Source organism: Melospiza melodia, unplaced genomic scaffold (assembly GCF_035770615.1).
Source record: "Melospiza melodia melodia isolate bMelMel2 unplaced genomic scaffold, bMelMel2.pri scaffold_18, whole genome shotgun sequence".
Taxonomy (NCBI): domain Eukaryota; kingdom Metazoa; phylum Chordata; class Aves; order Passeriformes; family Passerellidae; genus Melospiza; species Melospiza melodia.
Window position 1 is genome coordinate 16331463 of NW_026948525.1, and position 71678 is coordinate 16403140.

General features: G+C 48.3%; 1 pseudogene; it reads right to left on the minus strand.

Annotated features, from left to right (window-relative positions):
* Window positions 1-2349: 2349 nt before the first annotated feature.
* Window positions 2350-45316, minus strand: LOC134433397 (cytochrome b-like; annotated as a pseudogene).
* Between the last annotated feature and the right edge of the window lie 26362 nt (window positions 45317-71678).

Consider the following 71678-nt stretch of genomic DNA (forward strand, 5'->3'; position numbering starts at 1 on the left):
CAGACATTGCTGCTGCAGCTCCAGAGAAGGCAGCAAAAGGGGAATCTCTGCAAATAACTTTGCTGAGACATCCTTTATTCTGTCTAAAGCCTCTGAGAGAGCCCAGCTCCGCATCAACAAATCTGGGGCCAAAGTGAATGTGGAGCGAAAAAAAGTGGGAAATAGCAGAATCAATGACCTTGCTTTTGGACAGTATAAAAAATAGAAAACAAGGAAAAAGAACCCCCAAAATAAAAGGAACAATATATATCAATGATTACTTTTATTACAGGTGATTTTAGTGTTTCTGAAATTTTCTGGTCATAAGTGTCCGCACTGCAGCCTTGAGCTCCAGGCTGTAGATGAGGGGGTTCAGGGTTGGAGGCACCACCGAGTACAGAATTGACAGGGTCAGATCCAGGGATGGGGACGAGATGGAGGGGGGCTTCAGGTGGGCAAAAAAGCCAGGGCTGAGAAACAGGAAAACCATGGCCAGGTGAGGGAGGCAGGTGGAAAAGGCTTTGTGCCGTCCCTTCTCAGAGCGGATCCCCAGCACAGCCCTGAAGATCTGCACATAGGAGAAAACCATGAATACAAAACAGCCAAAACCTAAAGAGATGGAAAACATAAGAAGTCCAAGTTCCCCGTGATAGGATTTGGAGCAGGAGAGCTTGAGAATCTGGGGCACCTCATAGAAGAACTGGCCCAGGGCATTGCCTTGGCACAGGGATAGGGAAAATGTATTGGCTGTGTGCATGAGAGCATTGAGAAAGCCACTGGCCCAGGCAGCTTCTGCCATGTGGGCACAAGCTCTGCTGCCCAGGAGTGTCCTGTAGTGCAGGGGTTTTCAGATGGACACATAGTGGTCGTAGCACATGATGGTCAGGAGAGAAAATTCTGCTGACATGAAAAATACATACAGAAATAGCTGTGCAGCACATCTTTTGTAGGAGATGGTGCTGGTGTCCCAGAGGGAATTGTGCATGGCTTTGGGGACAGAGCCAGATGTCTTCTTCTTCTCGTCCACCCATTCCTGCTGGGAAAGTAGCCCCTGCATGCCTTGTTCCTGTGCTGAAAGTTGACAGGTACAGTAAAAATTGAATTCACCCTTTTGGTATCAGCCCCAGGCTTTGTGTGGGCAGGCAGGGGCAGGCAGGAGGCAGAGCTCTCAGCAAAGGAAGGGCCCAGCCAGGTGGGGCAGCCGGGGGATGCCGACAGCCTGCAGGGACAGAGGCGCAGGGCAGGGACACCGTGGGACAGCCTGGGCTGCACAGGGCACAGGGATGGGCAGCAGCTGCAAGACAGCCCTGCCAGAGCCAACTCGGGCAGCACTTTGGCCATGGCTGCTGGTCCTGGGCCTGAGGCAGGAGCAGGAGACAAGTGACCCTTGCAGGGCTGGGGCCTCATTGCCTCCTTGTCCCTGCTCAGCAGCCTGGCAGGGGCCGCCTCATGCTCCTGTGTGGTAGCTAGGGAAGAGGCCCTGTGGAAGATTGTCGCGATGCCACGGAAAGCCAGGACCCTCTGTTTCCCATAGATAAGACCCTCAGTTACTCACAGATAAGAAACTAACATAGGAATGTGGCCCCACTAACAATAGGAATGTTGCCCCACTGAAGTCAGCAACTTTCTACTCCTTACTCAGTACTTTTCCATTCCCTACTAACCATAGATAAGAAAGACAAACCCCTTTTTGACGTAGGACCCCTAAGACTATAAGACCCCAGGAGAAGAAGTAATAAACGCCATTTGACCGTCCACCACATTGGTGTCTGCGTATGTCATTGGCCCGAACGGCCCTGGAGAGTGGGCTGTTGAGCTGTACCTCAGAACCAGGTTGCCTGCCTTGATCTAAAAGGCAACATTTTGGTGCCAGAACCCGGGAAAGCGGCTTGCGCCCGGCGAACGGGAATTCTCCTGGAAAGAGGACGGCGACTGCGGCAGCAGGTCTGACCGCAGTGGGAGGGACGCCTCCGGACCCGCATGGACAATGGAAGCCATAGCGAAGGTCGTAACAGAGATGCATGCACAATGGGGTATAGAATGTAAACTTAGGGATTTAACTCTCGCATTGTCGAGATTGATTACGCTTGGGGCTATTGAAAGCCCCGTGGACGTCCTGCATTCGGACGTATGGGATAATTGTACAAAAGCCCTGGCGGAGGACACTATGTCCTTGGGCCCAGAGAAAGCCCTAAAATCGTGGGGCAGAGTTGTCCAGGCTCTACAAAAAGCTCGACAAGAGCAAGAAACCTGGAAAGCCGCTCGAACTCGTTTATTAGCCGTGCCGCAGTTGGGGGTGGGCGCGGCGACACAAACCGCGGAGGTGCTTGACCTGGGCGGGCGCGCGGAGGCGCGAACGCCGGATCCCCCTCAGCGAGCGGACTCGCCATCGGAAGGGGGGGAGCACACGTGGGCGTTCTGGCAGAGGCTTGCGGAGGAGGCGCGGAACGCGGCCAGAATGTCAGACCCCATAGGGACCGATAAAAACGGCCCCCCACCATATGCTTTTGAAAATGGCACCGGACGGCGTGGTCAGGGCGGAAAGGAGGAGGCGGGGGGCGGAAACGCAGTCAGCCCGCTGAACAATGCATGCGCGGGCGAGCGGGGAGATGGGGCGGCCCCCGCGGTGGAGCGTAAGACCAATCAGAGCGCTTTATTCAAATTAAGTCCTTGTAGGGCAAGGACCTCCCCCAGCAGGAGGCAGGGGGACCCCAGGGGGAGGGAACGGCCTGACCCCCGCAGGAAAGGGGCAGGGTCGGAGCCCGAGGAAAAGGCAGAGCAGCCCGGAAGCGCTTCTTTACTCGACTTCCGGCTCAGACTCGGACTCGAGCTCGGAGCCCGAGATAGGGTCGGAGGATTCCGACTCAGATTCTAGCTTTAACAGAGAGAGAGCAGCGGCATGTAAGGTCACTAGCCACAGCGCTCCCGCATGGGTGAAGGGGTTACCAGAGAAAAACCGAACCCCGCTTACAAACTGGCGGAAAATAAAAATGGCTTGCGCGGAATGGGCTGCGTCTGCCACTCAGGTGTTCCCGGTTCGTGTGGGGGGGGCAGGCGGAAACCAAAGGATTTATTCACCGGTCAATCCGAAAGATGTGCAGGCAATTGTTAAAGCGATTGCGGATAAGGGAATTAATTCTGCCATGGTTTGCATGCTCATTGACGGCCTTTTTGGTGGGGACGATATGCTTCCCTTTGATATTAAGCAGATGTGTAGAATGATATTTGACGGTGCGGGGATGATCGTTTTTAAACAAGAATGGGAGGATAATTGCATTAAACAGCTAGCCTTGGTAAAAGGGGCAGACCACCCACTGCACGGCTCCAGCATACAGAGGCTAATGGGCACAGACCCCACTATGATCACCCCCCAGCAACAGGCTGAGGGCTTGCGTGCCCATGAGGTCATGACAACAACCCGTGCTGCCCGAGAAGCCATCCGTAATGCTTCCAAAGTTGTAGCCAGACCATCGCCGCGGTCTTCCATAAAGCAGGGTGAGAGTGAGAGTTTCACTCAGTTTGTGGACAAACTTCAGGCTGCATTAGATTCCTCTGCGTTACCCTCAGAGGTGAAGGGTCCCGTGCTGGCAGAGTGCCTATGCCAGCAATGCAATTCAGCCACCAAGGACATTTTAAGGTCACTGCCGCAGGGGTCCAATATAGCTGCCATGATCAGACACGTTGCAAAGGAGGAACATCTAGCTCCCATTCAAGCAGCAGTTCACACTGCAATAACCAGTGTGATGGCATGCCTTAACTGTGGCCAGGCAGGCCACTTGGCAGTAAACTGCCTCCAGCCAAAGCGCCTATCAGCAGCTGCTCCACCACGCCAAGGGGGAGGCAGGGGGCCGTGCTGGGTGTGTGGAAGGAAGGGGCATTTAGCTAAGGAATGCAGATCCAGGCCCCAGGGAAACAGGAGAGGGAGGGGGCACCTGGGCCACAGCCAGCCCCCTCCCACCTGGAATATGCACCGGCCCAGCTACAACAACCCCCAGTGGGGCAGGGGACCCTCATACCCTATGCCCCCACAGGGAGCAGTCACCTTTGCATCCCCCCCAGCAATACGATGGCAGAGTTGTGCAGCACCCTCAATACCCTCGCACCCCCCACCCCCACAAGCCACGCCGGAGTCACAGGAACAGCAGGGGGCGCCCCAGAGCGGCATCCCTGGGTGGCCTTGGTCATGAAAATAGGGAAGGAACCTCTGATGGTGTGGGGGACATTCCGCCTTTACGGCAGCCAGGATCCCCACGTCATAGGGTTTCAGTTTTGGGCGGACACGGGATCAGACTGCACGATTTTTCCCCAAGCACATTGGCCCAGACATTGGCAATTCAAAGAAGTCTCCCCAGTGAACGGAGTGGGGGGGCAGTCCCGGGCATGGAAAAGCACCCAGCTGGTGGCTATAACACTTCACATGAAAAAGAGACCAGAACAGACAGTAGCAATCTACCCCTACATTTTGCAAAATTCTCCACCCCTGTTAGGAAGGGATGTCCTTTCCATGCTCGGATTTTGGATTACAAATTTATCCTGAGGGCCACTGCCGTACACCCTCCGCTGCCAATCAAATTGACTTTGAAATCATCAGACCCTGTATGGGTTGAGCAGTGGCCCCTGACAGAGCCTCGAATGGCAGCCTTGCTGGAACTGGTCGACCGCGAATTGCAAAAGGGTCACATAGAACCGTCCACCAGCCCATGGAAAACCCCTGTATTCGTGATCCCCAAAAGGTCCGGACAAGGCTATCGTCTCGTCCACGACCTGAGAGAAGTGAACAAGACAATCCAACCCATGGGTCCAGTCCAGACACTGCTACCCGCGAACTCAGCCATCCCCACAGGGCAGCCGTGCGCAGTACTGGACATCAAGGACTGTTTCTTTTCAATACCCCTGCACCCTGAGGACAGAGAACGATTCGCCTTTTCCGTGGCGTTTCGGAACGGCGAGCGGCCCAACCTTCGCTTCCAATGGAGAGTGCTTCCACAAGGCCTGGTCGACAGCCCGACCATATGCCAAATCACTGTGGACAAAGCACTGATGCCAGTCCGACACTCCAATCCCACAGCAACCATCATCCAGTACGTGGATGACATCCTGGTCGCAGCACCATCGACAAGCCAAGTGGATCACCTGGTGTCCAGAATCACGGAAACCCTTCAGGCCAACGGCTTCAAGATCGCGAGCGCAAAGACCAAGAGAGGACCCTGCGTGACCTTCCTGGGAGTAGAAATTACAAGCTCCTACGTGACACCCCCCGAGATGAAGGTCAACTGAGACGTCGAGACGCTCCATGACGTGCAACGCCTGGTGGGATCGCTGCAGTGACTTCGCAACATCATCCTGATTCCTCCTGAGGTCATGGACCCTCTGTACGACCTCCTGAAAGGAAAGAACCCCTGGGAACCCAAGGAGCTGACGCCACAAGCAGCGAGCTCCCTCAACTTCATCGAAAACCAGATGTCCACTGGCACGCTTGCCAGGTGGAACCCAGCCATGCCACTGGACCTGTACGTCCACTTTACACCGAAGGGGGGAGTGGGAGCACTAGCTCAAGGACTCGCTGAAAAGGCCCGACCGATTCAATGGGTGGTCCTCGGAAGACCTGCTCATGCATTTTCTCCAGGAATCGAATGCATCGCCAGCCTCATCATGAAAGGCAGGAGACTCGCCTTGAAACACCTAGGGACAGAGCCGACAAGCATCCACCTTCCGTTTCGCAAGCAGCCGACCTCGGAGTCAGCCACAATATCGGAGTACCTGGCCCTTGCTCTCTCCGGCTTCGGAGGAGAAATCTCCTACTCCTCCAAGCCACCCTGGACTAAGCTGCTGACCGTAGTCGACATGGACATGCCACCGAAGGTCAAGGACAGACCGCAGCCAGGACCAACGGTCTTCACAGACGCTTCCTCCACGACTTCAACTGCAGCAGCAGTGTGGCAGGCAGGAGAACAATGGCATTGTGTCAAAGCATGTGACCCCACATTGTCAGTGCAACAGCTGGAGGCAGCAGCAGTGGTTTTGGCGTGCGGACTCTTCCAAGATGAACACCTCAACATCGTAACGGACTCTATATTCGTGGCAAGGCTCTGCCTAGCCATGGCAGGACCAGGTGTGTCAACATCAGCAGCAGCCCTAGTGCTGGAAGAAGCACTCTCCTCGCGACAGGGCACCGTGTCAGTCATCCACATCAACAGCCATGACCCAGTCAAAGGTTACTTTCAGATCGGCAACGACAAAGCGGACGCTGCAGCAAAAGGCGTTTGGACCTTGCAAAGAGCTCGTCAACTGCACGAGTCGCTCCACATCGGAGTCAAAGCACTGGCGAAGAAATGCGAAATCTCGACGGCGGACACGAAACATGTGGTAGCCACCTGCCCTTATTGCCAGAAGTCATCCCTTTGGACCTACGGGGTCAACCCAAGAGGTCTCAAGCCCTCAGAAATCTGGCAGTCGGACTTCACCTGGTGCGAACTGCTGAAGCCCCGAGCATGGCTTGCAGTGACAGTGGACACTTATAGCGGAACGATCATAGCCACACAGCACCCCAAAACTAACTCCAAAACCACAATTCAACACTGGCTGACAGCCGTGGCTTGGCTTGGTATCCCCAAGCAGATCAAAACAGACAATGGCTCCAATTTAACCTCCAAACAAGTACAGGAATTCGTCTCGAAATGGGGCATCACGTTAGTGCAAGGCATCCCATACAACAGTACCGGGCAGGCCATAGTTGAGAGAGCAAACCAGACCCTGAAAACCAAGATAGAAGTGTTGGCAAAAGCAGAGGGCTTTGCCAATTCCATTCCCACAGGAGATCAGGCACGTATGCTGGCAACCGCTTTGCTGGCACTGAATCAATTCCCTAGGGGAGGTGAAACAAACAGTCCCGTCCAAAAACACTAGGCCACTCGAACGCTAGAAGAGGGCCCACAGGTGGTAATTAGAAACGAGCTAGGTGAGTGGGAACAGGGTTGGAGGCTGATGCTCACGGGGCGAGGGTACGCAGCTGTCAAAAAGGATGGCAAAATCAGGTGGTGTCCACTTAAGTCGATTAAACCGGACCTTCATAGCGAGCAGAATGAGACTGACGAGAATTGCGAGTCTTTGTTTACAGGACCTGCTCGTGGGACGTCCTCGTGATGCGTACATCCTGGTTCCAGACAAAAGTGACAGACCACCAAGCCGTCAGGTAGCACCCGAGAGACCCGCACGGGTAAGACCCAAGCACGAGGGGTGTTTCTGCGTGATTTTGCTGTTGGGGCTTGCCGCCAGAGGGCAAGCCAGCCCAGACCACTACCCCCATCGGCCCTTCAGGTGGGTCATGCGACACCCTAGTAGGGGCAAAGTACTCAGAGAAATCACCACACCAAACACCCCATCCTTCGTGTTCCGCATCACCGACCTGTTTCCGGGACAGCCAAGGGTAAACCCTTATTCCCCACACGTCACACACTCGTACCTATCCTACTGGTGCCCAGCTTCAAACCCTGGGAAAAGCTACTGCAATCACCCAGGGTGGGGATATTGTGGGCACTGGGGCTGCGAAACCATAGTTACAGATGCCAGACCGTCGGGGCCTGGGTGGGATCCACAAGAGCCAGACAAACTCTTACAGATCACCTGGGCACCCATCAGCTGCAAAACACCCTTCTTCTCTCACGGAAACTTCCATCGAAACCAACATAAAATCCCTAGATTTCGGGCATGCACTGATTACAACATGACGGTCTTGCAGCCAGATCACCCTAGCTGGGCCACAGGCAAAACATGGACAGTAGTCCTTCAAGGGTCAAAAGAGAGGGTGAACGTGCAAATTATCAGGCTCCAGCCGTCAGCACCCCGAGCAGTTGGACCCAACAAAGCGATTAAAAGCGTGCCGAAAGGGAGAAACGTAACCTACCCCAAAACCTTACCCACAGGGGTCAGCAATGTCCCAACCGGTCAAGCGGAAACCTTTCAGATGAGCCGCTTAACCGAGTCAGACTCAGACCCAATCCTTCGTATGTTAGAAGCTACCTTTGTATCCCTGAACGAATCCAACCCTAACCTAACTGAATCCTGCTGGCTTTGTTACGATGTCAAACCCCCCTTTTACGAAGGAGTCACTCTAAACACTCCCTTCAGTTATTCCTCAGCCGACGACCCTCACCAGTGCAGATGGGACACCCCTCGCAAAGGAATCACCCTGAGTCAAGTCACAGGCCGAGGCAGATGCTTTGGCAATGCAACCCTAGCTAGGCGGAAAGGCAACGTCTGCACCAAAATTGTCAAGCCTAACAGGAAAAACAATAAGTGGGCAGTCCCATCCACATCGGGGATGTGGGTTTTCCAGCGATCCGGAGTGAGTCCTTGTGTGTTCCTTCCCAAATTCAATGACTCTAACGACTTCTGTGTCCAAGTTCTGATTGTTCCTAGGGTCCTGTACCACTCAGACGAAGAAATGTACCATCTTCTTGAGGGACCCAGCCGGATCCACAAAAGAGAAATAATGACAGGTATAATTATCGCAATGCTGCTCAGCCTGGGAGCAGCCGGAACGGCCACGGGTGTCTCAGCCCTAGCGACCCAGCACCAAGGACTGTCCCAACTGCAGGCAACGATTGACGAGGACCTGCAAAGGATCGAGAAATCCATCTCCTTTCTAGAGAAGTCAGTCTCCTCACTCTCAGAAGTGGTCTTGCAGAACAGGCGAGGCCTGGACCTCCTGTTCATGCAGCAAGGGGGCCTGTGTGCCGCCTTGAAGGAGGAGTGTTGTTTCTATGCAGACCACACGGGAGTCGTGAGAGACTCCATGGCAGAACTCCGGAACCGACTGGCTCAGAGACAGAAAGACAGGGAAGCTCAACAGGGCTGGTACGAGTCCTGGTTCAATCAATCACCTTGGCTAACCACTCTGATTTCTGCCCTGATAGGTCCATTGGCGATGCTGTTTCTAACAGTTACCTTCGGACCATCCCTGCTGAACAAGCTGGTCTCGTTCGTTCAGAGCCGCCTGGAACAGACCAACATCCTCTTTATAGGCCGACGACAGTTGCTGTGAATTCAACCAGGGAACAATGCCAGTCACAAGATTTTCCGAACTTGCAAAAGCTTACTCAGGTTTCCCAAAACCCCTTTCCCTTGTCAAGTTACAACCTTATAACTCATTTCAGTACCTATGTATATGACTACCTCATTCATTTGTGAAAAGGGGGGGGGAGATGTGGTAGTTAGGGAGAAGGCGCTGCAGAAGATCTCGCGACGTCACGGAAAGCCAGGACCCTTTGTTCCTCTAAGATAAGAGATTACCCTAGGAATGTGGCCCCACTAACAGTAGGAATGTTGCCCCACTAACAGTAATGCCAGTAACTTTCCATTCCTTACCCAGTACTTTTCCATTCCCTACTAACCATAGATAAGAAGGACAAACCCCCTTTTGACGTAGAGACACCTAAGACTATAAGACCCCATGAGAAGAAGTAATAAACGCCTTTTGACCGTCCACCATATGGGTGTCTGCATGTGTCACTGGCCCGAACGGCCCTGGAGAGTGGGCCGTCGTGCTGTACCTCAGAACCAGGTCGCCTGCCTTGATCCAGAAGGCAACAAAGAGCTGGAGAGCACAAGCACAGAAAGGCACTTACTCTGGCACCAATTTCTGGCCTCAGACCTGCTCACTGTGGGCCTAAAATAAAAATTTCATTCAGTGTTCTACTTAACACTTCTAAAATGTCCACAGCTTTCATTTTAGGCCCTTTTACTAGAAAATTAAAGCAAGGGCTGCTTTCAAATCATCAAGGCACACATCATGAAGATAAAAGAGTCAGGTGCTCCTGTTCCAAAAAGCAACACCAGCAGTTGAAGCACTCAGCCAGGAAACAGAAAACACAGGCTCAGGTCTACAGAATAATTTGCAGTGTTGAATTACAGCTTGGGCAGAGACTGGGACTCTGGGAAATAACATCATTAGCGTCTCAGTTTCTGCATTTTCACTCAAAGATGAGTGTCACATACCCGACCTGCCAGTAAATACAGCTGCATGTGCCCACAGTTCCTACAGACAGCTGACAGAAATTAGAAATTTCAGGTCTAAAACCAGAAATGAAGGCAGACTCTGAGCACACATGGAGATGAACAAGCACATACCTACTCTACACGCCGTGTATGAAGTATAGGGGACAATTCAGAACAATGCTCTCACCTCGCTGGTAACTGCCAAGCAAACCTCACCAAGTCTACAAAGCAGGACCTCTGAATGGGACCCAGCCAGGTGTTGGATGGTGAAGAGTCCCTTCTCGTTCAGCTCCCTGAAAGGCAGAAGATTGATTTTTCTCTCCACCAAGGCAGCACCCTCTGAAATGAGCAGCACTGGGACAGGTACATAGAGGTGTCAGGGATGGGCAGGGGCGTTTGGAGCCTGCAGTTGCTCCTCAGCTTGGCCCCTCTCCTGCAGAGGCTGGTCCAGGCCAACACTTGGGTGGTGCTCCGGGGCCTGGAGCCAGGGGTGAGGCACCACATCCAGGTGCGCAGCAAGCCTGACAGTACCTCCATGGATGGCGTCTGGGGGCCCTGGGCACAGGCTCTGGCTGCAGAGACCCCCCACTCCTCCGGTGAGCAGCCATCCCCTCTGCAGGGGTGCTGGCAGCAACAGCAGGGAGGCACCCACGCCTGGGGCTGCAGGGGTGGGGGTCCTGTTGTAGCAAGGTGTGACTCCCAAGTTTTGGGGGGCCAAGGGGAAGCAGCCCCCTCCCTGTCCTGGCTCTCCCTGCCCAGGAGACATCGGGCTGTGCTGCAGAACCCCTTACCTGCGGCACGTGTGCTGCGAGTGGAGCTGGGACCCTGCAGAGCCCCACAGCTCCCACCAGCTCCTCTACCGGCCACCTCCGAGCGGGGCTGGCACAAGGTAAGGGGCATGGCAGGCAGGTGGCACCCATGCAGGCACATCCCAGAGACCACTGGTCCTGCTGTGTCCCAATATCCCACACTGGGCCCCTTGCCCATGCCCTGCTCTGTCCTACCCTTCCACCACCTATCTCATAACCCCTCACCACATTGCACCTCCAACTACATGCAGCAGTAGCTTTCCTGGGGAAGAGCAGGAGGAATGCTGGCTGTGGGTAAGCTTTGGTGAGACTCACTGGCTCCCCACTCCTCCCACAAGGAAGATGCATGGCAACAGTGCGAGGAGGTAAGCAGGGGGGCACAGGGCACCTATGCCTGCACCTTCCAGCCCAAGGCTGGCAGTGCCATCTCTGTCCTGGTGAATGTCACCAGGACCCACATGCTGCCCACACTCAGCTGCTTCAAGGAGCCCTTTTGGCTGCACCAGGCTGGTGAGTCCCAGTGCCACCGCAGCCCCTGCCTGGCTCACAGGGGACACAGTGTCCCATGTCCTGTTTCACAGGAGCGACGAATGCCTATCCCCAACACCAGCAGTGCTCACAGATGCCCCACAGCTTGTACAGGCAACAGTGTCGCAGGGCCGGCTGAGCCTGCAGTGGCTGCCGCCCCTGGAGCTGCCTGCAGAGCAGCTGGACTACCAGCTCGGCTATGCCACGGAGAACAGCCATGACTGGAAGGCAAGGCCTGCCCAGGGAACCCCGAGCAGCGCTGCCCCCCTCCGCTGCTGACACACGGCAGGCGCGGGGTCGGGCCAAGCGGGACCCGCCCCTTGGTGCCAGCCCACAGCAGCCATGCCTCCAGCTCGGCTCTGCCCCGCAGGTCCTGCAGGTTCCGCGAGCAGCGAGGAAAGAGGTCCTGGACCTGCGGCCAGGCTCCCACTACCCCGCGCAGGTGCGGGCCCAGCCCAGCGGGCCGTGGTACCGGGGCAGCTGGAGCGCCGGGCCCAAACCCGTTGTGGATGATGCCGTGGCCGATGCGGGTAAGGGGCAGGGCTGGAGGCTGCGGCCGCAGGAGCCTCACGGCTGACGGCAAGAGGCGGACAGTGCTGGAAATGGGGAGGGGGGCACGGGGCAGGAGGCTGCGAGGGGCTCAGAGATGGTGGCTCTGGGAAAGGCTACAGTTCCGGCATTCCTCCTCCGATGCAGGCTGGCTCATCCCCAGTGTTACGGTGGTGCCGCTGCTCCTCTCAGCAGCGCTCCTAGGGCTGTGCTGCACCTTCCCCTCCCTCTACAGGTAAGGGCAGTGCCGGGGGCAGGCGGGGGGGTCCAGCACCAAGCCTGGGCACCTTGCATGGGGCATTAGGGCACCTCAAGTCTGAGGGTAAATTCGATGCCCCTTCCTGCGTACCCAGCAACATGAAGCAGAAACTCTGGCCGCCCGTTCCAGAGCTGCACCATGCTCTGGGCAGTTTCCTCCAGGAAAGCAGCAAGCACGGCCAGCCGAGTGGGTGGGCAGGGCGACTCAGCTGCTCCCGGAGGCAGCTCGAAGGGCAGCCCCTACCCCGTCCACTCCATGTCGCCCCAGGCCATGCCTTCGACAAGCAGCCGCCGGAGGAGACCGTCCTGCCCTGCCTGCTGGAGGTGCTGCCCGGCCCGCAGCGTGAGGCTAGGACGAGAGTGGGCAGGACTGTCAGCTGACAGCTTTACATCCTGTGAGCGTTTTTGTATCTTCCCCTTATCTCTGAACTCTGGAATTGTTGCACTAGACCCAAGGAGTTGCACCACACTGTCCCTAACCAACTTGGTGGCAGGGAGGAAAATATAAGTTAGTTGTGACTGTGGCATGAGACCTCAGAGTCCTACTTGTCTGGTGGGTGTGAGGTGGAAGAGTGTTGGGTTTGCTCCCGTGAAAGCTCCAATACAGGCTGTTAAATAGCTGTAAGACAATATTTTCATATGTGAATGCAGGTAAATCTGGATCCAAAATTCAAAGCTACCCCACAAAGGCTGGGGGGGATCGCTACATTCCCAAACGCAGCACCATGCAGATGGAGATGGCAAATTTCCTCCTAACCAAAGAGAATGACCCTGCTGAGGATTCCCCTACCAAGAAGGTGAGCATTTTGCTAAGTTACAATTGCTTCAACAACCGCTACTCCTTCCTGCCCCTTTACAGAGCAGTGAACAATAGGTTCTATCAAGATGGCTGACAAGTCCCAGCCATCACTACTTGCAGCTCTGGGCTTCAGGAGCCTAGGATGAGACTGAAGCTGTAGAGACTGCCATGCACTCTAAGCCTATGCTGCTTCTGGTAGCAAAATTTAGCTTTTGACTCATGAGGCTTTAAAATGTAGCAAGCAACACAAACACAAAGCTGTGAGCCTATGCAAAGTGAAACTGCTGGTGATAGCTATTCTAGGACAATGTCTCCACAGGGAACACTTCTGGAATGTTTTACACTGTCTTCTGAAATCTGTTTGTGAAGCATTTGGTCGCTTTGTGGCTGTGGCTTTTCCCACTGGCCATGACACTGAATTTGCCATTGTGTGAAAATGTGAGCAGGACGATGTATGACAGTCTAAGGAAAAACTGCTTTGACCTGCCTCTGTGTGACTGACCCTTGCAGCACAGGCAAACATCTTCAGATTCTAAGAGAAGGGGACTTAGGTGTCTGTTTAAATTGCAGTGTGGGAATTGTTTTAAATGCATTGCACTGAGGGTGATTTGTCTCTGTAGGAGCAACAGAAAGCCTGGGCAGTGAATCTGAATGGTTTTGATGTAGAAGAGGCAAAAATCCTCCACCTCAGAGGAAAACCACAGAATGCTCCAGAAGGTGTGATACAGGCTCTGTGTGAGCTGAATCAGCAGGAGAGATCAGGTCAGGGGAACAGCAACACAGAGGCTCTGTGTGTGGTCACAGGAGAAATCAACTGGTTTCTGAGAGCTGTACAGGCTGGAGTCTCCTTTCTTAAGGTTCCTGAGGTCGAGGGAGGGCATAACAGTTACAGTGAATTTATTTAGGAGAGGTGCTATGACTGCCAGTTGGTCACCTGTTACAGGGCTTGCAAGGGTCTTCAGGGTGGAGAGAGAGACGAGAATCTTGACCTCATGTTCAGAAGGCTGGATTTATTATTTTATGATATATATTACATTATTACTATACTAAAAGAAATAGAAGGAAAGTTCTCAGAAGCTAGCTAAGCTAAGAATAGAAAAAGAATGAATAAACAAAGGGCTGTGTCTCAGCAGAGAGCGAGACCTAGCTCTGCCTTGAGTGGTCAGTAAATCCAAACATCCACCCGAGACCAATCACACATCCACCTGTTGCATTCCCCAGCAGCAGATAACCATTGTTTACCTTTTGTTGCTGAGGCCACAGCTTCTCAGAAGGGGGAAAAATCCTAAAGAAAGGATTTTTATGAAAAGATGTCAGTGACCTTTCACCTATACTGCAGGTTCCAAACCTTCATGAAGTCTGTAAGAGCATCAAACCCTCTGCTGTGCACTTTCTAGCTTAAACTGCAACTAAATATAATGGGATTCAAAAACCCAAGTGTTTGTCAAATTTGTTTCCATGAATGAGGAAATTGTAGCTCACCCCTGTTCAGCAGTTGATACTGCCAGTGATTTTAGTGCACTGCAGGCTTGTGAGTGTTTCTCTTAGGACTTTATTTTCACTCCAAGGGATTCCTAGTTGGGTGAGCAGCACTCAGCTGGGAGGAAACTAACTCAGGTTAACAAACCTGTTCCCCTGCACACAGGCTGTCAGAATAACCTGAAAGTGCTCTACAGTCAGAAAATGGCACCTGGATCCAGCAGGAAGAATAGCAGAAATATTCCCTCAAAGCCAGAACGGGTCTTGGATGCACCAGAGATGTTCAACGACTACTGTAAGTAGGCTACAGGGTCGAGTGCTGGGCATCCAGAACATTCTGCACTGGATTGCTGTTCCTAGGACAGTGTAACTGGGCTATCTGTATTATTTGGTGTACCCAGGCTAGCACAGACCCCTTCTGGAGTGTCCCTGTGTGGCCTTAGCGGGACAGTGGTCTAGGGCACAGTGTAGATGCCTTGGAGCAGGGTACCTGGCCCCAGCAGCTGGGCATAGTGACACTCAGAAGGCTGCCCCTCACCTGCATGTGTGTGTGTGCACATGTGCACCCACACCTGCTGCAGCAGCACGGGTGAAGGGCAGGGCTCTCTAGCCAAGCATGGTGTGACCTGCATTGCTCTTTCAAATTGTAGAACTGAATCTCATAGACTGGAGCTCCCAGAACTTCCTGGCAGTGGCTCTGGACAACACTGCTACACAGCGCTCTCATACCAGGACCTCAGTGCTGCCTCACCTGAGGATTTAGAGCTGCCTCCTGGCCTTTCCAGGCTAAGTGCAGGTGCTCAGGACTCTGAGGTTTCCTAGCTTCTTGGGAGAAGGTGTTTGCTTCATCTGGACTTCTTGGGGTTTCATTGGAGGAGCCAGGCACAGGCAAATTTCATCTCCACTGTGAGCTCTTCATTCTGCTTGTTCCCATGAAGCTCAAATGCCAACCTGAGCTCATCATTCCTCTGGTTCCTGTAGACCATCACAGCCCTTCCATGGCCTCTCCAGAGAGGAGCAGCTGCACATCTTCAGAGCAGCAGTTGCCGGCCCGCATCCCACCAGGGAGGGAAAGAGTTTCTACCCTTGCTTTCCAAGCAGGTCCTGGTTAATGACCCTTTAAAGTGTTTTCCTGCAGTGCTCTATCATGGGTAGATCTCAAGTGAGAATCAGGTAGAAAGGGTCGAGTTGCCTAGGAAGGGGGACCTTGAAAACAGAAAGATTCTCTGCCTGCTTTTCCTGTCCTTGCTGCAGATTTGGAGGGTGTTCTGGGCATTTTGCAGACAGCCTCTCTGTAGGGGTACAAGGGCAAGGTGGAAGATATTGCCTAACAAGTGGTCAGTGTTGGGTGCACTCTCCTCTTTCTTTGAATGAAGCCAAACTAGGACTCTGATAGTATATTGCAGATGTTTAAGACTGTCTGCCCTGCAAATCAAGCCGTGCCATTTGACGCTGGCAGGGGGCTATGTAGAAATCACGAGCGGGCCGGGGCTGCTGAGGAACGCGCCTCGAGCTGTTTGTTTTCCAGCATCAGTCTCATTACGTGGTTATGACAATGGGAAGATGCCAGCAGCTCACATCCCAGGCAGCAGACAAAGAACTTAATGTTCAAACTTACTTTAAAAGTTTTTTGACCAATCACACAAAGCAAAAGCATATTGACAGTAGTTCTATCCAATCACTATAAGCACAGGTACCTTTGGTTAAAACAGTGCTTGTTTATTTTGAAGACAATACCTACCAGTAAGCCATAAAACACAATGCATTGAGCTCCATTATTAAGCTTCAACCTTCCCAATATCTTGCTAGATAAACTTTTCTGTACCTTGGAGATTTATTCTAGACCAGCATTAATACACAGACCATTGTTCTATTTGTCCTTGCTTTTCTGCAGTTTAAATAATTTTTCTGCTGACCTATCTCACGGCTGCTGCTTGGCTCTAATCACAGTTCTGCTGTATCTGAGACCTGCCTTTTGCAGCTTTCCCAAAACTCTCTAATTTTGTGGATTCCCTCAGAGGACTCAGTGTCAGAGCCTCTGGAGAAGCGTGGAGGGCAGGGCTCAGGCAGGCTGTGCCAGTGCAGGATTTGAACTCAAGGCACCAGGAAGCACCAAGGCTGCAGACAGGAACTCAACCCTTCTCATCTCCCTCCCTTGCCAGAGGGAGGCTCAGAGCAGCCATCTCACACCTCTCTAAACCAGTGGGGGCTCTGTCCTTACCAGGTTCCTCGGGCTCCTGGGGATTGTTCCCACAGCTCTCGGTGCCAGGCAAAGCTCCCTCTGCTGCAGCTCTGTCCACAGGCTCCCCTCCTGAGGACTCAGGGGCAACATTAATATTCCCCTTGAAAGAGGAACAGAAAGGAAGAAACCCTTCTCACCACTTAGACAAAACACCTGGTCCAACAACTCCATGGCTCACACGCTTAATCCCTTCTTCCTAACAAGAACTCTGGGCCCCAAAGCCCTTCAACAGTCAGAAAAAATTGACTTCTCAAACACAGTCCAAAAGCTGTCAAAGCTGACAGTGACAGGGTTGAACATGGGGGTGACACTGAACACATGGAATGGCTGCTAAGGAAACCAATTGCTGCTCTGTTCTGTAAGGTTGCATGTCTGACAGCACTAACATCAGTCCTCATGCCACTAATTGCAATGGAAGTAGCACTGTCTTCTTTCTTCAGCCAACGCCCCAATCGGTGTAATGGTTTCAATGCCTCACCCAAGGCAAGTTGATGTAGAAATAAATTCAATGTACCTCATTTTGCAGGGCCCTAGGGTCTGAAATTGCTATTACAGTTTTCTTTATAATGATGGGCAAATCTTTTTTCTCTGTGTTTTCTCTTGATGGCTTTTTGAACGATAGGTGCTATCACAGTGAGTTGTCTGATGCTACATGGGCCACCTTTAATTTTTGAGGGAATGTCCTGCCAGGCTCTATCTCCACAAATGAGGCAATATTCTGTTGCTAATTGATGTGGGGACTCATCTAGGTCATCTACTCGTCAGCAGTTTCACCCTTAGGGGGCACTGGGGTAGTACAATTGCACCACAAACTGGAGTATCTGTCCTCAGGATGATGGGGAGTAATATTTAACTGTTGATCTCCCTGGTACTGAAACTCAGCACAAAATTCCATCACCAATGAACCAAGAATTCCAATTCTTGAGGTTCAGAAGGTGCTTTAAGAAGATCAGGGGCCCAGTGATGTCAGCTGGTTATGGGATTGGTCTCGTTGGCAGCCTCACACCAATATTTGTCACGATTGGGTATTGGCTGCTCCTTGGCTGGCACAGGCACACCGACCAGATGGGTTGCAAATGATTTGTCTGGGCTGAAATGGGTCAAACACATGGTGTCTGAGCCTGCTGACTTGGCTAAAGCAAGGCAAACATTCATTTTTGGTTGATCTACAGGCACGTATGCATGCAAAAGCAAGCAAGCAAAACCAACAAGTGCCAGTATATCATTTGATCAAGCTCCATGTTCCTGTTCAGCTGTTTTTTGGCAAAAGCTTCCCCATCTATTTCAGTTCTCAAGCAAATCTTTTAGCGCTTGTTCAGGGACTGGCCAACTATAGGGCACTAAACTGTCCCTCTAACCTTCAATTTTTACAAATTTGGATATCTTAGAATTCTTTGGAACACAATGGACACCACGCTTTTGCTGAAAGAGCTCTATGATACAAACCATTTTCCCAGTCCAAAAATCAACATCAAACTCTAGAATTGTAGCTTTCACAGGTTGAACGGGGAACGCCTGGCATGCACCGTAGCTTCTCCGTGCGGCTTATGTCTGCGTGCTCATTTCCCTGCTGGTGGAATTGTCGGTGTGCTCTTGTGTATGAGACGGTTTCACATCCTTCACCAGGACCCACGTAGGTCCGGCACCTGTGCAAATACAAGCATACCCTTTGCCCCAAGTGATTAGTGAAAATGGTCCTTCAATTTGTCCTAACTCAAGGTTTCTGATCAAAACTGAAGGATTTTCTTTCAATTTTTCCTGTGTGCTGTTTGAAAAGTGCCTAAAAATTGGAGGATTAGTTCCTGCAAATGAGCTATTAAAAACATAAAGACATATAAAGTTTTGCTCAACCTCATCTGGGGTGTTGCTTGGGCCACTCCCCATTTTCTTCTTGTAGAATGGTTTTAGAGTGTGGTGCGTCCTTTCAACAATTGCCTGACCTGTGTGGGAATAGGGAATTCCAAAATGTGGCGAACACTCCAGTCCATCAAAAATGTGGCCAATTTTTGAGCTGTGTATATGGGACCATTTGTCAGTTTTTAGCTCGTGGTGGATCAGTTTGGCGAGCTCTGGGCCCAGTGACACTGACAAGGACAAAAGCAAAAGACGAGAGGCGCTCTCTCTTCCCGGGACCAAAGTCCCACAGCTTTAATGGAGAACAGCTCCAGGAGAGAAAGGGAGTGTCCAGGAAAGGAAAGAGGATGTCCAGGGGAGGCAAGAGAGTGTCCTCCTCGTGGCAGGAGACTGTAAATGCTCGGAGAGGGGGGCAGTAGAAAGGAACTGCCATAGTTCAGCATAATAAATCACCACACTGTAGTTTTCTGCATAAATTGCAGCACTTGTTGAAAACAAAATCCTGAAATCTCCCCAAACACAACCGTGCAGTCCCAAATGACCACAGTGTGGGAGAAAAACCACTCAACCCCCCTGTATACCCAAGCACCAGGTGTCACAGGGAGTACCAATCCCTGCACCTAGAAAGTCCACACACACAGGCTCACCGGGAAGGGAATATCTCTTGATGAGGGGACAGAGAGCTCACTCTTCTCAACACAACACACACCATACACCACATCGGCATCCACCCACATCATCTTCCTCAAACATTCACACACTGAAAATACAACCACAATTACAACACACAGGAAAAACAGCAGCAATAAAACAGGATTTGCTCAATTCACCCCCAGAATTCCTAGCAGGTCCTTATTGACAAAGCAAATCCTTTCTGCCATCAGCCAGACCCAAGCCCAAACTGCACAGGCGTCCATTGTGCACAGGACATCTCTGTGTGACTTGTGAACAGCCCTTCCCCTGCATACGCCTTACGGGTTACTTTATACAGAGTTAAACGTTCCTTTCTCCACAGTGCCAGCAGTCTTGTCTGTCCCCCACGAGGAGCAGCCGAGAGCGGAGGTGCCTCCAGGAAAGGAATGTCCTGGCAGTGCCCAGAGACGTCCAGAGCCCGGATGTTCTTGCTGGAGCAGGGAAGCGTTCCTGCCGCGGTCACCAAATGAGGTGTGGAATAGAACTCCCCACAGTTAAAGGTAGGAGGTGGTGTGTTTATTACAGCCAGGCACAGGAGGAGTTGTCTCCTAAAGACATGTGTGAAGAATCACTGGCGCTCTCTCTCATCTCTACTCATCTAAAATATCTTACACATTCATATAAATCCCAAAAAACCTAACACATATTCATTAGATAACACTGCCTACCCTCCTTTGAATTAAAATGTATTATAATTGAGTCCAAAGTTCCTTCACATTTCTGCAGTCTTTCACTTCAAATGGGTTGGTGGGTTTTAAAGTGGGGAATGGTCTCCTTCTGATGAAGGCCAAGACGTCTTCCTCAATTTGATCTCTTTCCTTATGACCTGTTGGCAGGCTTTCACACCCCTTGGCTATAGCTGAAGTTTCAGGGCCCAGGTGCAGGCTACGGTCCTCTTCTTTGTCCAAAGAAATCCGCATCCCATCCTGCTTCTTTAAACATAGTAAAGACAGGCAAGTGATATATTACCCTAGCCTTAACTACCTTATCTGATAAAAATTAACTATCCCCTATTATTTCTACTCTTCTTGCTATACTCTTTCCCCCTAACTAAATCTTGCTAAAATTTTAACTCTTACAGTTCTTTTAAATCCTGGATTCATTGGCCTCATCTCACACACCAGGCATGTGTGAGCCAATGCTGTAACTGGGAAATTCCACTCCTGAGCAGGAGATACCAGGCCTGGTTCTGAGCTGGAAGGGTGAGAAGGATGAGATGCACGGTGTTTTGATCCAGGGGATGTCCTGAAAGTGCATTGCCTACCTGCCCCTCCTGCTGAGCACCACACTCCACCTCCTTCTCCTGCTCAGCAAATTTTTAGGAATCCAGGGCTTGGTATGTATTATTTGCTAGTGCAACAAATAGAATGAATTTGCTTTGCAAGCCCAGTTTTGTCCTGGGTTATTTTGTGCATGGGTCTGTCTCCTCCTGAACCTGTGTCAAAGACTGGCAGGGACCTACAGGACACTCCTATTCTCATGTCAGTAAATTCGGAGAAGTGGTTTAAGTGTCAATAAGTATCAATCAGTAAATCAAATAATTTGGGGGAATGTGATGATGGTCACAAAGGTTGCAGGATGAAGAGAGAGGCGAGAATGTTGACCTCATGTTCAGAAGGCTTGATTTATTATTTTATGATATATATTACATTATAACTATACTAAAAGAAATAGAAGGAAAAGTTGTCAGAAAGCTAGCTAAGCTAAGAATATAAAAGGAATGAATACCAAAGGTCTGTCTCCTGGCAGAGAGCGAGACCCAGCTCTGCCATGAGTGGTCAGTAAATCCAAACATCCACAGGAGACCAATCATGCATCCACCTGTTACATTCCACAGCAGTAGATAACAATTGTTTACACTTTGTTGCTGCAACTTCTCAGCTTCAGCAGGAAAAATCCTAACGAAAGGATTTTAATGAAAAGATGTCTGTGATAGGGGAATATTTAGCCTGTGAGTTTCAGCAAAGTATTGAATATGTCTTAGATTGATGGACACAAACTAGTAAGTGAGATTGCTGGGTGTGCACGTGTTAGGGAAGTGATTCCCCACACACCCAGTGCTGAGATCAAGGATTGCCTCTCTTCTAACCCTGAGCTGGCAGCAGGAATTGGGCCCTACTTGGTAACGTTCATTTTGAAGACTTCTGTTGAGCAGGTAAGAATGGTCAACATGAAATCTTTTCCAGCTGTTTCCCTTTGGTTTACCTGTTTGAGGGTTAAAATTCTGTGCTGCAGGTGTGCTGGGTGTGTGCAGAGCAGTGCAGCCCCAGAAACCCCTTGGCTTGCCCACAGGTTGTCATGCCTTGTTGCCAGGTGTGCCCAGCTGTGGCAGGAGAAGGAGCCCGCAGCGCAGTGGGCACCGTGCCCTGCCCAGCCGGGGCTCTCTGGCACAGAGCAGCAGCAGCGCCAGCACCGTTCAACCCGCTCCTGCCTTGGCTCCCCCTGGCACACAGAAGCCTCTGGAAATCAGCACCGCCAGTGGCGTTCCCAGCTGGGAGCAGCTGCTGCTGGCGGGCAGATGCTGCCAGTTCGACTGCTGCCAAAGGGGAAGAGAGGCAGAGATGTACCCGCACCGGAGCCCTGGGCATGTCCAATAAAGGTGCAAATATGTGGGGAGATTTGTTAGGAAGGATTTCAGCTGTGATGCCAACAGTGGCTTCTCTCCTGGTTCAGTGTGTTCTAGACGAGTAATGCAATAGTTGGGTCTGACAATTAAGAAGTAGATGTTATGTGGATGTTCAAATGTGCAGTGATGGTAATGTAATATATCCTCCCATAGTCCTCTTTCCCATCCCCCTTGTAATAGCCTTGGTAGTCGGGGCATTTGGGGAGGCCGGGCTTGTGACCAGCAGGCAGGGTGTACAACACCTGACCTCCAGTCAGGATGCAAGAAAGTAATATCCTCCAATGGACAGCAGAGAAAAAGTTGACTGACAAAACTTTTAGAGGAGCTAAGGGTATAAAAGGCAGAGCATCGTTTTTGTAGATGAGCACATGGCTGCTTATCACAGAGACTCCCAATGCTGCAATTTTTCCTTATTCAGTCCTTTGTTAAGGTTTATTAAACCCTTAAAATTTTAAAAGTGAGAGTCATTTCTCACATGTGCAATGCTGTGGGCCATTATCTTGTTCTGGTTTCCTTTGCTTGGGTCCCATCTGAGTGCTCAGTTGGGGTACAGGCTGTAGGTGCTTGGGGCACTCCTGGAGTTCCTCTTGGATCCCTGAACAACAGGGTTTGGCCCATTAAGGGAATTTGTGCTGCTTTGTGACACAGAAATCTTCCCAGGCTCTTTTGTGTTTGCTGTAGGGAAGGTTGGTTATTGCTTTGCATAAACTCACAGACCAACATGGAGCGTTTGCTTTGTGATGTCAGGGCATGGTTGGCACCTTGTCGTCGTGACATCAGAAGGTTGCCTTGGTGCACAGAAGGCCTGAGTGTCAGAGCAGCCCTAGGCCTTGCTCAGTTGAGGAGAACTTTTCTGGTTGGGGTATTTGTCAGTGGGTAGCTGCCCACTGACAAGAGCCTTGTTTCTTCTATTTACCTAACTTTCAAAATTGACAATGTTTCACCATCTGGCCACAGCAGCTTTTGCTGCTTATGGCATTTCTTTTTCCGCGTATTACGTTACACACTTTGCACGTAAGTAGAGTTTTCCATTCTACTTAGGTTAGGGTGTATCCTTACCTGGCTTTTGTATGTGTTCCTGCTCTTTCTTGGGGGCTGAATTTCTGATTTTGAAAGAGAAAGAGCATTAGGATGCCACTGGTTTGGTAAAGCTCCTCTCAAGAGGTTCAGCTAAAAGGGGGTGCCTGTAGGCACAGGGGCAGCATTTGCAGGGGAACCTGCAGGGCTCCATTCCCTCCACGGGAGAGTCTGTGGCAGCAGAGTCTGTCATTTCCTCAGGTTGCTGGGACAAGCAGGACAACTTCCAAAATGCAGCCTGGGAGGCCTTCTCAGAAGGCCTTCTAAGGACTTTGTAGTTCTCCCCAGAACTCAGGGAAAGCTTCTTTTGTTCCAAATTTTGTAATGAAAGGATTTGACTGTCTATTTTGACCCTTGACTGAGTGCTAAAAGAGTGATTCCCTTTGCAGTGAAGTGCAAACGCCAAAGCAGTGAGTGTCTGCTCCTGAGCCTGGAGCTGCTGCTGTGCTGTTTCACAGCAGAACTGCCACAGCTCAGGGGGGTTCGGGGCAAGGTTTTCTGGGTGACTGTTTTCAGCAACTTAATGGGAATTAGTGCATGCAACTTCTTTTTTTAAAAAAGTACCTGAAAGACAAGAGAACAATAGCTGCTTTATCTGCTGGACAGAACAGAAGCACCGAGTGTTGAAGAAGAATTTGCATTTTCTTGATCATGTTTGTATTAATTTACTGGCTAAACTGGCCAAAGTGTAGGCACAACCAAGATTATTGTCCTGATCTCTTGCTGGCTGTGTGAAGGAACTATGTCATGTGGAGGGATGTTGATAAAGAAAAATACTCTCTGTTTGGGTTGACTTCTTCTCTTCTGTGGGATTCAGCAGCCCACAGCACTTGTTTTGTCACAGCACTTGTTCATTTTCCGTTGCCCACTCCAGGTCACCTGAAGCGTGTATTCAGAGGTGCTGATCCTGAGGTGAGTGAGAAAGGAACATTTCATGTTCCTGGTGCTTAAGAATTGTAGAACAAGCTGTGAGCTTGGCCTGTGGCAGTAGAGTGTAGAGGGCCAGCTGGGCAGGCTGAAAGAAAATCCATTTCCATGTCTGCAGCAGCAATAACAAAGGCATCGCTGGCTATTTCCTAATTTTCCATTTAAGAACTTTCAAGGAATGAAAAGCTCATTTTGCAGAGAGAATGTTGCTTCTTGATAGTAGCCAGGGCGAAATGTCTAATTCAGAACTATTAGCAATTCTGTTGAATTAGCCCATTTAAATTTAGTGTCAGTGACTTAGAATCCCATTGTTATCAAAGTTTCTGATTTGTCCTTAGCAGAGCTGGTTGTAGAAATAGAGCTGAATAGCATAAAGTGCTGAATAGAAATAAGGTTATAAATTATAGGTAACTTTGTGTCCCTCATACTGCTGTCTGTCCACAGATCACAGAACCAACAGCAGTCTCTCCCCTGGCTCCCTCTGCTCATGGAGAGGAGGCCGAAGAGGAGGCAAATGAGGTGGGTGAGCGCCAGCCTCCAGCTGTGCTCACACCACAGCCTGAACATTCTGAGCCAGTAAGTGCCAGCTGTGTATGCTGCTGTCTTTAGTGCAGGCCAGAGCTGCAAGTTTCTGACCAGCCAGCACTTGCTGTTGCTGGCTGAGGATGCTGAGTACTGGAGTCCTGCCAGGACCCAGTGATTGCCCCCAGCCTGTGACAGCTGGACAATGGGCTTTGGTCTGTCATGTTTAGCACCAGCTTCCTGGCATTTTGATAGGGGCCAGCCTGAAGCATGAAGGCTCCCTGTTCCCAGAGGAGGGAGCATGTCAAAGACACTGTGCTCAGCCTTGTTGTAAACACAGGGGACACTGTGGCGTGGAGAGACCTGTCCCCCTGCACAGACTGGCCAAGTACCTGCAGGCACAAAAAAATGTTGATCTGACCACACAAGATCTTTCTGGTGCTTTGTCTCCACAAACTTCTTGGGTGTGTTTACTTGGGAGTATTTCAGAGACACGCTGGGGATGTAGAGTTGCTGCTTGAAGTCAGGGATTTTGGTGCCTTTGTTGCCAGGTTGCTCTTTTGCCTCTTCAGGCAGAGCAGCCAGTAGCAGAGCAGATAGGTGCTCTGAGTCTGCCTGTTTCTTGGTCTTTGATAAGCTGCAAGGAGATGACTGTGTTGTCCATGAAGCTGTGGGGGGGCATTCTTGTCAGGCATGGCAAAAGAAACAAAGGGAGTAGTTCTGAACCCTTCTTCTGAGGCAAAAACCAGACACTGCATGTGTCTGTCGATACCTTCTATTGTGTAGTATGCTTTGAAAACTGCATTTGAAAACTGCATTGGAGCCTAGAGTGCGAGCAAAGCTGCAAATCCTTGACTGCTGTCTTGTAATGCTAAACCCAGGATGTACACCTTGCAATGGTGCCTGCAGTATCTGAAGTGCAATGGGCACCTTTGTGGCTGGGGAGCTGCGTGGGCCCAAAGGACGCAGGGCTGGCGGCCATGAGCAGCTGAAGATGAGGCAGCGTGGGGCCAGGGGGCCAAGAAGGCCAAGGGCACGGTGGCTGTGCCAGCAGCAGTGGGGCAGCAGGAGCAGGGCAGGGAGCGTGGCCCTGTGCTGGGCAGCGCTGCGGCCACAGCTGGAGTGCTGTGTGCAGCTGTGGGCCCTGGGAAGCAGAAAGTCATGGAGGGGCTGCAGCGTGGGCACAGAGGGACAGGGGAGCTGGGCAAGGGGTGCAGCACAAGGCCAGGGAGAAGGTGCTGAGGGAGCTTTAGCCTGGACAATGGGGGCTCATGAGGGACCTTCAGGCAGACTGCCATTGATCCCTGCCTTGGATCCATAGAGCCAATGCTCAGCACGAGGGCTGTATCCCTGACAAACATCCCTTCACTGCATCCAAGTGCTTTAGACACTGGTGTGGGTAACACTTTCATATTTTGTTTATTTGTTTGTTTGCTAGAAGGACAAGCCTTGTGCAATTTCTCCTTCTCCAGAGAGCAAGGGAGCTTTTTTCTCAATCTTTCCTGCCCTTTTACAGCACTGGCAGAAATTCTGCTAGAATTTTAATGTTCAAGGAGGCAGTTCTGGATAATGCAGTATTTTTGCACAAGAACACATAGTTTGGGGCAGGGATGTTGGTGCAGAACGAGCTGTTCTGGTGCCAGACCAGCCAGTAGGGCTTGCCCATCATTTTCAAGTTAACGGCTCCCGTGTGTTTTGGCGTCCCAGGGATTCAGTGTGTGTTGTGTTTGGGAAGTGAGTAGGAAATCAATGCCCTTGCATTCCAGCTGGTGCTCAGAGATTAGAGGAGCTGGGAGGGGCTGGGCTGCATTTCTGATTCCAGCCACTTTAGCACCATCAGTGTGGGCGAGTCCAAGAGAAGAACTTGCCCGAGCACAGATGCACAAAGAGAGCCGTTCCCAGTGCAATGCTCTGGGTCTGGTTGCATTCCATAGGGACCCACATGCTCCAGATTCCCCAAGAGTGTGGGTTACTGAAGCAACAGGAGAGCAAATTCAGGATGGCTGCTGATCGGGGCACTGCTACCGAGTGCTGATGTGTGTAGCGACAGAAAGGACAGGATTGATTCAGGGTGACCCCCACGTGGGGAATAATGTGCTTTGGCTCTATGATTAAGAAGGTTAAACAAATGCTTTCTTAAGCTATGTTATATTACACTAGTACTATATTAAAACTATACTAAAGAGATACTTCACTAAAAAGCTACTAAAGAAAAACTCGTGACTGTCTGCAGGCAGTCTTTTATCTAATTAACTAATCAGTCTAAACAACTATCACTAAAATCCAACTAACAAATCACTTTCAGAAAACAATCACTATAACACATTCTTCCTATACTAAAAAACAAGAACAGCCAGTAGAGATTAGAATTGTTTTCTCTTCTTCTCTAAGTTTCTCACTACCTTCCCTTAAAAAAAACCTAGGAGAGAGAATTATATCTCTCTCCATTCAAAGAATGTAAATACCACAGTACAGTAAAGAGAGATTATAAAAGTGAGATCTGTCTGTCTATCTATGTATCTATTTAAATCCTCCTGACTCTGCTCCAAAGCAGTGGAAGATGCAAAGCTCACCTAAAGGCATCCCTTCAGGAGAGACAAACAGGACACAGCAGAAGCAGAGGGAGGCCCTCACCAGACCCTTGAGAAATGCCAGCCCTTCCCTGTCAGCTGCCTGAGAGGCTGCTGGAGCTTCAGTCCCAGATGGCCCCTGATTGTAGGGCCAGGGTCACTTTGGAATCTGTGCCTCCCCTCGGGCAGAGAACGACCCAGGAGAGCAGCAGCACAGTGCTTTGGGAACGTGTGAGCCCAGCAGTCTGTGAGTCTTGGCCCACAAAGGGCGTATGGGAAGTTGAAACCCATCTTCTCTTCCTTTCTGTGCAGGTGCTTTGAGAGAAAGAGCAGGAGCACACTGCCTTATCTGAGCTGCCATGCCAGACTCAGGGAGAGCTGTTCCCAGCCCGAGAGCAGGAAGAACAGCTCAGGCAGCAGGTGGAAGAGCCACAGGAGAATGGCCAGGTAAGCCTGACTGGCCAGGGAACAGAGGGAAGGGCAGGGAGAGGGGCATCAACCAGAGCTCCTGGGACTGAGGAGGCCAGGAGTCCCACAGGCACTGGAAGGACAGAGCCTTGCAATCTGCAGAGATCAGCACCAGCACAGGAGGGTTACAGTGGAAACAGAGCTGGGTAGGGAAGCAGAAAGAAGGGGCTGAATAAATGTGATTTTGAGGCTAAAAGAGGGAAAAGCTGAGCTTGATGGCAGCTCTCAGTCACTTGCTCTGCTTTTGTGTGTACAGAACATCAAGGCAGAGCCACAAGCAGAGCTGCCTGAAGCTCAGAGTGACAACATGGCAGTGAAGAGGAGGAATGAAGACATCCAAGAGGAGAAGAATCTCCCTATGCACAGGGGTAATCAACAAAAACAGGTGAATGAAGGAATGGCAGCCACTCTACTCATGAAAGAGAGTCCTTTCCGTTGTTGTTTACAGAAAATTGACAAACAGATGCAGGCACAGCTGCAGGAAACTGAGGCTAGGACCAAGGCAAGGAAGAAGAGGCTAGACGAAAAAATTAAAATCATCCAAGAGAAAATGAATTGCCTCCTTCAGGTGCAAAAGGCTCTAGAAAAGCAAGTGAGGGAAATAGCCATCAGCACTGCAGTCACCCAAGGGTGGTTTCTGCCCTCCTTGCCTTCCCAGTGCAGAGCAGCAGGGGTGGGTGATGCCTCTGAGTGCCATCCTGATGAGGCCTCTGTCAGAGCTGCTCTCAAGGACACTTCCTGCTCTGCTGGATCTCAGCTGATGCTCTAGACAGTGGCATTACTCCTTTGGCCATTTAGCCAGCAGTCATCCAAATGAACTCCTGCTGGCTTCTTCCAGGTGACCTTGTTTCTTGAGGTGTTTTTGCAGGTGAACATGGTCACTCACATAGATTTGGAATACGAGCTACAAGCTGTCTGTATCCCTTGCAGATCTGCTCCTGTCCTTTACTTTCTTCCCAGTCGATGTCTCCTGGCAGACGGGGACAAGCTGTAGTCTCTGACTGCTTTGTTCTGTTTGACTTGAGGTGGAAGTGTCGCCATCCTACCTGGCAGCCTGCAGAGGGTTCCAGCAAATGACGGGCAACCAAGAGCCCCGAGGCTGGCATGAGGCCCAGGAACTGACCCACCCAGAGATGCTGCAGGACAAGCATGTCCCGAGGAAGGTGCAGAAAAAGAGAATTTCATGGCAGGAGGTAGAATATTAGAATGAGGAGCTGCAAATGTATCTGCAGACCTAGGAGGGGGAAAGGAGTCTTTGAGAGAAGTGGAGCGGTCGTTGCTGCAGTCATTCTTTAGAACAAGAAACTGGCTATGAACTCGAGTCAAACCAGCCTTTGCTTTTGACCATTTGGTTTCACAAGGGGACATCCAAAGCAATCCAGTTGAAGAGCTCTGCATGTGGCTGACAGCAGCTTCCTAAGAGCTTGCATTTCAAATGGCAATCTCTCTTGCATTTCAGGGCAATCTCTGCCACACCTTCCTGACATCAACTCATTTCTTGTCTCAGATCTACACCGACTCTGACACTGAAGCTGCTGCAGAAGCAGCAGTGCCATCCCAAGGAGCCTTTGCTCCCCAGCTGAAGAAGTGCAGCCTGAGCCCTTGGTTCACCTCCCATGCTGACCCAGCTGCTGCTCAGCAACAGGAGATGGCGGGTGACTCCCTGGAGCAGCAGAGTACGTCTGGTATCTTTCTTATCTGAGGGACAGTGTGTTGTGTGCACATGTCAGCATAGCTGTACCAAGGGTTCTGATCAGTTTAGTGTCACAGAAATGCTGGCAGTGCTCCGAGGCAGCAAGAGAGAGCTCTGGGTGTTCCTGCTGCCTCTGAGGGCAGCTTAGACTGGCTGGAGTTTGCCTGGGCTTCCCTCTCTGCCGAAGGCAGAATCAGGGATTGTTCCTGGATCAGCAGAAGGCTGTGACTGCTTGAGTCCTAGCCACTGGCAGAAGCCCTGCTGAGATCAGTCTCTAGGAGAACACATCAAGCCCTTTGTGATTCTGCAGCACAACCCAATGAATCTGCTTCTTGCCCTTAACAGCTGCCAGTGCTGTGCTCTCAGATAAGATCTGGTAGGGTTGAGAAGAGAGCCCAGTGGATTCTGTGTCTACCATCACCTGTTGGGACAAAAAGGGCACTGATCTGTGCCTGGGTGTGGCTGATCTCAAAGCCCATCCTGTTGTGTCCTGAATGGGGGCAACAGCTTGTCCGGGGCTCAGGCTCACTCTGGCTTCTTCCCATCAGTGCCTGTCAGTGCTCATGCTTGGGCTTTGCCAGCCTTGTTGTGGTCTCTGCCCTGTCCCTGAGGGCTGTGGGAATGCAGAGGCTGGAGCCTTCCTTAGCTGGGAGGGTCCCGCTGCTGCCCGGCTTCTGCAGCGCGGAGCTGCCTGAGGCAGCAGCCCCTGCTCTGGGCCGGCTTCTGCCTCGCACGGCCTGGGCTCACAAGAGGGTCAGCATCTCCTCTGGGCAGCTCTCTGTGTCACAGGGACGCCTGAGGAGCACTGCTGTCCTCTGTGCCCGTGCCCACCGTGCCGGGTTGGGAAGATGGGGACGTGTGCAGTGCTGAGAGGGCGAGTGCAATGGGAGCGACTGATCCGCGCTGTCAGGGTGAAGAGAAGCGGCGCGGTTCTTCATGCAGGGCATGGGCAAGGGCGTCTTTGGACTCAGCCTGCTCATAAAGGGTGAGGGTCCTGATGCTGGAAGCCCCATGGGGATTGGTTCTAGCATGAGCTGCTCTGGTTTACAAACACAGAGGCATTCTTCTGGCAAACTGCTGCAAGGTGGAAAAGATGGGAACACTTGGCAATATTCCTCCTGTCCTGAACTTGGCATCTGTTCAGAGGAATTGATTCTAGATGTCCTGGTGCACTTAATCTTAGCAAGTAGGAAACCTTTTATAAATCTCACAGTGTTTATTCCCAAGAAAACAAAGGCACTGTTAGTTCCAGCTCTCCTTAATGTTTCTAGATGACAAACTTACTTGCCTTGGTAGGCATTCTCTTCTGGTCTCAGACTCCTCTGAATGTATCTCCCTGTGCTTCCCTGTGTGCCTGCTGTCAAGAGGTCTCTCCCTTCAAAGGATGCTGGAAATCAGTCTCTGTGCCAGCCACTTGTGCTGTGGGCCTGTTGTTCTTTTCTTGTTGTTCCAGTTCCTGTCCCTGTTGTTGTTAGTCAGCTGTCCACAAAGGGAGGGCTCAGAGCTCCAGACAGTGGGGCTGCCTTTTGTATCTCCTAGAAGGTGAGATCTCTGCTTTGAAGTGAACATCTTGCATTTTGTTTCCCTCAGGGAGAATGGTGAAGATGGAAAATCCTATTCTAAAATACATTGAACTGGAAAATATTGGCAGTGGGTGAGTCCAAGCAATGTTAATTTTACAAAACTATGCATCAGATGTTTTGCTGGCGGAATAGGTATCAAGTGTGAAGTCAGACAAGCTGCAAATGTGTTCAGGCACTGGGCTTAGATTGTCAGTGCTGATCAGAATTTCTAAGTGTGCTCAGAAGGCATTGTCAAACACATCTCAATGTTTCCAGTGTCCTGCAGGTCTGCGGTATTTACAGCAGAGATCTCCTGTGTGGGCTGGCTTTCACTGCAAGATCTAAATGGCTTCTCCTCTCTCTGCTTCTGTTTTGTTTCTAGGACTTTTGGAGATGTTTGTAAAGCACTTGACACTGCCACAGGAGGAGAGGTAAATGTCAACAGCCCCTGCAGACTGTGCTGCACTCGAGGGCTTTCCCCTCTGGTGTGAGCTGTGGCTGGAGCTTTGGGCAGAGCTGTGCTGAAAAGGCACAAGAAGCACAGACTGGTGCCAGCCCACAGAACACATTTGGGACTTTGTCCTCCTCAGCTGCCGGAAGGAAGGCACGGAGGGCAGCGGTTCCTTTCAGAGAAGGACGCGCTCACTCACTCTCCACTGCTAAAACAAAGGTGGTGCCTGCAAGCACCTCACTGCTCTTTGGGGCTACAGCTTCAGAGTCCTGAATTCTCATTTCTGGCTGCCAGCAAATCCATCTGAAAGTTACTGGTAGTTCCTTAGCCACCTGCACTGCTGCACTTGGGAACTGCACATAGGGAGAGATCTGCAAGGTGTCCCTGAAAGCCCTAAGCCCTGCCCATAGCCCAGGATGCATCCACAGAGTATTAAGTTCTGAGTCCCAAACAAAGCAGCAGAGAGTGTGGTCAGAGGTTTGTGGGTGATAACTGAGACACTGCTATTACCAAGTGGTCAAGGCAAAATGTCAGTGGCCCCACGTGTCCTGTAACTGGCTCCCAAGGGAGCAGAGAAATGGGCTGTTGGAATGTCAGTTCCTAATTACTGCAGTGCCTAATCACAAGGCAGTTTGGCACAGCTCAGCTGTGTCATTGCAAAATCACTTGCTCCATGTGCCTTGTGGTCTCATGCCACCAACGTCTCAAGTTACTGATTTTCAATGTCGTTTTAGGTGGCCATCAAGAAAATACAGCTTCAAGGACTGAGGAAGAAGGAACTAAAAGTCAACGAACTCATGGTCATGAAGGTGAATAGAAATCCCAACCTGGTCAACTGTTTAGACAGGTGAGTTGTGCTTTTGTCCCATGAATGTTTGTTTGCATGTTGCAAACATGCAAGGTAAAATCCCACTTTGGCCACTGGCAGAAAATAGAGCTGTAATTATTGGCTAATTATTATTGCTCTTTTCATCTCCAGTGGATGGGAAGAGATTGCATTTTGTCTGCATTAGTCTTCGCTGGCACATGGTATTTGAAAATTGTTCAAAAACCCGGATGAGTTGTGTCTTACTAAATCAATGATCTCTATATTCACAGCCACCACTTTGTTTTGGAGCTTGATTTTTTTCAAGTGTCTTCTAAACTAACAAGGATTTCCCTTGGATTGTTGCCACTGTTTTCCATTGCTATGCATGCCAGGAAGACTAGATACTTTTTTTCCAGAAACACCAAGCATGACAGGTTTTTTTATCTGGGCTGTTACTAAACTGCACATTTTGCTTGCTGCCCATCTAAGACATCTCCTTTTTTGCAGCTGCGCCTTTCTCCTTGAGACTGCACAGATGGCAAACAATGCACAGCCAAGAGGGAATGTCTCTTCCTTTATTTTGTCTTTGTCTCAAAGGGACCTGAAAAGAAGAACCAACCTGTCTTTTCCAAACAGCAACTTAGCCATGTACATTCATCTCCATGCCCTTGTTTCCTTCTTTCAGCTACCTTGTGGGTGAGGAACTGTCCCTGATAATGGAGTACATGGATGGAGGCACTCTGAGCAATGTCATCAGCCAGACCTACCTGTCGGAAGATGAGATGGCAGCCATCAGTCGGGAGGTCAGCAATCCCAGCTGTGTTTCCAAGGGCTTCGGCAGGATTGTCTGGGAAACAGGGGCTCAGAGCTGAAGTGATTTCCTGTGCCGAGCTTTGTTTCTGTGTTGCTGGTATGCTATGGGCAAGTAAAAGCATCTCAAGGGAAAGGCCTGCCAGTGCCCCTGCACTCCCTGTACTCAGTGCCAGTACTCTTATCTCCTGCTGTTGTATTCTCGCTCTGTCTCTTGTATTTTTATTTGTATTTTCTGTTCTCTACCTTGCCTCTCTAAATGTTTGCCTGGAGTCTGTCTTCGCTGCATTCCTTGCCTGTAAAAGCAAAGTGCTGGTGGCAGGATTTGAAAAGACCAGCAAAGAAAAAAGACTCATTTCTCACAGTCCTCAGCTGAAAAGGATAGAAGTGCAGCCAAAATGCTCTTTGCTTCCGCAAAGTGACTGGTGTGATACTTCCAAGCCTGTGCTGAGGCCAGCAAGAAAATCTTTTCCATGCAGCCTCCCACACAAAAGTGATCCACTAAACATCAAAGGGAGGGACTTTTCCTTTCCAAACCCCTCCTTTATCCTCTGCATGGAAAAAGCAGGTCCACTGCAGCAGGAGTCGTCCTGGCTGGTTTGCAGGGGACAGCCTACAACAGCAGGTGCTGTTGCTCTTTCAAAAGCTGATGTGCCTTTCCTCAGAAAGGTCCTGTCCTGCAAGTGTTGGAGCAGCAAGCTCTTCCTCTCAGTGGCCATTACTGTTCTGCCCTTACTCCCCATTCCCCCATTCGATTCTTTGTCTCCTTTCTTGTGTGATGAAATCACATCACTCATTTTTGCCCTCCTCTTTCTGTTTTCTCGCTCAGTGCCTGCAAGGACTGGATTTTCTTCATTCAAACCATGTCATCCACCAAGATGTGAAGAGCAGCAACATCCTTCTCAGAACTGACGGTTCTGTCAAGCTGGGTCAGTATATTCTTGGTCAGGTGCAGCATTCCAGGGATGTGGGTGTGGGGCTGCTTGGCGTGACTGCCAGCTCCCCAAAAATGGTGCTGGTGGCAGTGCAGGGACCCCTGCTGCGAGCTGAGGGCACAGTTGCAATGTGCACAGAGGTATAAGGAACCACAAGCAGTCAAGAGTGGCCTTGCTCTGTGTGTGTCCCTTCTAGACAGAGGGATCTACAATCTAAAGCTTCAGGGGAATGAAGTCCACTGCTGTGAGCAGCATTAAGAAACCTGGGGTTTTTTGGAAGTGGCCAATTCCATACTCCCTTGGCTAAAGCCCCAAGGAAATCGAGCATGGACAGTTCTCCAGGAGATTCAACAGCCCATTCTTAGCCTGAGAGTGAGGAATTCTTTTGCTTGGTTTCCTAACTGGAGCTGGCTTTCATGGTTTGTTGTTTTCTCCACAGCTGACTTTGGCCTCTTTGCTCAGCTCAGCCCTGAGCAGGGCAGATGGAGCTCCATGGCCAGCGCTGCTGGGTGGCTGGCGCCTGAATTGGTGACAGGTCAACCATGTGGCCCCAAAGTGGACATATGGTCTTTGGGAATTGTGGGCATCGAAATGGTGGAACGAGAAGTTCCTTCCTGGAATGCAACTCCTGTCTTGGTAAGGTGTAAATACTCACTGATCCCACTGTCTTTCTCACCTGTCCCATGTTGTGTGTGCCATTGGACAAAATCCCATTTCCATCTGCTGGCACCACTTCCACCAAGGTCCCCTTCTAAAAATGCCCCTGCAACACAACAGCATCTGCTGTAGCTTTGGTTGTATCAGAAAGGGAAGTGGCAGTTCAGAAACCTAGCCAGTTCAGAAACCTGCCATTTTGGCCTCCAGCCGTGCCTGACATTTCCCACTTGTTTTTTGAACAATGTTGGAACTCTGTTTCTGAAGGACAAGAATTTTTCAGTGGACAGGGTAGACATGTGATAAACATCCTGAGCAATGGAGGTTAGACCTTTTCAGTTTCAATTTTATAGAAAACATAGAAAAAAAGGAAAAAGAAGAGTAAACAAAAAAGGAAAAGAGAAAAAAACCTACTACCAAAGCAATGCCCAAGCAGTTCTGCTTGCTTTTTCATTTTTTAAATGCAGCTCTTCTCTTCCATTCTGTAGCATCTTTTCCAAATCCTGTGGTTGTTGAAACTTTCAGGCTTTCAAGTCATCTGTACATTGTTCAGTCACGTGTGTGGGTGGCCTGGATAATTTTAGGATGTGTTTTTCTCTGACTGCAGTTAGAATTGTTTGCCAAACCCTTGGCTGTTTCTGGGTACTTTAACAAGTTGATGAGCTTGCAGGCAGGTGCCTGGGCAGGGATCCAGCGTGGGCAGTTGACACCAGTGCTGTGTTTCTTTACCACAGGAGCAGGGCCATCCCTGGCCTGCACTGTTATAATGACAGGGAGGGCTCCAGCTCCCCACCATGGCCAGTGGCTGAGCTCAGCTGAGAGTCAGGATAAAACCCTCTTTGTCACCTCTGGTGATGTGGGAAAAGGACAGAAAGCCGCATCAATTATTTGTACACAAGGGGAGTGCATTGCCATTTCTGGCTTTGAAATTCTCCTTTGGGTTAAAGAGGATAATAGCAAAGTCTCTTTGGTCACCATCTATTTCAGTGCCATGAGCACAGACTTATCATGACAGTGGTGGGCATTTTTATGGAGACTCCAAGGCCTCTTGCCATTGTTATTTTTGTCTGTTTGAGATGGATTCTGCAAGTTGAGGTTTGAATAGTTCCAAGTTGGTGTCTTATGTTTCTAAATACCATCTTGCAAAAGCAGAATGAGCTCTCTCCCCCTGACTTGTCAGCGTGTTAGAGCTTGGTTCCACATGAACTACACTGGATAATGATCAGCTGATGTCTTGCCAATCTACACTGTAATTCCTTGGCCTGAGGAGTATCAGAAAGACCTGCTGAGCTCCATGGACACTGTCAGCTGCATGGAAGTGAGCATCCTTGGCCTTGCTGAAGAAACTGGAGCTCAGCTTAGGTTAGATGCTCTTGAGCAGGAGAAAGGCTGGAATCGTCAGGTGTTTCCAGAGGCCTGCGTGCCCAGAGGGACTGAGTTCTGGGGAGCAGCTGGATGTTTCTGCACATCATGGAAGGGGATTGCCAGACAGCTCAAGCCTCACCACAGGCAAACACTCCCCAGCTCTTCTCAGGCAACATTTGCTTTGGGTATCAAGTTGTTCCCACTTGTCTGTCTGTGAAGATGCCCCTAAAACCACAAGGCAAGCCTCTCAGAACTGGTATTACATTTCCAGAAATGAAGAAAAGAAGCCCAAACACATGAAAGTTGCTAAGGCACTGGTTTTTAGAGAGGAACTTAACCCCCTGTGCAGTTTCTTCTCACTGGGAAACGTGCCTGAAACCTGGGCATGAGGGTGTAAAGGCCGCAGAGTCTCTTCTGCTTCTTGTGCAGTGCTGCTGAAACACTCAGTGACCGTGTTTCTCTCCCAGCCCAAGTCACGTTCTGCCCGTCACCAAGCCAGAGCCTGGTGATGTGGAGAGCCTGCCAAAACCTCCCATTTGTTTCCTGGCACTTTCTGGGATGGGCCTACCATTTATGCATTGACTTGAGCAGCCAAATGACTAGAGGGTGTCCATAGGGATGGAACCTCTCCTTCTGATTTGACCATGAAAGGTTTTTCTTTTCCATGTAAGGAAAGCAGAAATTTTCAGACTGCTGAGAAACAGAGCTGCAGGTGGCTCCTGTGTGTCCAAGCAGGCGTTTTCATGCCAGTACATTTGTGCATGGATCATAATGTGTCTGTGTTGAGGATGAGATTCCAAAGATTTGTTTCCTTACCTGAGGAATACCTGGTGGATTTCCTTTCTTTCCCTCCAATTCCCATTCTTTTCAAGAACAAAGCAAAAAGCTTGATTAGTTTTGTTTTGTGGCAGCGGTGCTTAAGGGACCAAGAAGCACTGCAGAAATACTTTCCATGTACTAACCCTTGGATACAGTAGAGTTAGTATAGCAAAGTCCTTCTTCCAAAACGCCTCTCAAGCTGGCATGAATCCTCAGAGAAGCAAATGTCCTTTTGCTGATGTAGCTCCCACTAACTAGGTCAGTATATGAAATCAGCTGCCAAGGCAAGATCTGTGGGATGTTGGAGAGGCTGTGGCTGCATCGGGGTTTGGGTTTTTTGGTTGGTAAAGGAAAGTCATCTCTGGGTCTGTGCCAGGGCAGAAACTGCCACTGCAGAGTGGAGCTTAATCAGTGGGATCTGGGAGAGCAGTGACAGATGGGAAAGAAGCAGGTGGAGCCTGGTGTCTCCTTTTTCCCCAGCCTCAACTCCTGATAGCCACAGGAGGAAGACAAAAGCTGCAGCAGCCCAACCTATTTTCATCCTGCCTGCGTGACTTCCTGAGCTGCTGCCTGCAGAGAGATGAGGCGCGGCGCTGGTCTGCCAAGGAGCTCCTGCAGGTAAAATGTGAAGGGGCTGCAGGTGAAACAGGCTCTGAGGGATGGGCTCCTCCTCCACTCAAGCCCAAGGCAGCAGATGAGCCCCCTTCCTCCTCACCTCCATTCTTGCTGCTCTTCAAATGAAAACAGTGAGGAATCCTAGACTGGGCTGGGCTGGCAGGGCCCTGCAAATGTCCTCTGGTGCAAGTGTCCTGCAATGAGCAGGGACATCTTTAAAGACATCAAGTTTCTCAGAGCCCTTTCCCACTGGAGCCGGAATGGTTGCAGGGATGGGGCACCTACAAGCTCTTGGGGCAAGCTGTGCCAGGGTCACACCATGCTCCGAGTAAACAAGTTCTGATTAGATCCTATTTGTGTTAAAAAATATTCACCCACATCCTATTGTAACTGGCCCTGTTAAAAAAGATGTCCTCAACTTTCCTCAAAGCCACTCTGAAGTTTTGGAAAGTGGCAATAAAGTCTCCCTGGGGCCTGTTCTTGACAACACTGAGCAACCCCACCTCTCTCTGCATTTCCTGAATCAGAGAGGTCCTCTGGCTGTTTCTGTCACCTTCTTTTGTAATTTGGTGGGGTGTTCAGTTTTATGTAATGGCAAAAAAATTGAAGTGGAGCAATGCAGGGTACAGAGACATGAAATGGTGGTGGAGGAACCCAAGGAAGCCAGTCCCAGCTGAGCAGTCAGAGATTGGCTGTGGGCAGGAGGGGCTGTGGGGGGCTCACTGTGAGCCTCTGAGGGGCCCTGGTTGGTGCCCCCCAGCCCACCCTCAGAGGTTTCTGCCATGCAAACAGGGACAGCTGGGAGGGACTTGTCCCAGCCCCATCTGCGGCCTGGCACGCTCAAGCAGACGGGAACTGTGCCAGGGTTACTGCCAGGTTGTGTGGCAGAGAGGGAACTGCAGGGCCCAGTGCCACTGGGCTGGCCCTGCTGGGAAGGAAGGTGCCATCCAGCACACGAGGGGCAGGGCATGGAAAGGCAGACACTGCTTTCTGTCCCTGTGGCAATCAGCACAGTGCCTGTCTTTCAAAGAGAGGGACCAATGAGAGGCTTTGGAGTTTCCTGAAAAGAAGAAACTCCAAGGACAGAAAGCACCATTTCTAGAGCACTGGCAGGGCTAAAATCTCAGCAAGATGAAGACACCTGTATAAATGGATGAGTGGGATTCTGGGCCAGGTTTGCCTGTGATGGCAAAGTCTGCACATAAAGATGGAGGTGTAGACAGTCCCATTGTTCTTCTTCCTGCATCCTTCTAGGAGCAGGAGGAATCCTGTGAAGCACTGAGCTTGGAAAGTCATGGTTTATTGTTTTTTGTTGATCTGTTTTTTTTCCCTTTGGGCAGCATCCATTTGTAAGATTTGCTGAGCCTGCGTCCAGCCTGGTGCCACTGATTGTTTCAGTGAAGAAGAGGAAGGAGACAAGAATGTGATAATCACATCAGGACCATTTATTCCTCAATCAGTTTAGAGTAGGATTGTAGGTTAGGATTAGGATTAGGATTAGGATTAGGATTAGGATTAGGATTAGGATTAGGATTAGGATTAGGATTAGGATTAGGATTAGGATTAGGATTAGATTAAGGATAAAGATAAGGATAAGGATAAGGATAAGGATAAGGATAAGGATAAGGATAAGGATAAGGATAAGGATAAGGATAAGGATTAAGATTAGGATGAGGATAAGGATAAGGGTAAGGGTAAGGATAAGGATAAGGATAAGGATAAGGATAAGGATAAGGATAAGGATAAGGATAAGGATAAGGATAAGGATAAGGATAAGGATAAGGATAAGGAAAAGGATTAGGGTTAAGGTAAGGGTTAGGGTTAGAGTAGGATTGTCTAATAGGACTGCAGAGTAGGATTGAGAATCAATAAAGTTTCTGAAACCACAACTCACCTTGAAGATTCCCTTCCTTCTCACTCTGCGAATAAACTCGAGAATTCCTTCTGAATTGTCTGTTGTTTCTTAAAGGTGGAAAGTGAAACAGTGTCTTTGGCATGGTGTGAAAGTGGGGAAGGATGTTCTTCATTCATCCTCTCCAGACCACACTGCCTTTGGAATATGGCCCACTGGTCTGTTTTTGGCCATCTTTGGTACTTCTATTTTAGGCAGAAAGGGCAATGGCATTTAAAGGCAAAAGCACAGGAAGAATGGGGCAGCCCAAACATCTTATACAGATGCAGGCCTTCAGCTGTGACTGGAGAGCATTGGGGCTCCCTAAATGCAATAATCTCTTTGGCTGGAGGAGAGCCTTGCTCAAGTGAGAAAGCAGAAAGATCAGAGAGGGTGCTTGGGAAGGTCTCCTGTGGTGCAGAGCTGTCAGCGCCTGTGAGGCGAGAGTGGGCCCGGCCTTGCCCAGGCTGGAGCCCCAGCAGAACCCCGGCAGAGACAGGCTGGAAGGAGGCCCTTGGAGCTGTAAGAGGCAGCAGCCGAGACCTGGGTGCCTCTTCCTGGGAGCGGGCGAATCCTCTGCTCTCAGAGCCCAGGTGGCAGCTGGCTGCTGCCGAGGGGAAGCGCAGCTGTGCTGGGCATAGCCCGGCCTGGGGGCCATGGCCGTCTGGAGTGTGCCCAGGAGCAGAGAAAGGCCAAGAGCAGCCGCGGGCCGCTGGGCTGGGTGAGGATTCCTCCTCTTCTGCCGGCTGCCCTGCAACTCCTGGCAAAGGCCAGCAGTGTGTGCAGCACTCTGGGCACCAGGGCAGGGAGCCAGGCTGCTCGGCAGGCTGGAGCACAGGGCAGCTCCTTCAGGCCCGGCACTTGTGCCAGGGAAGCGAGGCCAGCGTGAGGCAGGGACAGCTTGGCAGGGCCCATCTGCAGTGCCTCACGCAGCTCTGGGAGGAAGCGCCTGCAACCCTGCAGTTCTGCACTGAGCCAGAGCAAGGGTGTGAGATGCAGAGTGTTTGGCAGAAATATTCAGGCCCACCAGGCCAGCCTGCTTTGTGCTCTCTGGCACACAGCAAGCGCTGTGCAATGCAGCTCTGAGCTGCTGGGAGAGAGGCACATCAGGGATGTGCCTGAGGCATGTGCTTGAGGAGTAAACTGATTTGGAAGGGGGCAGAAGGGTTTCAGCAGGCAATTTGCATTTTCTTCATTAATTTCTGAAAGAAAGTCATAATGTGTTGCACACAGGTAGGGTTATTTGAAAAGAAAGGCCTTATAAAATCAGGCCTACCTATTGTTATGTTTGCCCGATTATCCCATCATAAAAAAACCCCCAAACAATATTAAAAGTAGTAGCAATTTTAATTGAATATTTAAAATATAAAAATATAAAATTGGATAGAATAGAATTTGATTAAAATAAGGGATAATTTGTTTCTAATAATAGCGCATAAGCAACAGATAACTGCGGGGTACGGAGTGCAGGCCTCTGGGACCCTTGCCACATCACATACAAGCTTGCCAAGTGAATATTCGTCCTTATATACCATGTGTCAATGCCGTCTCCTCCCATTTTCGATTCTTCACACTTCTACCTCTGCCCTCATCATCACCTTTACCATCCATATGCCACCACTTGGTTGGTGGTCGCACAAGTCTTTGGGGGTCATCTGATGAAGATTTTGTAGTCCTCCTCTGTGTCCTTTAATTAACCTTTGGGTTACACCAAGCCAATACAATGTAAGCCAAAACTAACATAATTACTACATCTCAGTATTGTGGAGAGATTTGTCAAAGAGTGGCTTGAGGAGAGAGGACACAGCCGAATTAATTTGGTAAAGATGTCCTAACTAGGGCAGAGGCCTTTTTGCAGGCAGGTGTCTGTTGGGAATTTAGCTGACTAGAGAATGGAAAAGTACAAGACCGTGGCTAATTCCAAATCTTGCACCTGCAAGATAACGTGTCCTTGGGCCTAGCTGAGTATGATAAAGAAATGGACAGCGAGACGTGAGAAGTAGAGAACGTAGGCCCAAAGGAATGAGGAAGAGCTGATGGTATAGTTTAACCAATAGATTGCTTGGCTTACCGAATATTCATAAGCTTATTATTTGCTGTATAAGTGTTTGATGCTTTCTTCAATAAACTGGACCTGTGATGAACAATCTGGTGTCCTGGTCTCCTTCCTTCAACAGAGTATCAAGGCAATAAATCCCTTATAATTAGCATTTTCCTGGGACACAACCAGAGAGTTCCTTCTTTGTTAATTTTTAGCAACCATTATCTCTTGCTTTCCTCCTGTTCCTGAACATCTGCGGGGGGGCGGGGGGGGGCATGGTGCCCCTCCTCTCCCTTTTTCTTCAGCATTACTAATTTTACCTGTTTTAATATTTACAAATATTAATTACTGTATCAATATTGATTCTTGTTTCAATTGTTATCAGCACGAATCATACCTATTTACCACACTGCGGTAAATTCCCAGCTGGCCTGTTCCATCTTCTACGTGGAGCCAGCTAACTTCCCATGGGAACAGTCATGAGTGCAGTTAGCACAAGCTATTGTGCTAAGAAAACTGTTTGCATCTGTAATAAACAAGAAACCTGTCCCATGAGCATCCACGAAAGAAAAATGTAATCACCTGAGTAACAGTGAGTCTTAAAAAGAGAGAGTCTTAACATGTACACATTAATACACCTTCTAAGCAATAAATTGTGTGGCAAGGAAACTACCAGCCAGTTGAAGTTGAACACAAGTCTGTGAAAACAGTATAAAAATGAGTTATGTGAATAAAGAATTGGCTTTTCCTGCATGAAGAAACTGAGTCCCGGCTGCTTTATTGACACAGCAATGTGGCTTCACTCAGCAAGAGCACCTGCAGGGTGTATTGATGAAACACTGGTGTTTGATTCTCAGAATAGGAAGGAGAGGCATTTAGTCTAACAAACAGGGCACAGTCTTTTGAATTCCTTTAGCTTTAACAGGAGTGCTGAACCATGTATTCCCCCACTGCAGTGCTTACTGTGTGCAAGTGGCTATCTTGGCCTTGAGAATAAGGAGAGTGGTCCTGCTAAGAAGGTAGCTGGAATGCATTCAAAAGGAAGAAAGTGTTTTAGGAGGCTCTTGACCACCAAAGGAGAGTTTGAGGAATGGGAATATTTCCCAAATGACTGTGTCAGGAACTGGAGTCATGTCCCAGGCCCTGCCATATTTGATCCATGTTTGAGCAGGTTGACAAGACAATGAAGAAAAGTGTCTTGTTTAGCAGGTGGGACCATGACCCTTGAAAGAGAAACAATGGATTGGTCAATGGGTGAGCAGTCAAGCTTTGAAAGGAGAACAATGCACAATGGAGCCCTTGGTGGCAGGGAGTCATGGAGTCCTCCTGAGCCATCATGGCCTCATCTCACACGCCAGGCATGTGTGAGCTGCTGCTCTAACTCCTGCTGTAAAATTCCACTCCTAAGCAGGAGATACAAGGCCTAGTTCTGGGCTGAAGGGTTGAGAAGGACGAGATGCACAGCGTTTTGATCCAGGGGATGTCCTGGAAGTGCACTTCCTACCTGCCCCTGCTGCCGAGCACCACGCTCCAACTCCTTCTCCTGTTCAGTGGATTTTTGGGAATCCAGAGGTCAGTATGTATTATATGCTACTGCAACTAATAGAATGAATTTACTTTGCAAGCCCAGTTTTGTCCTGGGTTATTTTGTGCATGGGTCACCTGAACCTGTGACAATGACCAGCAGGGAGCTACAGGACACTCCTACTCTGATGTCAATAAATTCTGAGAAGTGATTGAAATATGTCAAAAAATTGGAGGTAATGTTTAGCCAGTAAGTTTCAGCAAAGTATTGAATATGTCTTAGTTCCATGGATACAAACTACTAGGTGAGATTGCTGGGTGTGCAGGGCTTAGGGAAGTGATTCCCTGCGCACCCAGCACTGAAATCAAGTAATGCCTCCTTTCTAACCCTGAGCTGGCAGCAGGGATCAGGCCTTGTTTGGTCATTTTCATTTTGACAACTTCTGTTAGCGGCTAAGAAAGGTCAAAATGAAACCTCCTCCAGCTGTTTTCCTCTGGTTGATCTTTTTAGGCACCAAAGCTCTGTTCCACGGGTGGCCTGGGTGTGTGCAGAGCAATGCAGCCCCCACAAAGCCCTTGGTTTCCCCACGAGTTGCCAGTTTGACTGCTTCCAAAGGGGAAGAAAGGCAGAGATGTACATTCACAGGAGGTCATGTCCAATAAAGGTGCAAATATGTGGGGAGATTTGTTAGCAATTATTTCAGCTGTTATGCCAAGCCAGTGCCTTCTCTCCTGCTTCTGTGCATTATAGGTGAGTAATGTAATAGTTGGCTCTCACAATTAAGAGACAGATATTATGTGGATAGATATTATGTTCAAATGTAAAGTGCTGTTATTGTAATATGTCCTCCCATAGTCCTCTTTCTTGTCCTCCTTGTAACAGTCTTGGTAGTCAGGGCATTTGGGGAGGGCTGGCTTGTGACCAGCAGGCGGGGTGTAACAACAACTGACCTCCAATCAAGATGCAAGAAAGTAATCTCCACCACTGGACGGCAGAGAAAGAATTGACTGACAAAACATTGGGAGGGGCTAAGGGTAAAAAAAGCAGAGTATCCCTTTTGTAGATGAGCATGTGGCTGCTAATCATGGAGACTTCCCAGTGCTGCAATCTTTCCTTTTACAGTCTTTTCTTAAGGTGTAATAAATCTTTAAAAACCTAAAGGTTGCCACCTTCTTGTAGTGACATCAGAAGGTTGCCTTGGTGCACGGAAGCCCTGAGTGTCAGAGCCCACTCCTATCTGCCTGACTGGGGTGTCCGGGGCACCTACACTGGAGCGCGGATACTTGCATGTATATACCTAGCTGCCCCTGTGGCTACAGACACCCCCTTTTTAGCTGAACGCCTTGACAGGAGCTTTACCAAACCAGTGGCATCCTAATGCTCTTTCTGTTTCAAAATCAGAAACTCAGTCACTAAGAAAGAGCAGGAAGACATACAAAAGCCAGGTAAGGATACACCCTAACCTAAGTAGAGAGGAAACATCTACTTACTTGTGAAATGTGTCATAAAATAGGCACCATAAGTAATGGCATAGGCAGCGAAAAGCAAAGGAGCAATTCACTCAATCATTTTAACACTGCCCTGCAAGTTTGCAGGCTGTGCTCACACAGTGGAAAAAGCAAGGCTCCTGTGAGTGTGCATCAGCCCACTGACAATTGCATCAATCAGAGGGAACAGAATTAGAATGATTGTGAAGTATGTGAATGAGGCTAGTTGGCCAATGATGATGAAGGGGTGTCCTACTGGCTGGCTGCCTACTCAGGTTAGGATGAGGACGTTGGCGACTAGGGTTCAGAACAGGATTTGTGATAGGGGGCGGAAGGGTATTGATTGTAGTTTTGATGTATGTAGTAGTGGGGTGAGGAATATGACGAGGATTGAGGCGGCTAGAGCTAGTAAGCCTCCTAGTTTGTTTGGAATGGATCGGAGGATGGCGTAAGCAAATAGGAAAGATCACTCGGGTTTGATGTGAGGAGGGGTGACAAGTGGGTTGGCTGGGGTGAAGTTTTCTGGGTCACCTAGGAGGTTGAGGGAGAATAGGGCTAGTGAGACGAGTAGGGAGAGCATTAGTACGAATCCTAGGATGTCTTTGATGGTGTAGTATGAGTGGAAGGGGATCTTGTCACAGTCTCTGGGAATGCCTAGCAGGTTGTTTGAGGCTGTTTCGTGGAGAAAGGTGAGATGGATGAGAGTAAGGCCTACGATGACGAAGGGAAGGAGGAAGTGGAGAGCGAAGAATTGGGTCAGTGTGGGGTTGTCGACAGAGAACCCTCCTCAGGCTCATTTGACTAGTGTTTGCCCGATGTAAGGGATGGCTGACAATAGGTTTGTGATTATAGTAGCTCCTCAGAATGATATTTGGCCTCATGGTAGGACGTATCCTACGAAGGCGGTTGCTATAAGGGTTAGGAGGAGAATGACTCCAATGTTTCAAGTTTCTTTTTTTAGGTATGAGCTGTAGTAGAGTCCTCAGCCGATGTGTGGGTAGATGCAGATGAAGAAGAAGGAGGCTCCGTTTGCGTGGAGGTTGCGGATGAGTCAGCCGAATTGTACGTCTCGGCATATGTGAGCGACAGAGGAGAAGGCTGGATTGGTATCTGCTGTGTAGGGCATAGCTAGCAGAAGACCTGTGACGATTTGAGTAATTAAGCAAACGCCTACTAGAGACCCGAAGTTTGATCATGTTGAGATGTTTGATGGCGCTGGGAGGTCGATTAGGGCTTGTTGATGATTTTGAGGATTTGGTGGTTTTTACGAAGGTTGAGGGCCATTGGTTATTTCTGTATATGGCTACGAGGATGATTAGAATGGATAAGGTGAATGATCCTAAGTAAGCTTTGATTAGGCCTGAGTGGAGGGTGGTGGCAGTTTTGGTTGCTGTAAGTTGTAGGCTGGCTAGCCCCTCTGGACCTACTGTTTTGTATCAGGAGAGGTCAATTAGGTGGGATGCGATGTTCTGTCCTCCTTTGAGGAAGTTGGTTATACTTAGGCGGTGGGATAGGGAGTTAAAGTATCCTAGGGATGTTGAGAAGTTTGAGAAGGGGGCTTGTTTGGTCAGGATGAGAAAGCTTTAGCTTGGACAACAGGAGCAGGAGCCTCATGAGGGGCCTTCAGCATCTCCTCAGTGCATCCACATATTTGAGCCACTTTTGGAAATGACTTTTCCCCCTTTTTTTTTTCTTTTTTTTTTTTTTTTCTTTTTTTTTTTTTTTTTTTTGTTTTTTTTTTTTTGTTTGTTTGTTTGCTTGGAGGAAGAGGCTGTTCATTTTCTTCTTCTCCCAGCTGAAATTCTTTTCATCATTATTTTCTGCCCTTTTATAGCACTGGGACTGGGTCTGCTAGAATTTTAATTTCCAAGGTGTCACTTCTGGAGAATGCAGTAGTTTTGCATGAGAACACATCATTCTGTGCAGGGACCTTGGTGCAGAAGGAACTGTTGTGGTTCCAGGCCAGCCAGTATGGCCTTACAGATCACTTTGAGCTTAGTAGTGCTCATGCCTTTTTGCAGCCCAGGGAATCAGTGTGTGTTGTGTTTGGGAATTCAGCAGGAGGTCAATGCCCTTGCATTCCAGCTGCTCCTCAGAGGTCACAGGAGCTGGAAGGGGCTGGGCTGCATTTCTGATTCCAGCCAGTTTAGCTCCACCAGTGTGGTCGAGTCCAAGAGAAGAACTTGCCCGAGCACAGATGCACAGAGAGTGCAATTCCCAGTGCAATGCTCTGGGTCTGATCCCTTTCTGTAAGGACCTACATGCTCCACATTCCCCAAGAGTGTGCTTTTTTGAAGCAACAGGAGAGCAATCTCAGGATTGTAGTTGAGTGTGGCACTGGCTACCAAGTTCTGATATCTGTAGCAACAGAGAGGACAGTAAAGAGAGATTTCAGTAACGAAATCTATCTATCTATCTATCTATCTATCTATCTATCTATCTATCTATCTATCTATCTATCTATGTAACATTTACATAATTGAATCTTCCTGGCTCTGGTCCAAGGCAGTTGGAGGTGCAAAGGTCACCTAAAGCATCCCTTTCTGGAGAGGATTAGAGACATGTTCCCTCAACCGATTCTGAGCAGGCTGAGATGTTTTCCCCTCCAGATATGATGGTTTTTCCCTTCAGAGTTGTTTCCCTCCTCTGGCCTCTTGTGCCCTGAAGTCTCCAGTTAATTCTTTAAATTTCTGCCTGTCCGAGAGAGGTGCAACAATTCCATGTTTAGGTGGTGTTTGGTGACTCTGGTCACACATGCATTACATGACACATGGTTTCCTTCACTGGCATCCCCAGGGCTGTGTAAGTGCATTCATTCATGGGGCCTTAGGAGAGTCTTCTCTTTCCCCCAGCAGCAGCAGCAGAAGGGAGTGGTGGCAGGGTCAGGACAAGGAGGAGGTGGCTGCCCTGGCCCTTTGCTCCCGCGCCCCAGGACAGGAGGGCTCTGGCTGCAGCAGGGCGCTCTTCGGGCAGCCCCTGGCAGCCTCTGCACGGAGCACAGCGCGCTGCCCCGTCCTGCTTGTGCCACTTTTCTTCAGCAATACCCTAGCTTCTCTTCACAAGGAATAAACTCCAGCAATCTAAAAAGAGATCATTCAAGTACAGTTCTATCTGCCTTTGTATTGTATTTCAGGGCATGTATTTTTTTTTTGTCTAGAATTTCATGATTTTTATGAAAACATGCATTCATATCTGCACATTTTTGTAGTTTTTATTATTCATATACCAAAACACACCTTTTTAAATTCTTAATTTATTGCAGTTTGTAATTTTGAGGTAATATATTTTAAAATGTCACAAAACAACACCCTTTGGGTAGTTTTTCTCACTTTAAAAAAAAAAACCCATACGCCATTTTAGTCTCTGTCTCTCCAAGTTGGTTCATACCAGCCTATTTCAAATCAGGGCTACAATACTTTTATAGGATTGAGAGAGGTCCAATGAAATGCACACCAGTGATTCCTCTTGTGCAATGTCATGGCCCTGCCATAAAGCCTCATTTCACTTTTTTTTTTCCTCTCGTTAGCTCAAATGCAAATGCACGTTTAGTTGCGAACTTACACAAGATGAGCAAAATCAAAATGATGTGAGGGGCCTTTGGGAGCTCCTTGCTGATCTTTGTGTTTCTTCAGCTGAGCAAGGCTCTGATCCAGGCAAAGAGATTGCACTTAGTGCTACACAACCATTTGCTGGAACTCTGCTGATTTCTAGGAACAGCTGGAGGCCTCTATCTCCCCAGGATGTTTTGGCTGAGCCAAGCTTTGCTGGGTTTTGGCTGCAAATACCATTGCCCTTGCTTTCTTATATCCACAAGTACCATGGCTGGGCAAAAACTGCCACGAGGGGCATCTTCCAAAGGCACTTTGGTCTGGAGTTTGTGAATGAACGAGAGCTTCCTCCACTTCCAAACCACATGAAAAAAATAATGAAAGAGAACTTCCAATCCTTAACGAACAACTGACAATTCAGAAGTGGATCTAGAGCATCAGAATGAAAAGGAAGGCAATCTTCCAATGGAGTTGTGCTTTCAGGAGTTTTTCTTCTGACTCCCACTCCCAGCTGGCACTGGAAAAAGTCACATCTCTGCAAGCGGCAGTGTCTTCTGTCTGACATCAGTTGTTTTGCTGCAACAATCAGAACAGGCATCAGGCTGGAGAGAGGCTCAGCTGATGCTAGGAACAGGAGCTGCCCCAAGGAGAAAAAAGAAATGAACTTTTACCTCCCAAACCCATCTCCCCAGAGGCTCAAGCAGGATTTCTCTGGTTCCCAGAAATACAAAGAAATAGGGCTGAGAAGACCGTCTGCAGCTATGTGTTCATGCACAAGACTTTGCTGATGCCATTTGGGTTTGGCCTTTTTTTTCTTTTCTATCTTTTCTGTATTCCTTGCACATCAATTTAGAGCTCTGTAGGCTACTCGATTTGTGACTACTTTTCCCAGTCCTTTTCCATGGCCTTTGCCTAAGCAGAAAGAAAACTTCCAGAGCTCCAAGTGGCAAGGGGTAGAAGGCCCCAGTGTTATCCTGGTTCTTTCTGGGACAGACCCCTCCAGGGAGCTGGTGGACTCACCATCCCTGCAAGCCTTTAAAACACGACTGGATGTGGCACTCGGTCCCGTGCTTCAGTTGAGATGTTAGGGCATGGGTTGGACTCGATGATCTTGAGAGTGTCTGTCTTCCAAGCCAGTGATTCTGTGATTCTGTGCCTGAGGCAGCTTTTCCTGCAGCCCTGGAAAGGGCTGTGGGGGCCCTTGGCCAAGGACGGGGATCAGGGCTCATGACAAAGAAGCAAAGGGCTCAAGGCAAAGGCTGATAGGGCAGAACTGCCCCAGCGCAGCCCAGAGTGAGCCTCATGTCCTCCTCCTCACCCTGCGCCCTCTGCGCTGCCCTTTGCGGCGCCGGCGGCTCCTCTCGCTGCGGGGCTCCAGGGAGTGCTGGGGGCCGGGCCTCTCGTCTTCGGGAAGCGCCGGAGCCTCGGAGGCCAGCGGCTGCTGCTGTGGCCGGCAGGGGAGAGCTGCGGCTGCGGCCCCGGGCACGGTGAGCTGCCGCTATGGCCGGCTCCTGCCGCGGCTCCTGCCTCTGCTGCGGCCTCTGCTCCTGCCCTGTGCGCACAGACACGGCCGAGGGCTGCCCGGCAGCTCCCTGCCGCTCCGCAGCGGGCCCGGCCGGGCTGCTGCTCTCTGCGGCCTCTGCCCGCCGCTGCCGGCCCCGCCGCGCTCCCTCTGCCTCTGCCGCAGCCGGGCCCACACAGGAGGCAGCACATTGCGGCCGGCTCGGAAAAGCCCTGCCCGCAAAGCGCCCGCCACGGCCTCGGCCTCAGGGCACAGGCTGCCGGCGTCCTTGCAGTGCGAGCCGGCCCGGGCCGCCTGCCGGCCTCAGCCACAGCTCCCGCCTGTGTCTCCATGGCCGCGGCTGCTCGGCACAGCGGGCTGAGCACAGCCAGTGCCAGCAGCAGCTCCTCACGGGCCCAGGCTCCAGGTGCTCCGAGCCCACCTGTGGTAAATAGGTATGATTCATGCTGATAAAAATTGAAACAGTAATCAATATTGGTACAGTAACTAATATCTGGAAATAATAAAATAAGTTAAAAATAGTAATGCCAAAGAGGAGAGGGAGAGGAGGGGCTCCACCCCCCCCCCCCCTTCCCAGCAGATGTTCATCAAGCACCACAGGAAAGAAGCTGAAGATACAGTTGCTAAAAATGACCAAGAACCTGGTTCGGTCCCAAAAAATGATAATTATAAGGGATTTATTGCCTTGATATGTAGATGCAGTGATACGTTAGTTTTGGCTTACATTATACTGGCTTGGTGCACATGTGTAACCCAAAGGTGAATTGAAGGACAACGAAGAAGACTACAGGGCCTTCATCAGTGATGACCAGCAAAGACTTGTGCGACCACCAAACCGAGTGATGGTGCATGCGTGGTAAAGGTGGTGAGGAGGGCAGAGACAGAAAAGTGACGAACCGAAAATAGGAGGAGATGGTATTGACATATGGCATATAAGGGGTGATTTTCACTTGGCAAGCTTGTACGTGAAGTGGCAAGGGTCATTGAACTCTGCCCTCCGTACCACGCAATATCTTTTGCTTATGCGCTATTATTGGAACCAAACTATCCCTTATTTATATATTTTCTAAACTATTCAATTGAAATTGCTGCTACCTTAAATATTGTTTGGTTTTTTTATGATGGGGTAATTGGGCAAAACATAACACACCCAACCCCGAATCCCAGCCCTGAGGGGCTTGGCGTTCCAATGCATCCCCTGGGGACAGCAGAGTCGGCTGCTGAGCTCAGCCCATGGTGACACCACCAAGGGACCAATGGAAAATTCACCAAATCCTCATCAGAGACAAGAGAAAACTCCCATGGTGCCTGACAGCCTGAGGCAACTGCCAATTCCAGATCATTCCATCCATGCAGGAAAAGAGGCTTTTACATTAAAGCAAAAAAGAGTAAAGAGTTATAGAAAAGGAGGGCAGAACAAACAACAAAGTTATTTGGACTCATGCTTCTTATGTCTGTTAAAAAGGCCAAGAAAATGCACTCCCTGCTCATCTGACACAGCTCTCTCTGTTCATGATGTGGGACAGTGAGTCCTGATGAGGTGCAGGAGCTGATGCAAGGGACAGGGACGAGGATGCAGCAGGCACAGTGCCAAGCTGACAGAGGGATGATCTCTGGCAGTGGCACTGAAGAAGAGTTTGCAGGCAGCACAGAAAATGTCTCTTTCTTTCACCTCTTCTTTCACTGCTGCTAAGAATGTAGCCTGGAGCAAGCGGGGAAGACCAGAGCCTGGAGCCCTTTCCAGGCAGGGCTGCATCAGACGGGGACTGAGGAGTCCCTGGGGTGGCAGTGAGCAACCTCGGGCTCTGCTCACTGCTGCTGGCATTTTCTATTCAACCATCTCCAAGGACTTCTGTTGTGCTCTGTATTTCTAAGGGTTTTCCCCCTTGTTTGTTTTTGGTTGTCTCCTGCACCTTTTCTTCTCCAAATTTTCCTACCCTGTCAGCAGCAGCCCCTGTCCAGAACTGGCTCTAAAATATCAGCAAAGCAGCTAGGAACAACAATGGGTAGAATCCTGTGGCTCAGGAATTCGTATGCCAGAGCCCTGCCTGTGCCTGTGCCTTATGTCAGGACCTCCTTCTCTGTGCAAAACTAGGGATTAGTGGAGTTTTTTTGCGAAAGAGCTCCTGAGAAGCAAATGTTGTGCTAGGTTTCTCAGGAGTGTATCTGTTAAGTTCATTGCTGGCAAACAGAAAGTAAGGCCAGGGTAGCAGAGCAGCTGGGAGCTGGTCACTCCCTGCAAAGGGCTGGTGTAGGATGTGGGAACACCATGTTCCAGGAGGGGCGAGCAGGGTCAATGTGCTCAAGGTGCTGCAGGTGAGGTTTGGGTTCAGTTACAGAGTAGTCAGGGCTGGTTAGCACTGCAAGATCCAGCTGCAGTCCCCATCCATGTCCCTTTCAGTGCTGGCTTTAGGGTGTCTGCAGCCTGGATCCAGAGCGCCCTGGGGGGCTCCTGAGGCTGCCTTTGCACTCAGGGTGAGGATGCCCAGGAGCCCCTGAGGCCAGCAGTGGGGACCAGGGCTGGGGCTTGTGGCCTGGAAGGTTTGGCTCTGGGGGCTGTGACATGCCAGGGCATGGGTCACTGTCACTGCCCTCCGCAGCCCTGGCTAGCTCTGTGATGCTCCAGGGACAATGGCAAGAGCGGGGAACTGGCTAGGTTGGGGTTTTGCCTGAGCCAGAACCTCTAGGCCAAATGCCGAGCAGTAGAGACCCCTGGAGGGCCGAGTGAAGGAAGCAGAGGAGGCTCTTCTGCGGTGTAAAGGGGAGCAAATTCATCAGGAGAGGAAAGGGGAAGGTTCACAGGAGAGAATTCCCAAAGGGAACAGATGTTGAAAGAACCCCCACCACCCCTGTGCATGCATTTTTAAAATCTTTCACAACAGGGGGTGGACACCATATAGTAACCAATAAGTGACACTTGGGGTGTGATTTTGACGGCTACAACAAATCAGAACAAGGGGAAAAGAGAGCGTTGGGATAGGAATTGGATCTTGGGGTGAGGGACAGGGAACTTTATGGAACAAAGGGTAGGGTTTGGGCTGAGGGATGGGGCAAAGGGGCCAGGTTGTCTTGACAGACAGGGAAAAATCTGGTGAGGAGGGAGGGGATTCCTTAAGGGACACTTGGGTAGGAGGGCACAACACAGGGGAGAAGCTAACTGTAATATCTCAGGGAACACTTGAACATACCACTATATAAGAGAACATTTGACTCAATAAACTAACTCACTGCAACACAGAAATTCAGGCTTTCAGCAGCTGAGAGGTGGCAGTGTTAGAACCCGCAGCAGCTGGTGAAAGCCATCTCTGTCCTTCAGGTTCTTGCTGTGTGGGAAGGTGCTGCGAGTTGTGGTGGCTGCACTCCCCGTTTGCTGGGAGGATGATCTGTACCAGGGCAGAGCAGAAGCTGCCATGGTGAGCAGAACATGCTCAGAGCATTGCAGTTCATAGAATGGCACTGCCCCTGAAGGGCAAAATCTTGAAAGCATAGAATTCTGTGTAGAACCGTTGCACAAATTTTCTCTTCTAGAACATGCCCATTTTTGTATTCTGTAGATGAATACTCTGGGTTTTATAGAATACATGGTGTTTTTTCTTAAGGGTTTTTGGGAGAACTCTCAAGTTTATTTCTGTTTGTATTTTACATCCAGCATGGATACAGGGTTTTTTATTATTATTATTTTTCTTTAGTAGATACTTAGGAAAAAAATACCTAAGCATTTTTTAATCCTTTGGGATATTGTGATTAATATTCTTAGAAAGAAAACCTTGTTGAACAAGTGTGAAAACACAGAGAGAGGGAAAACAGAACAGGGCGTGTAATAAGGACTGCAGAACTGAATAATTCCTCCAAGGCAGAATTAGCAAGATATATCACCAAGAATACCTGCCAAGATACTTCCTTAAATCAAGGGAAATGTGACCTGCAGCCATACGAAGTACAGCCAAAGCAAATGAAAACCTTTGGAAAAGAGAGAATTTTGCCAGTGACATCAGTCTGTCTGGATAACTGAGGGATGCCCATCAATATTGCACTACATTCCTCAATATTTGCAATGTTTTTCTCCCAATTTCTGTGAAATGAATAAGCTGCAGTTGTTTACCATTAGCTTAAGCCCTTAGGGGAATGACCAAGCACCATGTATGTTTTTCTGTAGCTGAGCAGGACTTGAGTTTCCCAAATCTTCTACAAAGCAGAAGGGAATCACACAGTTACTTGTGCTAATGTTAATGAAGGGTTTCATGAAAGCAGGTGAATGAGAGCATTGCGCTGTAAAACTTCCACATGCAAGAAAACAGGAGTCCACTTAGAATAAAACATAGAAGGCTAGCAGAACATCAGAACAGGACAAAATGAAATTGCCAGACAGGAACTGATGCATCAGAAATTAGATGTATCATTTCTGATACATCTGCATGCATTTGCAAGCTAAAACAGAAAAAGAAGGGCAGAGATAATAAGGAACGAAGATTTTAAAATTGCGCTGTACAGAAGAGACACACGAACCACCAGTGTGAACACAGCTGGGAGATCCAGCTTGGAGATGGATTAGAGTGGAATCCATTCACTGAAGGTCTCTGGTGCACATGAGTGCAAAGACTGAGGAAAAAAGGAAAAAAGTTCAATTTCTGAATGCTATTTAGATTGCTGGAAGCATTGTCTAGAGATCTAAAAATCTAAAGCCTCAGAGAATCTGAACCTAAAACATCCCCAAATGGATTGATCAGGTATGATGTGCACATCTCTGCTGTTTTCAGAGTCAATGAAATTGACAATGAGTGTCTGGAAATTAGGAATGCCCACCCAGATTTTATCTCCCTTACTTTAAGAACACCTTAATAAGGCACTTCAGGAACTGAACACTGACCTTCTCACCCTGCTCTATTTTACATTTGAATACAGGCTGGTAGAAGCAGAAATCGGGCTTAAATTTCTCCCCAAATTACCTGTTGTACTTTCAGGTTAGGAGTAGATGTAAAATTCAGCTAATCACTCTCTCCATCCCTGAATATTCCACTAGTGAACTGACATACAGAACATCCTTTTTCTCTTTTGTACCTTCCTAAAATGGTTCCCAATGAACAGGACACTTGCATAAATCTCACAGAAAATCACCAAAATTGTTGAAATTAACACTCAATTCCATGGTAAAAGCTTCTGAGAAAAGGCTGGACAGGATCACTGAACAAACTGAAACTTGGAAGAGAAACACGCATTTCAGCACTGATCAAGGGGAAAGAAAAAGAAATGCTGTAACAATTCCAAGTTGAAGGTAAAGAGAAAGACAGGAAGCACAGAAAGAACAAGGCCCTGTCAGATGACCTGTGCAAGGTAACTTTGTGCCTCAGCACTGTTAGAGGACATTCCCTGTCATTGGTGCAAGCAGCTGGAGACATAAATGCTGATTGATTTGGGGGCCACAGTCTTGGTAAGTGCAGAGGTGGTTCAATAACCTGACATGAGGGAGTTCCCTCAGAGCATCTGGGATGCCAGAAAGAAGTGAACAGCTCCCCACAGCCTGGCCCGCTCGGCTGCTTTTCCTTCTGACCCTCCTGGGGAGGCTCTGACATTTCCTCTGCCCTGATGGAAGTGCAGCTGCTGCCAAGGGAAACGTCCCCACACTCACTCAGTGTTCCCTGTGCTTGCCAGATGTCCCATCTGCTGTCCCTGCCCAGGAGAGCTGCTCTGCTCGGGAGGAGGAGCCGAGCGAGAGCCTGGGAACATCGGCGGCTGCAACCCCTCCTGATCTAGCGCTGTTTATGGATGTGTAGTTGGATTTGGATAGTTACAAGTATAGGGATATTTACATACACTGACTGATATTTGTGTAGGGATATTATGTGTGTATATTGTTATATTGATGTGTGTATATTCATCTGTTTACACACTTGTACAGCTCTGTAGCTGTGCATTTCTATAGCGGGGTCGTATGGATTTTTTTTATTGGCCCATTGATATTTGTGTATTTATAGACAGGTTTGTTATGTTTGTATTATATTGTCATGTTATATGTCATGAAATATGCAATGCATGTTTACATCTCTATATTGTTATGCCTATATATGTATTTACTTCTATTTATTATGTATGGACTTGTATAGTTCTAAAATTCTATTTATTTAGTTCTGGATCTGAGATTCTTTAGAGAGGGATATTGATGTTTCTGTATTTGTATATGGGCTGTACAGTTGTAGTAATATGTAATAAATTTAATTGTTAAACTTCAATTCAGTAACTTCAATATTTGTGTACAGTGAGTTGTTGCAAAGGGTTGCAATGAAGTAATTTTTTTTTCACTGAAGTTGATATTTGTATATATTTACATAGCACAATTCTCAGAATAAATTAGGTTTTAATCATAAATTGATATTTCTGTGTTTCTATATTGGTAACACAGGTGTTTTAATTTAAAATAAATTTCATTTTTAAACGTAAGTTAATGTTTGTGTATTTGTACATTAGTAGCGCAGGTGTAACTATCTGAAATAAATGCAATGTTTCAACTGAAGTAAGTGTAGATTTGTGCTACCCAAAGCCATGGGCAGATGTAAATGCTGGAGGATTTGGCCATGCAAATCTCCGGCCATGCCCAGCACATGCCCCACCTGCACTCAGGCTGGGCAGGGGAAGCGCAGATTTGGGCTGGCAGCAGAGCCCCGCGTTGGCTCAGAACTCGCTGCAGAGGCTGCTGAGAAAACTCCGGGGCTCCACTGAGCACAGAATCCAAGCAGGAGCCACCCGGGGAGGACAAATCCCTCATCCCATGGGCAGCTCTTTAGGAAAGTGCTCCAAGTGTCCCCCTGAAGCTCATCCCAGAGACCAGAAGCCAGCAGGGATCCTGAGCCAGCCCTGCTGCCTTTGGCAGCACTTTGGCAAATGAGCTGCAGCAAGGGGGAGGCAGCAGCGACTGTGACTGCTGCAGGCTGGGGATGAAGGAAGGGCCATGGACACAAGTGCTGAGATGCCCCAAAATCCAGAGGGAGGCTGGAGAGTTGGGAATCAGCTTGGCATTTCAGTGCCAAGCTCTCAAAGGCCCTGAAATGATGGAATCCCTTTGTGTCAAGTGACCTGGAAGAACTGACAGGGAGTTGCTGCTAGGATCAGCAGTAGCAGAAATCAAAAATGTACAAACACTAGGAGATCATCTAATACACCCACAAGCAATGGCTTCAAAAATGATCTCATGCATTTATTATATTATATTACATTATATTATGTTATGTTAAGTTATTATTATATTAATCAAAATATATAATATATAATATGAATGAAATTTAATGCACATGTATTTTTGGACAATTTCATATTTTTATATATATTTTCATTTAAGATATATATTTGAAATAGTCTTTAAGCTTGGGAGAGTGAAGATTTACAACAGTGCAAAACCATCTGCACACACAGCAGTCAGCCCCCGGGGGCGTGCATGCACACCCACCCACTGTGCTTGCTCTTCTCAGCATCTCAGGGCTACTGTTTGCACACAATTGGGATCAATTTAACTCAACAGAGCCACGAGTGGGGTGTCCAGCTTGTCATGAACACTCATGTGGCAACGAACAACAGAGAGCTCTCAAATCACATTATCATAGGTCATTTCATTCCTGCTGGGCACTGCGGAACTCTTAAAAGACACAGAAAAGGGGTGGAAAACATTGGCATCATGCTACTGCTGGTGTCCTCCTGGAGAAAAAAATCTGTTGGGTTTCTTAAGGTGGTAGCTTTCCAAAACCTAGGAAAACAGCTCAGTAGTGGTAGCCCAATTGTGAATGGTTTTCTTGACTTGGCAAAGGCTGGGGTGTAAACAATGGACTCTGTCCTTGGTCCAAATCACCTGCCCTCACCTGCAGACAAAAGCACCACCACCAGCACCAGCTACATCACTCAATTTTCTCAAAAAGCTGTGTGAAATTTGGGAGAAGAAAGGAAAACACATCAGACACTGTGGATTAATGACAAGACTCTGAGGAACAGTTCCAAAGCAAAGGGCAGCAGCTTCTCTCTGGGCCACTCCTTGTGCCCCAAGGCAGCCGGGCTGCCCTGGCTGCCCAGGACCCTGCGCCCCGCGGGCTCTGCAGAGCTGCACAGCGGGGAGGCAGCTTCGGGCACCTCAGCCCCTGGGCAGGAGGGGCTGCTTGCTCTGCAGGGCTGCCTGTGGGCAAAGCAGGATGCTGGCCTTCTGCTCTTGGCCCCAGCCTGGCCTTGCAGGGCTAATGCTGTTCCTGTCTCAAATGTGCTAAAGACAGACTTGTTTGTTTCCAGCTCTGCACAGGTGTAATTTGCACCACAAAATACTGAAGGACTAAGGCCTGAACAACAGACCCTGACTGAAGCCTCAACAACAGGACCTGAGCCAAAGCTGCCCTCTAGATCACCTTCCCAAAACAATGTTCCATGTATCTGCTCCTTAACCAAGTGTTATTATCAAAAGGAATGTTGCATCCATTCACTGGTGAAACACATCTTCACCTTTCTGCATGAGGAAAATGGACAAGGCCACACCTGGCCTTGGTTCCTCCTTGAGCCCTGGGCAGGCTCGGGGAGAAAACCAAGAGGAGAATGACACCAGCTGTGTCCCCAGCAGAAGCTCTGGCACATTGCTCGTCCAGCACTGTCAGAGCCGGGCTACTCTCACAGCGCACTCGGGAGCCTCGTGGCCCCCAAAGGTGGAGGCACCGCAGGATTTCCCGATTCCTGGCCGTGGCTCTGCAGGGCTGGGCTGGGACAGCTTCCCCCAGCTGATGTGCAGCTCTGGATGAAGGGGAAACCATTGGGGTACCCGGTGATGGATCTTCCTTAATCACCAGAGGCACCCTTTTGTAATAATGCTGAGGTGCATTGATTAGCTTATCCTTTCCTGACTCTTTTTTGCACTTCTGCATTACAGGAATTCACACTGTTCCTTCAGCTGGTGTGTCTGCATCTCTGACCCTCCCCACCATCAAAACAAACACACAGCCAGTTTAGCATGAGACCTGCCTCTCTGCCAGCCCATCTCTTGGCACACACCCCTGATGGCCATCTCCACAAATGAAATTCCCACTTTGCAACTTCCTTTTCTGCAGGCAGGTGAGAAAAGGAGCCACTCCCATTTCTGGACACCTCCAGAAACCAGGATACCCACAGAAGAGCTGGAGAAGTGAGCAGTTTGAAACCCAACTGCTTCAGGGTTTAAACCTGCCTTTATAAAATGAGCACACACCAACCTGTCCCAGAGCGAAAAGCAGGCAGGAAAGAGAAGCTCCTCTCCCACAACAGCAAACTCTGTGCTTCCTTCTGTTCCAGCTGGAGAGTGGAGGCCATGGGCTGCACCTCACTTTGGGAAGGAACCCTGGGAATTGGCTTGATCTGGGAGGGCAGCAAAAGGAGTTCTCCAAAAAGTAGGAAAAGATTCTTTGGAAGGAATAGATGATGACAATATTTCTGCAGAAAAGCATAAAAAGAACAATTGTGGGGAACAAACATTTCCAGACCCGAGATGAAGATCCTTGGGGCAGCTTCAATTCCCCCGCTGCTGGCATGCCTTGGTGATTTTGGGGAAAAGAAGTGTCTCCCCATCCGTTCTGCCATTGTACTGGCAGCAGGGTGCAGGCCTGTGGCAAGGCCGAGCCTGCCTCGTGGGCTGGGCCTGGGCTGTTGGGCTCAGGTCCCTGGGCCAGGGCCACCTCCCGGCCTCCTGATGGGGTTGGGGGTTTTGCTTCCCCCTTCTGGTCCTGGGACACCGTTTTGTGGGCCAGGCCTGGGGTTCCTGATCCTTCCACATGGGCCAGGGCTCCCAGGGTCTTTCTCTGGCTGCTCTGCTGCTGCTCTTTCCAACAAAAAAAAAAAAAAAAACAAAAAAAACTCAAAAAAAAAAAATTTAATTAAAAAGTGTTGAAAGAGCTGGCAGCAGCTCAAAGGCATTGAAGGGGCCAAAAATGAGCTTCAGCCCAAGTTGTTCAGTAAAGGGCTATGGCTAAGACATTCCACGTTCCAGAAATTTTCTCGGATTTTGATAACTATTAATGGACTTTTCTGTAGCAAGCCTGTTTCAGGACCAAAAGGGACTTTCAGAGATGGCAAAGAGGAACATATTCCGTCCATGGACTTTTCCTGAAACTTAGCTCCTTGGACTTGGATTTTCTTTGCATTGTTTTTGCATTTTCTTATATTGTAAAATTGGTTTAGTGATATAATAGAATTTTATGTTCTACAGGTGAAGAAATTCCCTGTTCATTCCACAGGAGCACTTGAGTGAAGTTTGATGGGCAACAGATAACCTGTCAAGTGTTGTTCCTTTCCTCTGCATGAGCCCAGCAGAGAAAATTACAAACACTTTTCTTTTTAATTTAACTAAATAAAAAAGGTGACATGTTGCAGACATCTTTTATGAAAAATCCTTTCTTAGGATTTTTCCTCCTGAGAAGCTGCAGTTTCAGCAACAAAATGTAAACAATGATTATCTGCTGCTGTGGAATGCAACAGGTCCACCTGTGATTGGCCCATCTTGGATCTTTATAATGAATGGCCAATCAAGGACCGAGCTATCTTGGACAGAGTCCGAGAGAGCTGCCTTTTGTTATCATTTTCTATTCTTAGCTTAGCTAGCTTCTGAGAGGAAACCTTCTCTTTCTTTTTAGTACAGTTATAATGTAATATATATATCATAAAATAATAAATCAAGCCTTCTGAACATGGAGTCAATATTCTTGTCTCTCCCTTCACCTGAAAACCTCTGTCACCACGGTCACAGGAGGGTCTCTCTTGCCTTGGTGAGCCCTCAGCCCTCTGTGATATACGTCACCTGAATGCACACTTCAGGTACTTTGTTGTTTTCTTTTCCTTCCTCCAAAACACCAAGAGATCGAAATTCTTGGTAAAAATAGGACTTCTACTTTCAGGAAAAGCCAAAAAGAAGCTCTGCAGGGCTTCTTCCTAGATACAGATAAAATAATCTGGTGATCTTATCACACCCTGTTCTCAAACTTTTGGCACCAGCTTCTACTCTGGAACACCATGACTTCCTTATAATCTGAAAGAGGGAACAAATCAAACCTCAAGAACAGGTCCTACCTTAAAAACCAGTGTTCCTCCCACCAGAAACTTCTTTTCCTGTTGTGGCAGTTGAGTCATGTGATGATTGACTCTCACAATTAATAGAGAAAGATAATGTGTGTGAAAAACGCATATTATATGGCTCTATGCAGATATTTACCATATGTATTTTGATGTATTGATTAGTAGTGCTGTATTAACATTTTAATAATATGATAAATGTAGTCTTGTAATTAAAAGGTAGCTTTTGTAGTTAAAATAAGAACTATGTCAGTGGGAGTTTTTTAAGGAAGGAATGAGGCACTTGCACCAGATAGCAGCCACAGGACACCTGAATCTTTCAGAGAAAAAGAATTTATTGCTCTCTTATCAGAAGAAACGAACTTCTTCCTGCCTCAAAGGCAGTGTAAGGATTAGAAGGAAGAAGTTGATGATGACCAGACAGAATCCTGTATTTGAATGGAATTTATGCATCATGTGTGAAGTGTATGAATATGCAATGGGTTATTGTTTTTAAGGGTTAACCCTTCGTTAACGGGGGTCCTTTTTCAGGCTCCTGCTGCCCAGAAAAAGGTACCCGGACATCCGTAACTCTTTGTCTCTATTGTCTCATATTGTCCTAATTCAACTCAGCCAAATTATTCTAATCGCATTACTATTTTTAGAACCATTTTATTACTATTAAACTTTTAAAATTTTAAAAACAAGTGATTGGCATTTTTCACAATGTATATAGGTTAAGAAAAGTTTATAGATTTACAGTTGTGCTGTACCCCTCACGTGGTTATCAAGGGACAGCTGGGGTTGGGACATCTGGGAGGGCTGGCGTGTCGCTATGGCCACACCTGACCCCCAGTCAGGATTTGAGGAAGAGATTTCCACCAGTGGACAGAGAAGAAGGGGTTGATGGACAGAACTTCAGGAGGGGTTAAAGGGTTAAAAAGGGAAAACCTCCATTGTGAGGGGGCTGAGCACATGGCAAGGAAAATCTTTTGCTCCTGGTGCTGTAACCTTTTTTCTTCATTCAATCTTCTGTTGTATTTTTGATAAGCTTTAATAAACCTTCCTAAACTATGAAAAGTGGGTAGCTATTTCTCACACTGTGGTCTGCAACCCTCACTCTTTATGACAATAAAATGCTTTTGTTTATTAGGTTTACATCAGTTCCAGATGCTTTTATGAGCTTTTATGAGCTTTTATGCCTTTTTATCTATATATGTTTAATACCACTATCTGCTTATTGCAACATTCCAGGAATCCCTTTTGACTCTTCTCTCCGTATTCCTGCAGAAGGTCAGGTCACTGTGGGTTTTACACCAATAAAAATCCAGGCTGTTCAGATCCTAGGTGTTGGCAAATTTAGCTGACTAGAGACTGGAAAAGTACAAAGCTGTGGCTAATTCCAAGTTCTGCACCTGCTAGATAGTGTGTCCTTGGGCCTAGCTGTAGTAGGATAACAAATAGTGAAAGAGACATGAGAAAAGAGAGATGTAGCCCCTAAGGAATGAGGAAGAGTTAATGGTATAGTTTAACCAATAGATTGCTTGGCTTACAGAATATTCATAAGCTTATTATTTGCTGTATAAGTGTTTGATGCTTTCTTCAATAAACTGGACCTGTGATCAACCATCTGGTGTCCTGGTCTCCTTCCTTTGACACCTAGGTGTGATGGGCAGGCACAATTTCCCTGCTGACACAGGGACTGATGACAAACCCCTCTGTTGTCACTGAAACCAAAACAAAGGAGGAAGTTTCTGCCCATTGGAAAGTCCCCGTTTGCCCTGAAGGACTCTGCCTCTTCTTTCTCAGCAGCAGCTCAGCAGCTGGACGCCAAGAAGGACAAGAGAGGGAGGGGTGGTTGATTTGTGTGACAATCTAACAGCCCTTGCAAACAAGAGCTGAGTCTGTCAGTAACATCTCTGCAGAGGCAAGTCCTTGCTGAGGATGCAGAGCTGAGTCACTTGTGTTTAGTTTGCATCGAGTTAATGGCACGGTGGGTTTTCATGCTGCAGGTGTGGCCCCTGTGACAGCAGCCTGTTCATCCTTCAGGGGGTTTGCACCCACAGGGACAGTGCTGCTCCTGCCAACACACCACAGTTTGTCCTCATGCCAAAAAGTCCAGGCAGAACTTCTTAAAGGAGCATTTTCCTTTTGCTCTCAAACCAAAGATTTAGATGTAATGGTATAATAGAAACAAATCTTTTCCCCTGTTGTCTGTTGGGACAGGAAGAACATCCTATCACATCCAGATAGCAAGGCGCTGATTGCACTTCCACTCTGGAAATGACTTGCAGGAGCAAGTAAATAAAATTCTCTGCTAGAACAGTGAAGTCCTGCCACTCTAAATCAGTGTGGTACCTGAAGGGTTTTGTAGCAGGGTTGCACCTAAGTTGATGCTCAAGAAGTTTATAAGGTCCAACATAGACCTAAGGTTTGCACATCAGAGTTTAGGCTGACAGCTAAGGGAGCGTAAATTATATGGTCTTTCCAACCCAGAAGGCTGATGAGAATTGTTGGTATTTGTGCTGTCCTTCCTTGTTTAAAGGATAGCAACATATTTGATGAGATTTTGGAATTGCAGCTAAAAGTCATGGCCAGATTTAGTCACCTAAGTTGTTGTACATTTCTAATTGTGGAGGTCAATATCAGTGTAACTGCTTCTGGTAATACAAAAAGCTCTTTCAAGACACTTCTTAAGAGAAATGTCTTTTTCCTTTTCACTCTTAACTGCAAAGCCCCTCCAGGATGTACAGCAAACAGGTTATCTAGATTGTCCTTTCTTAATAACAGGAAACTTCCCCTTTAATCAGCCTGAATTGCATGATTCTCATCTGTATGAAGGAATTTCATTTAGTCTCTGCTGTAAAGAAGTGATTTCTATGCAACAGGGCTGATAAAGGGCAGACCCAAATTAACAAGAGGGGTATTTGTAAGAACTGCCATTACTCATCACACACTTTAAACAACCCATACCACCGAGCCCAAAGCTAATATGGCTCCATGTTAAACATTTCTGATGGATTACACATCCTTGTGTGAAGATGGAATTAGGATTTAAAGCCAGTATTTTTGCATATACAAGCATTGTGCAAGAACATTGCATCTTCAAAATGGAAACCAAATATCACCTGTACAGGGTAAACGCTGCAATAACATGAATACACTTCTCCCATCAGGTTCACAGGCTGCTTAACCAATTCTGTGCTTGCACATAATCTGTTCTGGCATCTTTTGGGGCCCTGAACCTGGAAAGTCACACTGAAATACTGTGAGACCATGAAAATGTCTCCAGATACAAACCAGTCTCCAGGTGACACAAGTGACTGCAGCAACCTCCAATAATGCAGTGGAGGCCAGGTTTGCTGTGTTCTCTTTGTCATTGTGGGTTTGTAATTCAGACTCACAGAAAGGCTTGAGTTGGAAGGGGCCTTAAGGACCATCTAGATCCAACCCCTCTGCCATGGGCAGGGACACCTTCCACTAGACCAGGTGGCTCAGAGCCCCTGTGAGGTTTGGCAAATACCCAAGGACACCTTTTCTCTGTTTTGCAAGGTCAGATTTCCATGCTCACTTTCACAGATGGCTCCAGTCTGACACAGGGCATTGCTGATTGGTCACTCTTATCTCCACAGCCCAGGAGAGATCCTGTTTTGGATGGTTCTCACTGCTCCCAAGGCCCCAGGGACCAGCCACTGCCTCTCCTCCTTCTGCTTTCCCTTCCAGGATCAGAGATTTCCTGCTGCTTCCTCCACACCTGAGACAACTGGAGGAGATGAGGGGCTGAGGATGTGGCTTCTGACAGAGAGTTGATAACGCTCAGCTGGGTATTTTATTCTCCTGCCACTAAGCTGTCAGGCTGCTGCTGAAATTCCTCCTGCTTGGAAAGGGCTGGTGTGAGCAGCAGGAATTGTTGCTGGCTGGAACTATTCCAAGAGCTGGACAAAAGAAGCATTTTGTGGAAGGGCACCAGCTGCCCTTGGTCAGCAGCACAAGGTGTGAGGTCCCCTTTGAAGGCCATCCCTGCTCAAGGACAGCCTGGCCTTCTCCAGTGCCCAGAGCACCTTCCAGGCTTTTGGGCTGGCCTCGTCCCTCACCCCGGAGAAGCAGGTTGCTGTTGGAACTCTCATATCCACAGTTTCTGGCTGGATTGCCGTGTAGTACCACAGACAGCCCATCTGCAATACAAGGGGACTTTTTTCCAGCTTTTCCCTTGGACCAGCGTGCAGCAAGCCCACCTGGGCCTCATTCAGGTCTGTCTGGGCTGGTAGTCAGCTTCTGCTGGGAATTTAAAGCTTTTACCCTACTTTCCATAGCAAATAGTGGAGCAAACCTGAAATAAACAAAAAGGGCCAGGAGACTTCTTCTCCTGTGTAATGCCTTTATTAAAAAGTGATCAGCTCAGGATTGGGCGGCTCAACGGGTCTGCAGCGTCCGTCGTCTCTCCCAGGGCGACTCAGAGGAGGAGGATATGCACAGCTCTGTCCACCAGGGGCAGAGCTGGGGATCAGATCCTCTTGGGAGCCTTCAGGGTCTCCTGATCCCATAAGATGGTACCTCGGTCCGGGTCTCCCAGACCTCCCAGTCCTGGCCCGGGGGATCTCGAGGACAGGGTGAGGAACGATGAAGGTTTCCCGCATCTCTGCAGGCCCAGCGCTCTGCTCCTCACATCCAGACATCACTCTAGTCTCTCAACTCTTATTTGGCTCGTTGTTTTTGGGGTCTTCTCAGTACAGTAGAGGACCATGCTGCATTGGTCTTGGAGTCACTTTGCATAACCCCCCCCACCTTCTCAGGTGTCTTCTCTATTTTGAGAAAGGTAAAACTTAGCCTCGGGCAAGGCTCTGCTGATACAAAAGGAGCGATTAGACTCAACGACCCGTGATTACAATAACAAAACACACAGAACTTGGGCAGGGCCAGTGGTCTGGCTGCCTTTTTGAAACTGTTTCTCATAAAAAAAATATTAACCGAGTTTTTGTTCATAACAGTCCCCCCTCTTTTTCTTTGATTGAGCTTAAATTCTAAGCTCGCATCAACTCCCAATTTTTTGTTTTGAATCTACTATAAATCCCTTGTGCACTTTGGTAATCATGGTTACTTAACCTTGTTACTTTCCTTGGTTTCTTCATGTTGGTCTGCACGGCCAGTACTATTTTACTAAAACAGATAAACAAGCATAGTAAAAAGAGCAATCCTCCAAGTACACACACAGTGAGAAAAACTACCTTCTCCCATACATCTTTTTTGAAAATCTTTAGGTTCTCCCACCCACTGGGATCAAGTGTAGGAGTTTGATCTTCATTATTTACACATGCTAACCTTTTTATTTTGTTTGAAATGTTCCTAATAATTGAATTCTTAATTTTTAATACTGCCTGGAGCCGGATAACTTTGTTTAACATAGATATTGGGATCCGAATTTGGCTTTTACAATTTTGGATTTTCTCCATTTCTATTTCACTGTGCCTGTTCTGTTTAATTTCTCTTAAATCATTATATATAGGAACTCCCAAACTTGATCCAGTTTCTTTGGGTAATAAGAAAATTGGTTTTATCACTCCAGCGGTGCAGCTGCCAGACGAGATCAAATCTAGGGGTTTAAGGCTCCCCTGAAATGTGTTCCAAAAGGGGTTTACCTCTTTTCCAGTACACTCATATAAATACTTGTAACAAACAATTTTTATTACCATTTTCACCATTTCTTTGCTTTTACTAGATCTGCTGAGCTTGTTTCAGCAGCATCCCATTCAAAGCACAACCAGACTTCCCCTATAGGGCACTCTCCTAGGAGTGGCTGCCTAAAAGTGGCAGTATTGTATACTATCCAATACACTCTCTTTTTTTTTTGATAAAAGACCAATTGGGAGAGGTTAACACAATCAGGGTTAGAACTGATGTGGACTCTCGACAAGGAGCTCACTTCCTCCTCTCAGAGGGGTTGGTAGCATTCATTGCACGGCTCAGCTGGGCTCCCCAGAGCACCACCGGCAATCAGAGCCATCATTACTACCCTTCCCAAGAGTCCGGTATGGGTCATCTTGCACAGCCTGCCCACCTGGCCTTGCCTCTTGGGGAACTTTACTGAGGAAAAGCTTCCAAGCTCTTCAGAGTCCCTTCTACCCGTTTCTCTGGTTAAACCTCTCTTGGTCTGTTCCCTACCAATTTTGGTTTCCCCTCCCAGGGGAGTGTTCTGTAGAGGATTAACCTGGAGTCTTTAGAAATAAATTGGAGAATTAACCAGAATTACTTATTTACAGTCTTAAACTTTTTACCAACATAATTAACACAGAACAGTCTTAAAACATTTTAAGCAATATTAGAACTCTTAACAAACATTTTTTTTCCCACACAGTTCAGTCTTTTTGACTCTTCCTTCTGAGAGTCAACTTTAAATCCTTTGGTCCTTTTACCACAGTGTACTCAGGTGATTTAGCTTGTGAAGCAGATGAATCTCGTCCAGCGCCGGGGGGTGAGAATGGTGTAGACTCTGGTCCAATGCCAGAGGGGGAAGCTGATGTTGGATCCAGTCCTGTACCTGGGGGTGAGACTGGCCCTTTTATTCTTGTGATATGAGTCCAACCTTTTTCTTTGGTCCGCACAGCTGAATTTGTGATCAGGAGCACCTGGAAGGGGCCTTCAAATTTAGGCATTAATGTTCCCGTAGTCCATGATTTTATCAAAACCCAATCTCCTGGACTAATGTTGTGAACTTTTGTGTCGAGAGGGGAAGTTTGAGGAAGGTATCCTTTCTTTCTAAGTCCCTCCAGAGTTCTTCCAATTATTTCTAAATACTTTCTGGTAGCTTCTTCCCCTTCCAGATAGTCTCCTGTGCTATAAGGTGTTAACAAGAATGGCAGCCCAAACATCATTTCATAAGGTGAAATTCTTATGTCAGCCTGAGGTCTTGTTCTGATGCGCAATAGCGCTAGGGGCAAACACTTCAGCCAATTCATCTTTGTTTCCTCAATCAATTTAGTTAATACATTTTTGAGAGTTTTGTTCATTCGCTCCACCCTCCCAGAACTCTGGGGGTGCCATGGAGTATGCAACCTCCATTTCATTCCTAAAGCCTCAATTATATTTTGTAATGTTTGGGACACAAAATGTGGACCTCGGTCTGAGTCTATGGTGTTCACAATACCATATCTGGGGATAATATTCTCTAGGATTGCTTTTGCCACGACTTGAGCTGTTTCCCTCCTGGTCGGGAAGGCTTCTACCCAGTGTGTGAGATGATCAACTATAACCAGTAAATATCTGTATCCTTGCATTGGGGGCATTTCAGTGAAATCTATCTGTATGCTTTGGAAGGGTCTCAAGGCTAATTCCCTTCCTCCAGGTGCTACTTTTCTCATAACTTTCTGGTACACTTTTTGACAAATGATACACCCTCTGGTAACAGCTTTAGCCAGGCTATATACTCCAATGCATAGGTTATTTCTTAGGAAATGATCACATAGTCCTTGGACTCCCCAGTGAGTTAATTTGTGTAGTTCTGTTAGCACTGTCCGAGCCAGTGCTTTATTCAAAAACACCCGTCCATCTGAGGTTAACCACTCTCCCTGTTGTCCTTGATGTAACTTTAAATCTTTTATTGCTTCTAATTCTTCTTCACTAAATATAGGTTCCTCCCCTTTTTCAGGTGTCATTTTTGTCTTCAAAATTTTTACTGGATCCCCTGGTTCTAGAGCTGCTTCTTTGGCTATCTGATCAGCCAGTCGGTTTCCTTTAACTTCTAAACTGTCTCCTCTTTGGTGCCCCTTTATATGGACCACTGCTATTTCTATAGGTTTTTGTAGGGCCTCTAGTACTGATCGGACTAGGTTCTCATGGGCTAAGCTCTTTCCCTTTGAACTTAAATACCCACGTTCTTCCCGTATTTTCCCAAATGTATGAACTGTCCCATATGCATATTGGGAGTCCGTATAAATGGTTCCCCGGTCCCCCTCCAGTAAGTCCAGTCCCCTTTTCAGGGCATATATTTCACAACTTTGGGCTGACCAGCTTGGGGATAGTTTCCTTTTTTCTGCAATTTGTAATGTTTCTCCATCTATAATGGCATAACCGGAAGCTCTTTTTCCATTTACTACCCTCGAAGAGCCATCTATGAATAAGCTTCTTCCAGTTGCCAGAGGCTGATCTTCCAAATCTTCTCTTACTTTTGTTTGGAGATAAACCAATTCTAGACAATCATGTTCTAAATTCTCTATAGGCTCTCCCATTAGGAATTGTGCTGGATTGAGGGCATTTGATGTGATAAATTCTAAGTCCTCTGTATTCATTAGTATTATCTCATATCTTAATATTCTAGCATCGGTTAACCACTGCGGAGCTCTCTGTCTCAGTACTGCCTTAAGATCATGAGAATTCTGCTTAGCAGACTATATGGGTTGGGCACAACTGGATGTCTGGCAATGGTTCTTTTGTTGACTTCCCTCAAATCTTGTACCAGCCTATATTTCCCTTCAGCCTTTTTAACTGCCAGTATAGGGGTATTATGTGGTGACATGCAGGGTTCTAAAATTCCCTCCTGCAACAGTTGCTCGATGACTATAGCAAGCCCCTTCTTTCCTTCTAGGGAAATCGGATACTGTTTAACCCGTATGGGTGAGGTATCATCCTGCATTTTTATTGTTATCGCTGGAATGTCTAATAAGCCTCTCTTTCCCCCCTCAGCCCATACCTCAGGGTTTATTTCTGCAACATCTCCTTGAGACAGCTTCATCACTTGTACTACCATCCTCCCTTCCCTTGGAACAATCCCAACCCCCAAATGGAATTGCAGATCCCTTCCTAACAAACTTTTTTCTAAGTTAGGCAGATAAAGAAAATTAGCTTTACATTGCCTTGAGTTTCCAATTATTTTCACTTCTTCAATCACCGATGCTCTAAATGGTCTCCCCTCTGCACCCAGTACTTCACAAAATTGTCTCCCAATTTCCATACCTTGTGGTATTTTGTTGAGACAGGACTTATCTGCCCCTGTATCAACCAAAAATTCAAATTCCTCATTTAGGGGTCCCACTTCAAAATTTACCAAGGGCTCTTCTAGATGTTTCATCGGGTCCCCTATAGTAAAAAGCCCTTGACACCCCTAGTCCTCCCCCTTAAGAATCCTTCCTAAATTGTCCTGTTCCTTGGCTATTGCCTCATCGAGACTGAGCTTTTTACAAAACCTCCTGGTGTGTCCTGCCTCCCCACAGTAATAACACTGTCGTCCTCTCAAAGGGACTTCTTGAGGTCTCTCAACCCGTCGTGCACCGGTCAGTATTGGCCTATCCTTGCCTCCTCCTGGTGGTGGACCCGCCCACCCTGCACTTTCTCTAGCTACAGCAACCATGATCCTAGCCTTGACCTTTACTTTTTCTTCCTCCCTCCTTAAATACACCTTCAATGCCTCCTTTAATAACTCATTAATGTCCTTCTCTTGCCAATCTTCCATCTTTTCCAGTTTTCTCCGTATATCAGGCCAAGATTTGGTAACAAATTGAATTTTTAGTAGCATTTGACCTTCCGGGGTGTCTGGGTCTATTCTAGAGTACAACTGGAAATTCTGCCTTAGGCGATTAAGCCAGGCAGCAGGAGCTTCATCCTTCTCCTGTGTACTCTCAAATGCCAATTGGGTGTTAGTTCCTTTGGGAACTGACTCTTTGATCCCCCATATTATCAAAGACCTATATTCCATCATGGCCTTCCTCCACTCCTCCTGATTAGGGTTCCAGTTGGGCTCTGTTAGTGGCAATTTCTGTTCACCTGATGGCACCTGGGGTCCTGGACTGTTATCTTTCTCCCAAATTTTTATGCCAGCCGCCCTTATCATCTGGACCTCTTCCGGGGAAAATAATATACTCAGGATGGAATTCATCTCCCCCCAAGTGTAGATATTTGGACCTAGAAATTGATCCACTTGGTTGGCTATGCCCACTGGGTCCTCAACTAAATGCCCCAACTCTTTCTTGAATCCTCTCACCTCAGAAGCAGTTAGGGGAGCATTCACAAAGCCAACACCTCCCGCTACTCCTCCCATAGGAACCTCTCTGAGGGGAAAGAGTCTCTCTGCCTTGGAGGTCTTGGATCTGGTGCTACAGTATGGCCCATCTTCAGATGCCAAACTACTTTGAGGGACATCTGGGTTACCCTGAATTTTCTGCCCATCAGCAGGTGTATTTGCTGATAGCTGTCTATCGGGCGAGGAGGCATTTGTGTCCCAGGTAGAAGGAGGTAAAGGGACAGCAATAGGAGGGGGAGAGGGACCTGAGTAGATATTAATCGGAGCTGGAGAAGGGGTGGAGAATGCAGCAGGTGGAGTAGGCACTTGTGGTGGTGCAGAAGGAACGGGAGGAGATACTGGGTTCATCATAGCAGAAGCTGAAGAGGTAGAAGGAGGAGTTTGAGCAGGTGGTAATGAGATGGCAGTTGGGGGAGGAACCGGACCTGCCATTTGAGATGCTTGAAGAAGAGGATTATAAGGTGGAGGGGCAGAAGGAGGCAAATAATCAGGAGGTTCCATCTTTTACTAGTCCTATCATCCCCTCCTTCATTCCCCTCTTTCTTCCTCTGTACCTTACAAATTCGCACCCCTTCATCCTCAACAGCGCTCTTTACCCAGCAAGATACATAGAGTAATTGCTCAGGATCAGTATCACCTCGAGCTGTCAGATAATTATTTAATTGTTGGCACATCCACTTATCCTTTGTCCCACACCAAGGCCATCCTCCTTGCACCTCTAATTCTGGCCAGACTTCCATACAATAATGGATCATTTTCACTTTATCTAATCCCTCCGTGGCCTCTATAGAATCCCATTTTACTAACAGTTCTCCTAAGGGACTATTGGGATGTATATACCTCAGTCTCTTGCCGGTCTTTTTACTACTACAACATCCCATTTTTCAAGTCTCAATAAAAAAAGTCCCAAAGGTGCCTCTACTGACCGAGAATTTAAAAAAAACCTTGTTTGAGGAGCTCCAGCCTCCTCCACTGAACTTCAAATTTCTGCCTGATGCTCAGGACTTTATACTGAAACAACTGCCCAATCTCTTGATTGCCCAACTTCCCAACGTCAGGTCTTACATCTATCGGGACTTGAACACACGAAGCCCCGGCCAAGAATCCGGGTCGTGCCTGACACCCTCAGTCAGGAAAAACAACTGCCTGATTTTTAGTTTGCCTAACTGTCGGGAGTTTAGTTCAGGCATGGCTTAAAGAAAAAGGCCATGAAGCCATGCAATTGAGAGAAAAGTTAAAGGTAGTTGCAAAGCAGTTCCAAAGCAGTTCCCAGCCTGACTTCTATAAACAATTAGACTCTTTCAGGCATCATTGTATAAACAATAAAGTTCTCAGGCAGTCTTCCCATAACAAGTGTAACACTCTCTCTGGGAAAAGATGGCACCCTGAGAACAGATGTGGAAGTTTTGGGAACCGTTCATATCACAGTGAGAACACTGGTTTTGTTTTGTGTAAACAATCAACGGTGTAGTTAAACAAAAGGTGTGGTTAGAGTTTTCTCTCTTAGCCTATCATAAACCTGTATTTCGGAAT